Raw genomic sequence first — 72,089 nt, 5'->3', positions numbered from 1 at the left:
GGTTCTACCGAGGCACAAGATGGCTGCCAACACTTCCTGGTTTGGAGTGTTGACAGACAGTGGCAGCCAATCAGCATGCATTTCACAGGAAAGCAGCATGCTCATTGGCTGTCAACACTTCTAACCAGGAAGTGTTGGCATTCATCTTGTGCTAGGTAGACCGAGACACAAAAGAAGCAGAGCTCACAGCCCACACAGCTCTCACAGCCCACACAGTTCTGACAGCCCACACAGCTCTCACAGCCCACACAGCTCTCACAGCTCTCACAGCCCACACAGCTCACACAGCTCACATCCCACACAGCTCTCATTGCTCTCACAGCCCATACAGCTCTCTCAGCCCACAGAGCTCTCACAGCCCACACAGCTCTCACAGCCCACACAGCTCTCACAGGCCTCACAGCCCTCACAGCCCACACAGCCCTCACAGCCCTCACAGCCCACACATCTCTCACAGCCCACAATGCTCTCACAGCCCACACAGCTCTTAAAGCCCACACAGCTCTCACAGCCCACACAGCTCTCACAGCTCACACAGCCCACACTCTCACATTCCACACAGCTCTCACAGCCCACACAGCTCTCACAGCCCACACAGCTCTCACAGCCCACACAGCCCACACAGCTCTGGCAAAGATAATATCAGCAGCAAACAAGCACTGGCAAAGACAATAATGGCAGCAAACAAACACTGGCAAAGACAATAACGGCAGCAAAGAAACATTGGCAAAGACAATAACGGCAGCAAAGAAACACAGGCAAAGGCAATACCAGCAGCGAACAAACACTGGCAAAGATAATACAATCAGGGGGGCAGGGGCACGAAAAATGGCACAATCAGGGGACAGAAGGCCCGACAAACGGCACAATCAGGGGGCAGAAGGCAAGAAAAACGGCACAATTAGTGGGCGGAAGGCAAGAAATACGGCACAATCAGGGAGCAGAAGGCAAGAAATACGGCACAATCAGGGTACAGAAGGCAAGAAATATGGCACAATCAGGGTGCAGAAGGCAAGAAATACGGCACAATCAGGGGGGCAGAAGCCAAGAAATATGGCACAATCAGAGAGCATCTTGCTCCGGTCCAATAATCTGATCCCTAGGGCTGCTCCGGTGGTCCCACAAGAATATTAACATATTTAAACGTTACCCGCTAATAGAATTAGCATTTAAAAAACCTTGCAAATTCACTGAAAAAAACATAGGTTTCAGGCCTTATATAGTTAGGAATTAGCATTTTAAAAACCTTGCAAATTCACTGAAAAAAACATAGGTTTCTGGTCATATATAGTTAGGAATTAGCATTTAAAAAAATCAGTGATGTCACTGACCATGTCATGAATGATGTAATATGTGACATCATCAGCAGTGGATTGCGGCCGCGCAAAATATAGTTAGTCCAACTAACTATATAGGTGCAATTTCAAAGGTTTTTTAAATGCTAATTCCTAACTATATATGACCTGAAACCTTTGTTTTTTTCAGTGAATATAAATATATATATATATATATATATATATATATATATATATATATATATATATATATATTCACAGAAAAAACCGTAGGTTTTAGGCCATATATAGTTAGGAATTTGCACTTACAAAACCTTGAAAATTCACTGAAAAAACCATTGGTTATAGACCATATATAGTTAGGGATTAGCCTTTTTCAAAACCTTATTTTACTCACACAAAACCATTGAAATTTCATATATAGTTAGTTGCACTAACTATATATCGCGCACCCGCAATCCACTGCTGATGATGTCACATATTACATCATTCATGACATGGTTAGTGACATCACTGATGACATCACTGATGACATCTTAAATGACATCACTGATGACATCTCAAATGACATCACTGATGACATCACTGATGACAACATCCAGTGACTGTATGTTTCTGTAAAGTTAAAATATGTCTTACATATTGAAGAATGAGTGGATGTATAAGTGTCTGGAAGAAGGATTTAGTAGGTGCATGACTGACTGTATGAGAGAATGATTAAATGTGTCTTACTGAGTGCATGGGTTAGTGACTAAACTGTCTTAATTTGTGCATCATTATATCTGTTGTTCTACAAACTGCTGCATGTGTTAATCAGTAGCTATATGAGTAACTGTATGGGTTATTCATTGGTTGTCCAAGTATTTGTATGGGAAACTGAGTGTGTGTGTATGGGTGGCTGGGAGGTGTGTGACTCTGTACATAGATGTGTGAGTAGTTGATTCACTATATGTATGGGTTCAAAAGTGCATGTGTAAACAGCTGTATGGGCGGTTGACTGTGCATGAGTGTATTGGTGAGTGAATGGATATCTCAGTGCTACATGTCAAAGTAAGTACATATGTAAAACACAGTACATGTGAGAGTTGACATATATAAATAACTGTGCCTAAGAGCCAGCGAATGTGTGAGTGGCTGTATGGATCATTGTGAACATGTATCAGGGATTGTATAAGAGAGTAAATATGTGTTAGTATATGTTTGAATAAGTAAGGTGTGTATAACTGTATAGTTGAGGAAATGGAGGTGTGATTGATTTTTTGCATAACTGACTAGGTGTGTGAGTAACTCCATGGATGAGTGACAGTCTGTGACTGTCTGTTTACACTGATTGTATCTAAGGTTATATTAGAGTCTGAAGAGGTTCATGGTATTATCACATGAATGATATCATCAGTGATGTAATCAGTAATGTCAAATGAGATGTTATCAGTGATTTTATCAGTGATGTCATTTGAGATGTCATCAGTGATGTGATTTGAGATGTCATCAGTGATGTCATTTAAGATGTCATCAGTGATGTCATCAGTGATGTCACTAACCATGTCATGAATGATGTAATATGTGACATCATCAGCAGTGGATTGCGGGTGCGCGATATATAGTTAGTGCAACTAACTATATATGAAATTTCAATGGTTTTGTGTGAGTAAAATAAGGTTTTGAAAAGGCTAATCCCTAACTATATATGGTCTATAACCAATGGTTTTTTCAGTGAATTTTCAAGGTTTTGTAAATGCAAATTCCTAACTATATATGGCCTAAAACCTATGGTTTTTTCTGTGAATTTCAATGGTTTTTTCATAGCAAATATCAAAAGCTGTCAAATGTCAAGTACGTGATAGGTAAAAACTTTTTCGTGTTTATGCACGCTGATGTGCTTTGAACGCTGCCCCCCCCTCCCCTCTTTTCTCTTAGTAGTACTCTCTCTTTGCAGATAGTGAAGGGTAGTTAACGCAGGCCTTTACCCCCGTTGTAATCCGTCGTGCCTGCTTGTCTCTCCATTTGATTGATTGTTATCCAAGCATTTACTGTTTTAGAATTGATTCTCTTTGGTTCATTCTCTATTTACAAACAAGCACAAAGTCGCAATACTCTGTTTAGTCTTTGCAGATAGTGAAAAATCGTGTAAAAAAATAAAAGTAATCGAGCAAAATCAGTAGGCCACTAATAGGATCTCTTTTTGACCTCGCTAAAATAGAAATATTAGGAACAACCCTTCATGAGAAATACGAAAATAGTGAGATGAACTGAGCTCCACACCATGAGGGCTGCAAGACAGCTCGGCTCCGTCACTCACCCTGCCCAAAATAACGACAAACCCTATGCAAATATTAAAAATATATACAACACACCAGCAAAGTAACAGGGTAAAACATTTCATTAAATAACTATTTACATACCTATTTTATACTTTTTGTTGCCCGATCCGGCTAGCTCAATCGATCGAGCATGAAACTCATGCACTCTGATAGCAAGCGTTGCTACTGATGCTATGCAGACCAAAACTGGTTTTCAGTTTGTAAATTTTTCTAGATTTTTCCATCCGAGGTTGGTTGAGTTTGTAGAACGATGGCTTCAGATTTTCCACATACGGTGTGGTGGCGCGGACTGGGAGGGGGCGCTTCGCTCCTGCCCCCTCCCCAAGTAAGATTTTCATACGTGAAAGTACGTTAATGGTTTTGGTCCCTGAGTTGCTTCGATGTCACTGCCATTCTCAAATGGCATAAGTTCTGGATGTTGGGTGCCATAGTTCAGAGTTCTGAGCAGCGCTTGTAACACTGTCTGAAGCTTATTTCCACCTTCTGCAGCTTCACTATTCTCAAAGTAAGTGAGGGTCGTTTGTGGACCTGACCAATGTGGTATGGTACCTCCCTAAACCGCTTGACGGAGGCCCCCGAGGGGCGGTGTGATGGCACGGACTCGGAGAAGACGCTTGGCTCCGACCCCCTCCCCAAGTCTTATAGCACTGGTGTAGCCTGAGATCGCCCCCGACATAGGCGGCCGGCTCCCGGGGTCCGGCGGAACTTTTTGCCTTTTGATGACTCTTCTATTCTGGACCTTGTCCCACAATCCGTTTGACCTGAAGACACGCTGTAGTGGGGCGCCCCTTTACCGTTTTAGTTGCCATTCCGCCCGCTTTTGCTACACTGTGCCTCTTCCGCCATTCAGCTGTTTACCGCCCGCTCTTGCGACTACAGCGTCTCGCTCACCATGTAGTTGAGTTGCTCCCGCTCTTGCGATGCAACGATAAGCGACTGCCACAGGACTCTCAAAATGGCGGCCGGCTCTTCAGATTTGGGCGTGGTCCAATAAAATGGCCCTGGGACGCCTTGGAACTCGGACGCTTCCCTGATAGGGCTTGGGTCCCATTCTCAAAAGCGTCCCCTCAGCCGTGAAGATTCTACAAAGGTCTTTGGGGCCCCCGACTCCCGCAGGCTTCTGGTGGGAGCGGCTGCCATGTTTGCTCGTGGAATGGCCGCGACGGAGCTACGAGATGGTGGTGCTCTCATGCTGACGCCAGCTTTAGTCTGAAACATCCAGAAACACTGTAGACTACCAATTCGATCAGTTCCGGTAGCGCCCCAACATGACCCGGTAGAGAAGAACTTGCCCTCCCCTCTTTGACTGATGGTTCTTGTTGCCTGTCCCCTCTGTTGTCATTTAACAGAACTTTTTGGACTGCTGAAAGGGGTTGTGTTCCGAACGCTGGTTGGTGGAGACATTTTGACTATATTCTTGACCTACGTTGTCGCGTAATGCGTTATATGACACGCCGCGTTAGCGCACCCGGAAGTGATCCGGGGCGCGGCGCGCAGCACGTAACGTAAGCATAACAGGTCATGTGACTTGTTAATAAAACTTTTTATTGGTTCATTTTACTTTTGTTATTTTAATAATGAAAAGCTTGGTCATATGACCTAAAAAATACGCTTTTTATTGATTTCGAACATTTTTTTTTTTAAACATATATGTTATAATGTTCCAGGCTAATGTACTTTCCTGGAAAATTTACAACTGTCCTGCAAGTAAAATATATTCCTTTTTCGAGAAAAAGGGCGTTTCTTCGTCCCATGACGGGGCCGTTGAGTAAAAGAGGCTCGGCCTGCTGTCTTACTCGCCGATACGCCTGATTATCAGATTCTTATCGATCACTTTATGTTGCAGGAGTGGAAAACACAACTGCCCTTGACCATTTATCTTTACTGCGTTCCTACGTATTATACCTTTTATCCGTCATGTAATTGGACTGCTTTATTTCACTTGCCTTTTACTGATTCGAAAACAGTGACTAAAAGTAAAAACTTTACCAATGTAAATACTACTACCATGTTTTGTTTTAAAAACCTTTATTGTGAAAATGTCAGTATACAAATACGGGCCTATAACCACGTGGGCCGGCCACGGAGCAAACTGGAAACGTATATGATGAGGAGACATTTACACTGTAGAGGAACGTAACGAGTGGGCCATTAGGTTGCAAGAACTAAGGTGTCTAACAGTTGCGGAATCGGTGGACGTACATTTTGTAATTAAAATACGACAAAGCCACTTACAAAAAAATCATCTAGATATACATTTGCGGGCAAGTACCATGGGTGACGTTAATTCGAACTTTCAATAGTACAGTAATCAATAACACATCAGAACTTAATATCAGTAGGGATGTCGAAATATTCAATCAATTCTCGTCCCCGCCCGCCATGAGCATCAAAACTGCATTCATATCTCGTGATATCAAGGTTGTTCAACCAGTACACAACAAGGAGTTACGAGTCCCATTTATACCGGCGCCATTTTGGGCGAGGCCGGGCAGGTCCAAGATATAGTCAAAATGTCTCCACCAACCATCGGCCAGACCAGAACCCCTTTTGGCCCTTTATGCTACAAGATGGTGTCTTCCATTCAGAAAATATTGTTGGCAGCATTTTGAAAGGAAAGATAAACAGCCGTTCTCCTAGTGAGTCTCACATTGTTACATTTAGGAAGAATGTTGAAGAGTAGTATGTTGAAAATCTGAAGACATTTTTCTACAAACTCTCAATCAGCCTTGGATGGAAAAAAAAATCCTGAAGAATGTACAAACTGAAAACCAATTTTTGTCTGTATAGCATCAACAGCAACGCTTGAGTCAGCTTTGTGTGAAGCCGCCATTTTGATTCAATCAATAACATCCCCCTGCACACATTCAGGGACCTGGTCGTGTCTTCAGGTGAAACGGATTGTGGGACAAGATGCAGAAAGGAAAAGGAAAAAAGTTCCGCCGGACCTCGGGAGCCGGCCGCCTATGTCATGGGCGATCTTTGGCCACACCAGGGCAAAAGTGAAGCTGCAGCAGGTGCAAATAAGCTTCAGACAGTCTTACAAGCACTGCTCAGAACGCTCAACTATGGCACTCAACATCCAGGACTTGCCATCCGGATCTTGGCGCCTTGTGCTGGTTCCGACCTATTCACACATCGGTCCACTACTAACATCACCTCATAAGCCAACGGGGCACCCCACGCCGACTTTTGGCGCAGCATTGTAGGATGACCACACCAGTGCGGCAACTTGCTGGACACCACCTCGGTGCCATCCGGATCTCGGCGCGTTCGAGTCATTGTACCGCAAGAGTGACCGGAACTCAGCTGGACACGCCGTCTTTCGGCGCAGCATTGTAGGATGGCCACACCAGTGCGGTAATTTGCTGGACACCACCTCGGTGCCATCCGGATCTCGGCGCGTTCGAGTCACTGTACCGCAAGAGTGACCGGAACTCAGCTGGACACGCCGTCTTTCGGCGCAGCATTGTAGGATGGCCACACCAGTGCGGCAACTTGCTGGACACCACCTCGGTGCCATCCGGATCTCGGCGCGCTGTGCTGCCTTCGGCCTACTGTAGCCGCAAGTGCGGACGCAACTCAGTTGGACGGCGAGTGAAAAGATAAGAGCCGCCGCACTGCAGCCGAGGAGCCTCCATCTTGGGGAAGACGCACAGCCCCCACTGACTGACGCGACCTTACAGGCCAACGGGGCGCCCCACGCCGACTTTCGGCGCAGCATTGTAGGATAGCCACACCAGTGCAGCAACTTGCTGGACAACAACTCGGTGCCATCCGGATCTCGGCGCGTTGTGCTGCCTTTGGCCTATCCGCACATCGGTCCGCTACTGACGCCGCCTCACGTGCCAACGGATTTTCTACGCTTTTTGTAGCCCTATGCCGCATAACAGGTCATGTGACTTGTTTATAAAACTTTTCATTGGTTCATTTTACTTTTGGTTTCCTAATGATGGAAGGCTTGGTCATATGACCTAAAAATAACACTTTTCATTGGTTTAGAACATTTTTTTTCCCAAACGATGAAAGCCCCACCTTGTTTCTAGATGTTTCAGACTGAAGCTGGCGTCAGCATGAGAGCACCACCATCTCGTGGCTCCGTCGTGGTCATTCCGCGAGCAATCATGGCAGCCGCTCCCCACCGGAAGCCTGCAGGAGTCGAGGGCCCCCAAGACTTTTGTAGAATCTTCACGGCTGAGGGGACGCTTTCGAGAATGGAGCCCAAGCCCTAGCAGGCAAGCGTCCGAGTTCCAAGGTGTCCCAGGGCCATTTTAGTGGACCAGGCCCAAATCCGAAGAGCCGGCCACCATTTTAAGAGTCCTCTGGCAGCCGCCTATCGCTGCACCGCAAGAGTGGGCGCAACTCAACTACATGGTGAGCGAGACGCTGTAGCCGCAAGAGCGGGCGATAAACAGCTGAATGGAGGATGAGGCACAGTGTAGCAAAAGCGGGCGGAATGGCAACTGAAACGGTAAAGGGGCGCCCAAGTACAGCAGACGAGCCTCCACCTGGGGAGGCCCGTTCACGCCGCCTCCCCCACCCCCCCCCCCCAGGGGCGCCCCACGCCGTTTTTTTGGAGCAGCATTGTAGGATACCAAAACCAGTGCGGCAAGTTACTGGACATCACCTGGGTGCCATCCACATCTCAGCGCCTTCTGCTGCCTTGGGACTATTCGCACAACAGACCGCTACTGACGAGGCCTCCCCCCGCACCACCCGGGACGCCCCACGCTGTTTTTCTGAGCTGCATTGTAGGAAACCAAAAACCAGTGCGGCACCCAGGTAACATCACCTGGGTGCCGTCCAGAACTCAGCACGTTGTGCTGCCTTGGGACTATTCGCACAAAAGACAGCTACTGACCATTGTTGCTTCTTTTTGCCAACATTTTTTTAAATGTATTTACAGTTTTTGTTGTGTTCGATATATTTATAAAGTTAATAAAGTTTTATAATCCTACTTTGTTGGAGTACTATATATTTTTAAAAAATCGGGTGAATGGGGCCTTGAATCGGGTTATTGTGATGTGTGGGCTTTGGAAGTGTGCTGCTACAGAATCGGACATTTCAAACTCAAATGCACGTTCTTTTTCTTACCTTTCCGAAGCATTGAGCGCAATAGCAGGCAGAGAAAGGGTGATGCAAGTGTTGAACACTGCCTGGCCTGGCAAGTTGCTGGCAGTGCCCCCCCCCCGCCCGCTCCTGAAAGAGGGCACACACACACCGCCGCCCCGAGTACTTCACATATCTTTAAAAGACCATGCGCTTGTTAATGAGGCTTAAATGGTTTATCACCCCTTCTAGAGCCCCTGCATCGGCCCTCTGACGTTTCCTGGAAGAATTAGCACGTAACACAATACCAAGCCCTGTCAGCTGAAACCCCAGAGGAATCGGGTTTTTGATTGCAGGAATCGGGAGGCGGGAGACTAGCACTGAAATTGGTAGTCTCACGCCTGAATCGGGAGGGTTGGCATGTCTGGATTCTCTGCAGCTGGGGCCATAAACTACATCCGCAGGGCTAGGTGATAGCCTGGAACCGGCCTGGACAATCGGACACAGAGGAAGAGGAGTGTCAGAGGGTGCGGTAGTGAATAGGGTGAAAGGGAGGTGTCGGGCGGGCACAGGGTGTGATTCTCAGAGAAGAACAGCGCAGATGGGGGGAGGTTTATGGCCCATGCATGAGGGAGAGAGCGGGGGTGACCAGTGCGTAGGGGAGATGCTTGCGAGGGTGGGGAGCCTTGCTGAGAATCGACGGCGTGCAGAGAGTGGGTCTGGTCAAGGCATCTAAAATGGCTGCCGTGCACGACAAAATTGTGCCATTGGAAAAAAGGCAAGATGGCGCATACAATGTTTATCAATAAGGATTCATTTATAACAAAATATTTTATCGCAGTGACAAATTGGCGGTCAACACTTCCTGATTTCCATCGAATCGAACGTTAACAGACGTCACGCAGCAAAAAAAAAAAAAAAATGCTCACGCACAGCCGCTGGAAGACATGTATCAACATATATGAGCCTCCTCAGCCACCCTCAGAAAACATAAGGGATCAGGATACGTCTCCCGCACACCCCTAATACCTAGTAATTTAATTAAAACGAAACACAAAATGGCGAATTCCCGTTTCGCTACCAGTTTGCGGCCCAGTTCGCGGCCCGAGAAGTGCTTCTACCGTGTAAAATCAATTTTTTTTTATTTTCCCCACGGGACCCTTTAATAACCCCAACATCATTCCTAGGGGGTCAAGAAGGGTCTACCTTGCCCCCTTTCATTAAATTCCCCCTTCGTTTTTCACCTCTTCTTCTCTCTCGATCCTACCGAGAGATAAGATGGCGGCCGCTCCGGACTGTTTAGAATGTTGACAGACACCGGAAAGCCAATCAGCTTCGCATCGCAAAGTTCCGTTTCGCGAAAAGTAAGCGGACCGGAGCGCAGCCCGGAGCGCTGTTACAGATATATATCTTGTTTTGAACGTTAATTTCTCAAAATCCACTGAAGCACATATATTGAGACCTAGCAAAGGCACATCGGGCTAACAGTCCCTACAATTTTGCCAAGTTTCGTACAAATCCATTCAGCCTTTCGAGCTAAAAGTGAGGCCAACTGCCCTATGGAAATTAACATGGGAAAAACGCGTTTTGGGACCCCCCTTTTTTCTCGGCCCCCCCTTGACGAAACCCCCCCCAAATTTTCAAGGGCTGCTCAGAAACAAAATGTGCCATTTTCCTGAAAATTTCAGCCGATTCCGTCCACAAACGCCAAAGTTATTAGACATAGAATTTTCAAAAATCCCATAGGGAAAAATCCTAACTATATATACCTACTGGCGACCGCCAGTAGGTAATATATATATATATATATATATATATATATATATATATATATATATATATTCACTGAAAAAACCATAGGTTTCACACCAGTTATAGTTAGCTGGAAATTTTACTGATATAAAACCATTGAAATTCCCACGTTATAGTTAGTCGGACTCACTATAACTTGCGCGTACAATGCACTGCTGATGACATCACTCATGACATCACTGATGAGACCATCCAGTGAATGTGTGTCTTTCTGAAAAATAAATTTGTTTTATATATGTATTTGTAAAGGTCGATGGAAGAATAAATGTTTAAATAAGTGTGTAAATGGATGTTTTTTTTAAAAAAATTGGTTGGGTAACTGGCATATTATGTGTATCTTAGTGAATACATATATTAGCGAGTATTGTTTAAATATTTAAATGTTTGTATCAGTGTTTCTCTTTGTGTATAAGTGGCTGCATGGGGTTGGTGACTGACTCACTGTTTGTATGTGTTTTGAAGACAGCATATGTGCAGGACTGTATGGGTGGATGAGTGTATATATGTGTGTGTTAGTGAGTGAATGACTGTCTCACTAGTGTCTTCATTAGTAACGACATATGTTTTAATCTAGTATATGTGAGTATTGATGTATATAAGTGAGTATAGTATATATAGTGAGAGATTGTAGGAGTTCCTGTGTAAATAAGTATGTGTTTCTATAAGTGATTGTTTAAGAGAGTAAGTATGGGTAAGTTTCCTTAGAAGTAAGGTGGCAGTGTGTGTATAAATGTATATGCAAAGAAATGGATGTTTAATAGTTTATTTGCATGTGTGAGTATGTGTGTGAGTAACTTTTGGATGATTGCTGATGTGTAACAGGATGTGTAGGTGTATCACTACATATGATGAGTGAGTATATGTATGAGTGACTATATAGAACTGTTGGTGAATGAGTGGATGTGTATATAGATGGTGGAATTACTGAATTGGTTGTTGTTACTGGTTTGGGTATCTCCATTTTTTAGAAAATGTTTGTTTCTATTTTTGAATATGTGTTTCAAGCGTTACATTACACTGAAATTAGGTCTGTCACTCTGTCACAAGGATGGTGTCATCAGTGATGTCATGAGTGATGTCATCAGCAGTGCATTGTACGCGCAAGTTATAGTGAGTCCGACTAACTATAACGTGGGAATTTCAATGGTTTTATATCAGTAAAATTTCCAGCTAACTATAACTGGTGTGAAACCTATGGTTTTTTCAGTGAATTTCATAGGTTTTTTAAATGCTAATTCCTAACTATAACTGGTGTGAAACCTATGGTTTTTTCAGTGAATTTCATAGGTTTTTTTAATGCTAATTCCTTTGTATATCGAGTTTCTAACCTTTTTTTTTTTACAATTTGCTGTTTTTTTTAAGTATTCATTTTTTTTATAATTTTTTTCTTTTGCGCTCTGGGTGCGCGCTCCTGGAAGCTTTCAGCTAAGCTCTCCTGTAAGCTTCTCCGAGAGCTCATCTGAAAGCGCACCCAGAGCGCAACTGTCGTTCGTGAAAAAAAAATATGAATGAAAAGTTAATAATAATGCAAAACATTTCGTACCATACAAATAAAATTTGTTTTTTTTAATATTGAAAATGATTATGCATTTCTATTAAAGATTGATGACGTCACTTCAGCGCACAACGTACGTGCCCTCGGAAGCGCCTACGTGCGCGGCTCCTAAACGCACGCAAAAGCGTCTACGATCGCGCCACGTGTGCGCCCCGGAAGCGCCTACGATCGCGCCACGTGTGCGCCCCGGAAGCGCCTACGATCGCGCAGCGTAAACGCACCCGGAAGTGCACCCGAGCGCGCAGCGTAAGCGCGTCGGGTCATGTGACCCTAAAATAACACTTTTCATTGGTTGCTAACAGTTTTTTTTTACAATGAATGAAATCCCCACCCATTTCCTTCACTTCTTCTTTCACTTTTGTGACTGAAAGACCTGCTTTTTTGCTGCTCCTTTTTTCTTGGTTCATCATGGCTGCCAGATCATCCAGCAGTGAAGATGACTTCATTGATGAAGAGCCACCTACCTCAAAGGTGAAGGGACATTTCATTTGGAAATTTTTTAAGTTTCCAGAAGGCCAGAAGAAGGTGAATGCACCAAAAGTAGAGTGCAGGATCTGCAAAAAGGTCCTGTCACGGGGTAACCCCCTAAAAAAATACTCTTTTGGCAACTTCACGATGATTCGCCATGTGGAGACCAGGCACCCCCAGAATTTTGCCCGAGAAAGTGTCAGGGCTCTGGCACAGGAGGTTCCCTCTACATCAACAGGAGGAGCAACTTCTTCTGGAAGAGACCAATCTCAGGGGCAGGTAGCAAACATCCAACCTGCATTCAACCATGGGGTCGTCAGATGCAGATACTGCAATCAACTCCTCACCTATGGGGAGCAAAGTGTCCTGCTCATGGTTCGGGCATTAGAGAACCATCACTGCCCTTCCCACCCCTAATTTTTTTCTTTTCTTTTTGCTCCTGTTGAGCAGTTTCTATTCCCTGTTTTTGTTCCTCTTCAGTTAAAAGAAGAAAACCAAAAGTTCTTTTCAGAACTACCTCCAATTCTCATCAAAGAGCTATAATCTTAAAAAATGAAGAGTAAGTGAAATATAGTGCATTGATAATTGAAAGGAGAATGAGTAAGAAAGAACAGAAAGGTATGAGAGGTGAAAGGAAGTGAAGTAGGAGGACTGAAAGAAGGTGAGTGTTAGAAAAGAAATTTATGACACAGTGAATAAACTGGAGGCCTCATTTCTGAAAAGTGACGCATCGCTACGTGAAAATAGCGATGCGTCACTTATCTGGACGCACTCCTTATGACATTCCACATATGTCATATTTAATATATGACTAATCAATTCGCAAGGAGTTACAGATATGTCAGTATTTCTGACATATCTCTAAACACAAAAGTAACGCATTGCAGGAGTGCGTCACAAAAGTGACGCAACTCCAGTAATGTGTCCTTTCACATGGAAAAAGCACCATGTGAAAGGTTTGCTGAGAAGCAGGCGCAAGATTTTGGCGCAACTGCATCCTAAAAGTGACGCACTGCGTCATTATTACCAAGCTTTTTGCAAGGAACACCCCCTCTGCATGCATTATACCTGACACTATTTTTTAAAAAGTGACGCATCTAGGTACATGGGTCACTTTTTAAAACTCTGCGCCATATTGTATCTGCATCAGGTATAATGTATGCAGAGGGGGCAATCCCTCGCAAAAAGCTTGGTAATAACAACGTACTGAAATCTATGAGATTTCCCTGCGTCATTTTTTGGATGCTATTGCGTCAAAATTTTGCGCCGGCCTCGCATCACTTTTATGTTTACACATATGTCAGAAATACTGACGTATCTGTAACTCCTTGCAACATGATTCGTCATACATTAAATATGACACATCTGGAATGTCATAAGGACTGTGTACAGAAAAGTGACGCATCACACCAACAGTGTAATAAAATGTGCCTCGTTGCACTATATTTAAAGGATGCAACAGCATCCTAAAAGTGACGCAGTGAAATCTCAAACATTTCACTGCGTCGCTATTACAAAGCTTTTTGTGGGGGAACACCCCCTCTGCATACATTATACCTGACGCTATTTTTAAAAAGTGACGCATCTAGGTACATGGGTCACTTTTTAAAACTCTGCGCCATATTGTATCTGCAACATGATTCGTCATACATTAAATATGACACATCTGGAACGTCATAAGGAGTGCGCACAGAAAAGTGACGCATAACACCAGCAGTGTAATAAAATGTACCTCGTTGCACTATATTTAAAAAGTGACGCATCTAGATAGATGCGTCACTTTTTGAATATTGCATAACAATGCGCATTTTTTTACACCGCTGGTGCGTCACAAAAATTGACGCACAGGAAGCGCAAAACTAACAGCGCAAGGCCTTCATAAATATAGTCCTGGATTTAGGGGGTCAGAGGGGGTCTACTCTTCCCCCTTATGATCCAATCAGCTTCCTGCGCGCAAGTCGCTCGTCGCGCCTGGAGCGCTCTCCCGTGCGCGCACGGGAGAGCGCATATTCCCGCGCAAAACGAAAAAAAAATTTTAATGCCCTGCAGGACCCTATTTTAGTCCCTACATCAAACCTAGGGGGTCAGAGGGGGTCTACTCTTCCCCCTTATGGTCATTTGCCCCTTTTTTTTTCAAACCCCTTCTGTCTCGATTTTACCGAGACACAAGATGGCGGCCGCTCCGCACTGTTTAGAATGTTTACAGACAACTGAGATCCAATCAGCTTCCTGCGCGCAAGTCGCGTGTCGCGCCTGGAGCGCACTCCCGTGCGCGCACGGGAGCGCGGCTATAGATATATATATTTTTTTGAACCTTAATTACTTAAAATCCACTGGAGCACATATCTTGAGACATAGCAAAGGCACATCGGGCTACCAGTCCCTACAATTTTGCCAAGTTTGGTGGAAATCCATTCAGCCGTTCGGGCTAAAAGTGAAATCGACCGCCCTATGGAAATTAACATGGGGAAAACGCGTTTTGGGACCCCCCTTTTATCTCGGCCCCCGCTTGACGAATCCCCCCCAAACTTTCAGGGAAGGACCGGACCGCCATGAGACCATTTTCCTGAAAATTTCAGGCAGATTCGTCAACCGGCGCCAAAGTTATTCAAAATAGAATGTTGAGATTTAACATTGAAAATTATCCTAACTATAACTACCTACTGGCGACCGCCAGTAGGTAATATATATATATATATATATATATATATATATATATATATATTACCTACTGGCGGTCGCCAGTAGGTAGTTATAGTTAGGATTTTTTTCAATGTTAAATCTCAAAATTCTATTTGGAATAACTTTGGCACCGGTTGACGAATCTGCCTGAAAATTTCCTGAAAATGGCCTCGTCGAGCTCCGGTCCTTCCTTAAAAGTTTGGGGGGGATACGTCAAGCGGGGGCCGAGATAAAAGGGGGGTCCCAAAACGCGTTTTCCCCATGTTAATTTCCATAGGGCGGTCGATTTCACTTTTAGCCCGAACGGCTGAATGGATTTCCAGCAAACTTGGCAAAATTGAAGGGACTGGTAGCCCGATGTGCCTTTGCTATGTCTCAAGATATGTGCTGCAGTGGATTTTGAGTAATTTAGGTTCAAAAAAATATATATATCTATAGGCGCTCTCCGGTGCGCGCACCGGAGTGCGCTCCAGGCGCGACACGCGACTTGCGCGCAGGAAGCTGATTGGCTCTTGGGTGTCTGTAAACATTCTAAACAGTCTGGAGCGGCCGCCATCTTGTGTCTCGGTAAAATCGAGACACAAGGGGTTTGAAAAAAAAAGGGGCAAATGACCATTAGGGGGAAGAGTAGACCCCCTCTGACCCCCTAGGTTTGATGTGGGGGCTAAAATAGGGTCCTGCGGGGCATTACATTTTTTTTTTTTTTTTCGTTTTGCGCGGGGGAAGCGCATGATACGTGCACCGGCGAAGCACGGGGAAAATCCAGGACCATATTTATGAAGGCCTTGCGCTGCCAGTTTTGCGCCGCCTGTGCGTCAATTTTTGTGACGCACCAGCAGCATTGTTACGCAATATTTAAAAAGTGACGCATCTATCTAGATGCGTCACTTTTTAAATATAGTGCAACGAGGCACATTTTTTTACACTGCTGGTGCGATGCGTCACTTTTCTGTGCGCACTCCTTATGACATTCCAGATGTGTCATATTTAATGTATGACGAATCATGTTGCAAGGAGTTTCGAGATACATCAGTATTTCTGACATATTTGTAAACATAAAAGTGACGCGAGGCAGGCGCAAGATTTTGACGCAACAGCATCCTAAAAGTGACGCAGAGAAATCTCATAGATTTCAGTACGTCGTTATTACCAAGCTTTTTGCGGGGGAATGCCCCCTCTGCATACATTATACCTGACGCAGATATAATGTGGCGCAGAGTTTTAAAAAGTGACCCATGTACCTAGATGCGTCACTTTTTAAAAATAGCGTCAGGTATAATGCATGCAGAGGGGGTGTTCTCCCGCAAAAAGCTTTGTAATAGCGACGCAGTGAAATCTTTGAGATTTCACTGCGTCACTTTTAGGATGCTGTTGCGTCAAAATCTTGCGCCTGCTTTACAGCAGGTGTTAGACTGATGCAAGACCTTTCACATAGTGCTTTTTCCATGTGAAAGGACACATTACTGGAGTTGCGTCACTTTTGTGACGCACTCCAGCAATGCGTTACTTGGAATGTCATAAGGAGTGCGCACAGAAAAGTGACTGTTAGACCTGACATCATTGGCTTGAGTCTCTCCTCCATTTTTTCTGTTTGCCTCTACTGTTTTACGATGTTTTGCGGGTACATGCTTTGGGCGCCGTGTCACTGCTGATCAGTGCCATAGCGCAAGTGCTCCCTCTGTTAAAATGATGTAACTATTGTATCCATGTTTGGCTTATTTGGTTTACTGTCAGTCCCTAGTCTAGTGCACCAGGAGTGCCGGGGCTTGTAAATGCAAATACCGCTCGTGGGCTTGCAGCACGTGTTGTGCCACCCACAGGAGCGGCCTTGTAAACGAATGTCTACGGGTCGGTCATTGCGAGACCCACGTGCAGTCTTGCACTGTCACGTCGGCTGCGCAGGTATACCTACCTGCCAGCCCCTCCAACCTTCCCTTAGCTTCATGTTAGTCACCCCTATGGTAGGCCCGTGGGCAGGGTGCATTGTAAGTGTAAGGTAGGACAAGCCTGACCAAGTTGGCATGTCCTAATAGTGAAGTGCCGCCATCTTAGGGCTTCACTATTGCGAGGTAGCCTGCTCTCCGTTGGATAGAATGGGCCGCCGGGATTATTAACGCTATAATCCTAGCTGGCCCGGGGAGCATGGTGCAATGTCGAGTTTGGTATCCCTGAGCTCGGGGTTTAATTACGCATCCGTTGGTGTGGATGGTCTTTGGACTCTGGGTTCGAAAATAGCACTTTTAGAAAGTGTCTATTTTCTTGTCTAACCATATCTGGTCTCTGCTGGTCTTGCGTGTGTGTGACAGGAGCTGGGTGGCTCCAAGAGGTCTGGATAAGTCAGTGTGGGATGAGTGGGACATTACGTTGAGAGTAGGGGGAGAGTAGTTGTTGATAGCCTGCCTTGCCTGATACAATGCTGGCTCCACCTCCTGCCGAGCGACTGATGGCTCTGTACCTGCCATGGACGATCCTAGCCCCACCTCCTGCCAAGAGGGCGATAGCTCTGCTCCTGCCAGTGTCAATGCTGGCTCCACCTCCTGCGGGGCGTCTGAGGACCCGGCCCGGCTCAATGAATAGGCCAGGTGCTACTGCCTAGCTCCACCCACCACAGACCCAGGGTGTTGGGAAATCCCCAGCATAGACAAAGGGATCAAAGACTAAAAGGGGTATAAGAGAAGGACCCCTGAACTAAGAAATCAGATCACTTCTGACAAGGAACCCTGTAACCAAGGACAAGAAGCCTGCTGATCTAAAGGACTGCCTACCCCTTCTGCCGGTGTGCTGTTGTTGGGGGAATCCTGCGGTGCTTCTTTATTTTTGCCAAGGAACCAGGAGAGAGGAACTGTGTGTGTACTCTCACGCTTGCTAAGAAAATCTCCAAGGACTGGAAGAGTGCCAGTCTCCTGCCGAAGTCTCAGGGCCAAAAGACTTCACCTGCTAAAAAGTGCTATCCGCTGGAAGCTTGAATCCAGCACCTCTGAAAGGAACAGCAATCACGACGACCGGACGCTGGGCCCAACCGACGCCAGCAGCGACGCCAGTGAGTAGGAGTACGGCTCTAACTCCAGAGGACCTCGTGTCTGCCCCGCTGCTGATCGCATCAACCGTGTGCCCTTCGACGCCGTGAGCGCTGCTCACTCTGTGCAACTGCATCATCGACAACGCCTGCTGAGGCCTGACCAACACCGGAGACGCGACGCCGGATTGCTCGACGCCGCTGATCATCGTGTGCTTCATTTTCCTAAGGTACTGTGTTGTTGGGGGTCCGTGTGACTCCAGGCCCGACGCAGCGCTCCTCGCGGTCGACGCCGAACCTGTGGATTATCTTTGCCCCAGCGTTGTGTAGCTCTCGTGTGAGTTACCCTGTTGCTAAGAACTTTGTTTCCAAGAAGAAGATTTGCTTGATACTAAAAGACTTTTGTGCTAAAGAAGAAACTACCTGTGAACTATCCTTTTTCCTTCCCGAACGTATTTATTCCGATTGTGTACAGTTTTGCCGTTATTTTGGTCTTGTGCTAAGCCTTATATAAAAATACTTATTTTTATAATACTACGGTGTCGTGTCCATTTGTAGTGTATTCACTGTATTACTGTATGTGGTCATAATTGCTTAACGCACAGCCTCTGAGATAAGCCTGTACTGCTCTGCCAAGCTACCAAGGGGGTGAGCAGGGGTTATCGAAGGGTGTGATCCCCTTGCCCTGACTAGAAAAGGAGTGTCCCTATTTGTCAGAAGTGTATACCTCTGCCAACTAGAGACAGCCGGTTCTAACATTGGTGGCAGCGGTGAGGATTTTGGACTTTGCATTTATGACCCATGTACAGTGATTAGTGTGCGCTACGTAGTGAAAGCAGACCATAACGCAGTCACAATCTGATTCGGAAGGATCCTATTTTTGTTCTCCGCTTTCCTGAAACTTGATTTTCTGAAAACTGCCAGTTTCATCATGAGTGACAACGGAGTCACTGCCCCTGCTATCGTTGTTGTTGAAGAGTTCGAGAGGAGTAAGCTAAAAAGATACAAGAAAGATGAGCTGAAACACTTTTGCAACCAGTTTGAAGTTCCTACCACCGGCCTCTCGAGAAAAGATGATTTTTATAAAGCATTACAGGCCTGGTGGGAATCCAGAAATCCCTCTGATGTGGTGGTGGTACCCACAGAGGAAGGGGATGAGGAGGTGCCAGTGAATGGACCTGTGGCCTCTCCCGGAAGCAGTGTTTCCTCCAAAGGTCTTTCCCCTGAAGAAAGAGAAGAAAGGGCGAAAGAGCGAGCTTACAACATGGAGATGGCAAGGCTAAAGATAAATGGGCAGTTGGAGTTAGAAAATGCGAGAGGTAGAAGGGAAGCTGATTTAGAGATCAAAAAGTTGGAGTTTGAACGAGAGAAGTTAGCTTTGGAGCGTGAAGCCAGGTTGAGGGAACTGGATATCCAAGCTAAAAAGTTAGAGTTGAATCCCTCTGGTGGCAGCATTCCATCCGAGCCTGCAGAAAGTAAGTTTTACTTCCTGAAAGATGTGATCAAAGATTACAATAAGAATGAAGATATTGGTCAATGGTTTAAAGCATATGAGTTAGCATTGTTGGCCCACCAGGTCCCTGAGAAGAATTGGGGAGCGGGGTTGTGGGGTCGCTTTGTGAGTGAGGGAAGAGATACCCTGTTAGACATGCCTGTTGCGGATAGGATGTCGTATGCTCATATGAAAGATGCTTTAATGTTGCGATATGGTTTAACCCCCGAGCAGTACAGACAAGCTTTTAGAGAATGTAAGAAATTGCCTGGTACGACGTGGGTTGAATATGTGTCTTATTTTTGCAGAGCCATGGATGGTTGGGTAAAGGGCAGCAAAGTGGAAAGTTATGAAGCTCTCTATGATTTGTTTGCGTGGGAGCACTTGTCTAATAACTGTTTTCCAGAGCTGCGCCAGCACCTGATTGATAGCAAGATATCTAACCCTAGAAAACTTGCTGAGGAGGCGGACCGCTGGGTCAGTACCAGGGCCCACAAGGGTCCAGTGGGAGACTCAGCCAAAGGTGGGCAGGGTCCCCAGCAGAAGAGTGGGGGGGACAAGGGTAAACAGAAGGAGTCTCAGAAAGGGCCCCAAAGTAATCCCCAAGGGAACCAAGGGAAGGGTTCCCAGCCTCCCCCTGAGAAGAAGTCAGGGGCCCCGACGGGTAAACCTGTTCATAGGGGCCCCCTAACCTGCTACGGTTGTGGGCAGGTGGGACACCGGTTTTATGACCCCCAGTGTCCCAAGAAGGATTCGAATGCACCGCCGCGTGCACCCCCTCGTCAGTTGGCCAGTGTAGCCTTGGGAGGGGAGGAGATGGTTGTCCATGAGGGGAGGGGTCCCGCAGAAATGTCCCTGGTCTCGCTAGGAGACATGCAAATGGTCCCTCCACCCCCTCTGCCTAGTAACACTAGTAAATACAGGCAGTGGGTGACCATTAATGGCCATAGAGTGGAAGCCCTCAGAGACACCGGAGCGAGTGTGACAGCTGTCAAGTGTCACTTGGTGTCCAGAGAGCAGGTGGTTCCCCACGCATTCTACCCCGTGATAGCTGCTGATAACTCCCAGAAAGAGTGTGAGGTGGCTCAGGTTTCCTTTGAATGGGGGGGAGTTTCAGGTACTCTTCAGGTTGCTGTGAGGCCCGCCATGCCTGTCGACTGTCTCCTGGGCAATGATTTGGAAGACTCCCCTTGGGCTAAGGTGGAGCGAGCGGCGCATTTGAAAATGTTGGGTGTGCCAGAGTGGGTGTGTGCAACCACTCGATCCATGACAGCGAGTAAGGGTGTTGATGGGGTCCCGGAGCCTGAAAGTACGGCCCAGGACCCAGCTGTGAAGAGAAGAGGCAGGAGGCGCGGGAAACCGGCCCCCGTTGTTCCCGTGGTCCAGAAGGAGGTAGACCCTGAGGGGGATGCCCTGGAGCCCACCGGGGAACAAATTGCCGAACTGGGAGATCTGCCCGAGCTGACCCACTGGCAGCAGGATGGTGGTCCCTCCAGGGAGGAATTCTGTGCGGAACAGAAAGAGTGCCCTTCTCTTGTGGGCATGAGGCAGCAGGCCTCAGCCCAATCCTCAGGTGATCAGTCAGGGTCACATTTTGTGTACTGGGAGAACGACCTCCTGTATAGCGAGCCTAAGGCTGCTGAGCCTGGGTCAGCCCGTGTGCTGGTGGTACCCCAGCGCTTCAGAGCCTTCCTACTGGGTTTGGATCATGACGTACCGTTAGCTGGACATCTGGGGCAGGACAAGACCTATGACAGGCTTGTCACCCATTTTTATTGGCCTCAGATGCGTAGGGATGTAGACATCCATTGCAAGACTTGTCGCACTTGCCAGGCAAGTGGGAAAAGCGGAAGGAAGCAGAAGGCTCCCCTCCAACCTTTTCCAGTGGTCAGCACCCCCTTTGACCGGGTGGGTATTGACATTGTTGGGCCCCTGGACCCCAAGACAGCCCTGGGCAACAGGTTCATCCTGGTCTTGGTGGACCATGCCACAAGGTACCCGGAAGCCATCCCTCTCAGGACAGTGACGGCCCCCGTGGTGGGACGGGCACTGATGGGTGTTTTCTCCCGGATGGGGTTCCCCAGAGAGGTGGTGTCCGACCGAGGCACCAACTTCATTTCGAACTATATGAAGTCTCTGTGGAAGGAGTGTGGGGTAACCTACAAGTTCACCACTCCTTACCACCCTCAAGGAAATGGGCTGGTTGAGAGATTCAACCGGACCCTGAAAGGCATGATTATGGGTCTTGAAGAACCAATGAGGCGGAAATGGGACGTCCTCTTGCCATGCCTGTTGTTTGCTTACCGTGAGGTGCCGCAGAAGGCTCTAGGGTTCAGCCCCTTTGAGCTCTTATACGGTCACCCGGTAAGAGGACCTTTGAGTCTGGTCAAGGAAGGCTGGGAGCAATCTCCCAGGAAACCTCCCCAGGATGTATACAGCTACATGCTGGCCTTTCGGAACCAGACTCGGCGCTTCAGAGAACTTGCTCAGGCAAATCTGGAGGCCAGCCAGGAGGAGATGAAGCGATGGTACGACCGGAATGCCACTCTGGGAGAGCTTCAGCCTGGTCAGGAAGTGTGGGTCATGTCCCCTGTGGAACCTTGTGCGCTCAAGGACAGGTGGACTGGACCGTTTAAGGTTGTGGAGAAGAAGAGCGATGTCACCTACTTGGTGGACTTGAAATCTCCCAGGATCCCCTTGCGGGTCCTGCATGTCAACCGTTTGAAGCCCCACTTAGAAAGGTCCGAGGTGGGCATGCTCTTAGCGACAGATGATGGAACGGAGGAGGAGAGTGAGCCTCTTCCTGACCTCCTGTATGCTAAGGAGCAAGACGGGTCAGTGGATGGTGTGGTCCTCTCTGACACACTGACCCTTGAGCAGAAACAGGATTGTCGCCACCTGTTGGGACAATTCCCGGATCTGTTTTCCTTGGTTCCGCGTGTCACGTATTGGTGTGTCCATGACGTTGACACCGGAGACAGCCCTCCTGTGAAGCACAAGGCTTACAGGGTGACTGACAAGGTCCGAGCGTACATTAAGGAGGAGGTCTCCAAAATGTTCGCGTTGGGGGTGATTGAGTCCTCTAGCAGTCCTTGGGCCAGCCCAGTGGTCTTGGTCCCGAAGGCTGCCGCGCCTGGTGCTTCACCAGAACTCCGGTTCTGTGTGGATTACCGAGGGCTCAATTCGGTCACGAAGACTGACGCGCACCCCATCCCCAGAGCTGATGAGCTCATCGATCGGTTGGGGGCTGCCCGGTACCTTAGTACGTTCGACTTAACGTCTGGGTACTGGCAGATCGCCTTGACTGACGGGGCAAAAGAGAGGTCAGCATTCGCCACACCAGATGGGCTTTACCAGTTCCGGGTGATGCCCTTTGGGATGAAGAATGCCCCCGCCACCTTCCAGAGGTTGGTCAACCAGGTCTTGGCTGGCCTGGAGGAATTCAGCGCCACCTACCTGGACGACATCGCAGTGTTCAGCGCCAGCTGGGAGGAACACTTGCGCCACCTCCAGGAAGTGTTGTTGGCTCTGCGCGGAGCAGGCCTCACAATCAAGGCCAGTAAGTGCCAGATTGGGCAGGGTTCTGTGGTGTACTTGGGGCACCAAGTAGGGAGTGGCAAGGTTGCCCCCCTGCAACCCAAGATTGATACCATCCTGGCTTGGGCACCGCCCAAAACCCAAACACAGGTGAGAGCCTTCTTAGGACTCACGGGTTATTACAGGAAGTTTGTCAAGGATTACGGTAACATTGTGCACCCCTTGACTTCGCTGACTTCCAGGAAGCAGCCACGAAACGTGATCTGGACTGATGCCTGTCAAACGGCCTTTGACACCCTGAAAACTGCAATGTGCACAGCACCTATACTCCAAGCACCCGACTTTTTGAGAGAATTCATTGTTCAGACGGACGCTTCAGAGCATGGCGTGGGGGCTGTTCTAGCTCAGGTGAATGAAGAGGGCCGAGACTTGCCTGTAGCCTTCATCAGTAGGAGGTTACTTCCCAGGGAAACGAGGTGGAGTGCGATAGAAAGAGAAGCATTTGCTGTGGTCTGGGCGCTGAAGAAGTTAAGACCCTACCTGTTTGGGACTCACTTCCGGGTTCAGACAGACCACAGGCCCCTCAGATGGTTAATGCAAATGAGGGGTGAGAATCCAAAACTGTTGAGGTGGTCCATTGCTCTACAGGGGATGGACTTTACGGTGGAACACCGCCCTGGCACAGATCACGCCAATGCTGATGGTCTGTCCAGATTTTTCCGCCTTAGTGATGAGGACTCCCTAGGTTAAGGGTAGTTCTCCCCACATTTCAGCTGGAGGGGACACGTGTTAGACCTGACATCATTGGCTTGAGTCTCTCCTCCATTTTTTCTGTTTGCCTCTACTGTTTTACGATGTTTTGCTGGTACATGCTTTGGGCGCCGTGTCACTGCTGATCAGTGCCATAGCGCAAGTGCTCCCTCTGTTAAAATGATGTAACTATTGTATCCATGTTTGGCTTATTTGGTTTACTGTCAGTCCCTAGTCTAGTGCACCAGGAGTGCCGGGGCTTGTAAATGCAAATACCGCTCGTGGGCTTGCAGCACGTGTTGTGCCACCCACAGGAGCGGCCTTGTAAACGAATGTCTACGGGTCGGTCATTGCGAGACCCACGTGCAGTCTTGCACTGTCACGTCGGCTGCGCAGGTATACCTACCTGCCAGCCCCTCCAACCTTCCCTTAGCTTCATGTTAGTCACCCCTATGGTAGGCCCGTGGGCAGGGTGCATTGTAAGTGTAAGGTAGGACAAGCCTGACCAAGTTGGCATGTCCTAATAGTGAAGTGCCGCCATCTTAGGGCTTCACTATTGCGAGGTAGCCTGCTCTCCGTTGGATAGAATGGGCCGCCGGGATTATTAACGCTATAATCCTAGCTGGCCCGGGGAGCATGGTGCAATGTCGAGTTTGGTATCCCTGAGCTCGGGGTTTAATTACGCATCCGTTGGTGTGGATGGTCTTTGGACTCTGGGTTCGAAAATAGCACTTTTAGAAAGTGTCTATTTTCTTGTCTAACCATATCTAGTCTCTGCTGGGCTTGCGTGTGTGTGACAGGAGCTGGGTGGCTCCAAGAGGTCTGGATAAGTCAGTGTGGGATGAGTGGGACATTACGTTGAGAGTAGGGGGAAAGTAGTTGTTGATAGCCTGCCTTGCCTGATACAATGCTGGCTCCACCTCCTGCCGAGCGACTGATGGCTCTGTACCTGCCATGGACGATCCTAGCCCCACCTCCTGCCAAGAGGGCGATAGCTCTGCTCCTGCCAGTGTCAATGCTGGCTCCACCTCCTGCGGGGCATCTGAGGACCCGGCCCGGCTCAATGAATAGGCCAGGTGCTACTGCCTAGCTCCACCCACCACAGACCCAGGGTGTTGGGAAATCCCCAGCATAGACAAAGGGATCAAAGACTAAAAGGGGTATAAGAGAAGGACCCCTGAACTAAGAAATCAGATCACTTCTGACAAGGAACCCTGTAACCAAGGACAAGAAGCCTGCTGATCTAACGGACTGCCTACCCCTTCTGCCGGTGTGCTGTTGTTGGGGGAATCCTGCGGTGCTTCTTTATTTTTGCCAAGGAACCAGGAGAGAGGAACTGTGTGTGTACTCTCACGCTTGCTAAGAAAATCTCCAAGGACTGGAAGAGTGCCAGTCTCCTGCCGAAGTCTCAGGGCCAAAAGACTTCACCTGCTAAAAAGTGCTATCCGCTGGAAGCTTGAATCCAGCACCTCTGAAAGGAACAGCAATCACGACGACCGGACGCTGGGCCCAACCGACGCCAGCAGCGACGCCAGTGAGTAGGAGTACGGCTCTAACTCCAGAGGACCTCGTGTCTGCCCCGCTGCTGATCGCATCAACCGTGTGCCCTTCGACGCCGTGAGCGCTGCTCACTCTGTGCAACTGCATCATCGACAACGCCTGCTGAGGCCTGACCAACACCGGAGACGCGACGCCGGATTGCTCGACGCCGCTGATCATCGTGTGCTTCATTTTCCTAAGGTACTGTGTTGTTGGGGGTCCGTGTGACTCCAGGCCCGACGCAGCGCTCCTCGCGGTCGACGCCGAACCTGTGGATTATCTTTGCCCCAGCGTTGTGTAGCTCTCGTGTGAGTTACCCTGTTGCTAAGAACTTTGTTTCCAAGAAGAAGATTTGCTTGATACTAAAAGACTTTTGTGCTAAAGAAGAAACTACCTGTGAACTATCCTTTTTCCTTCCCGAACGTATTTATTCCGATTGTGTACAGTTTTGCCGTTATTTTGGTCTTGTGCTAAGCCTTATATAAAAATACTTATTTTTATAATACTACGGTGTCGTGTCCATTTGTAGTGTATTCACTGTATTACTGTATGTGGTCATAATTGCTTAACGCACAGCCTCTGAGATAAGCCTGTACTGCTCTGCCAAGCTACCAAGGGGGTGAGCAGGGGTTATCGAAGGGTGTGATCCCCTTGCCCTGACTAGAAAAGGAGTGTCCCTATTTGTCAGAAGTGTATACCTCTGCCAACTAGAGACAGCCGGTTCTAACAGTGACGCATCGCACCAGTGGTGTAAAAAAATGCGCCTCGTTGCGTTATATTTAAAAAGTGACGTATCTAGGTAGATGGGTCACTTTTTAAAATCAAGCGCCACATTATATCTGCATCAGGTATAATGCATGCTGAGGGGGTGTTCCCCCGCAAAAAGCTTTGTAATAGCGACGCAGTGAAATCTTTGAGATTTCACTGCGTCACTTTTAGGATGCTGTTGCGTCCTTTAAATATAGTGCAACGAGGCACATTTTTTTACACTGCTGGTGCGATGCGTCACTTTTCTGTGCGCACTCCTTATGACATTCCAGATGTGTCATATTTAATGTATGACGAATCATGTTGCAAGGAGTTACAGATACGTCAGTATTTCTGACATATCTGTAAACATGAAAGTGACGCGAGGCAGGCGCAAGATTTTGACGCAACAGCATCCTAAAAGTGACGCAGAGAAATCTCATAGATTTCAGTACGTCGTTATTACCAAGCTTTTTGCGAGGGATTGCCCCCTCTGCATACATTATACCTGATGCAGATATAATGTGGCGCAGAGTTTTAAAAAGTGACCCATGTACCTAGATGCGTCACTTTTTAAAAATAGCGTCAGGTATAATGCATGCAGAGGGGGTGTTCCCCCGCAAAAAGCTTGGTAATAACGACGCAGTGCGTCACTTTTAGGATGCTGTTGCGTCAAAATCTTGCGCCTGCTTCACAGCAGACCTTTCACATGGTGCTTTTTCCATGTGAAAGGACACATTACTGGAGTTGCGTCACTTTTGTGACGCACTCCAGCAATGCGTTACTTTTGTGTTTACAGATACGTCAGAAATACTGACATATCTGTAACTCCTTGCGAATTGATTAGTCATATATTAAATATGACATATCTGGAATGTCATAAGGAGTGCGTCCAGAAAAGTGACGCATCGCTGTTTTCACGTAGCGATGCGTCACTTTTCAGAAATGAGGCCTCCAGTTTATTCACTGTGTCATAACTTTCTTTTCTAACACTCACCTTTTTCATTCCTCCTACTTCACTTCCTTTCACCTCTCATACCTTTCTGTTCTTTCTTACTCATTCTCCTTTCAATTATCAATGCACTATATTTCACTTACTCTTCATTTTTTTAAGAATATAGCTCTTTGATGAGAATTGGAGGTAGTTCTGAAAAGAACTTTTGGTTTTCTTCTTTTAACTGAACAGGAACAAAAACAGGGAATGGAAACTGCTCAACAGGAGCAAAAAGAAAACAAAAAAATTAGGGGTGGGAAGGGCAGCGATGGTTCTCCAATGCTCGAACCATGAGCAGGACACTTTGCTCCCCATAGGTGAGGAGTTGATTGCAGTATCTGCATCTGACGACCCCATGGTTAAATGCAGGTTGTATGTTTGGCACCTGCTCCTGCGATTGTCTCTCCCAGAAGAAGTTGCTCCTCCGGTTGATGTAGAGGCCCCATCTCTGGGAACCTCTTGTGCCAGAGCCCTGACACTTTCCCGGGCAAAATTCTGGGGGTGCCTCCTCTCCACATGTCGGATCATGGTAAAGTTCCCAAAAGAGTACTTTTTTGGGGGGTTACCCCGTGACAGGACCTGTTTGCAGATCCTGCACTCCACTTTTGGTGCATTCACCTTCTTCTGGTCTGCTGGAAACTTAAAAAATTTCCATATGAAATGCTCTTTCACCTTTGGTTGAGGAGGCTCTTCATCGATGAATTCAGGCTCATCTTCACTGCTGGATGGTCTGGCAGCCATGATTAACCAAGAAATATGCAAGAGCAAAAAGGCAGGTCTTTCAGTCACAAAAGTGAAAGAAGAAGTGAAGGAAATGGGTGGGGATTTCATTCATTGTAAAAAAAACTGTTAGCAACCAATGAAAAGTGTTATTTTAGGGTCACATGACCCGACGCGTTTACGCTGCGCGCTCCGGAGCACTTCCGGGTGCGTTTACGCAGCGCGATCGTAGGCGCTTCCGGGGCGCAAACGTGGCGCGATCGTAGGCGCTTTTGCGTGCGTTTACGCGCCGCGAACGTAGGCGCTTCCGAGGGCACTTACGTTGCGCGCCGAAGTGACGTCATCAAACTTTTACAGAAATGCATAATCATTTTCCTTATTAAAAAAAACTAATTTTATTTGTATGGTACGAAATGTTTTGCATTATTATTAACTTTTCATTCATATTTTTTTCACGAACGACAGTAGCGCTCTGGGTGCGCTTTCAGGTGATCTCACGGAAAAGCTTACCGGAGAGCTTAGCTGAAAGCTTCCCGGAGCGCGCACCCAGAGCGCAAAAGAAAAAAATTATATAAAAAAATGAATACTTAAAAAAAAGCAGCAAATTGTAAAAAAAAAAAAAGGTTAGAAACTCGATATACAAAGGAATTAGCATTTAAAAAACCTATGAAATTCACTGAAAAAACCATAGGTTTCACACCAGTTATAGTAAGAAATTAGCATTTAAAAAACCTATCAAATTCACTGAAAAAACCATAGGTTTCACACCAGTTATAGTTAGCTGGAAATTTTACTGATATAAAACCATTGAAATTCCCACGTTATAGTTAGTTGGACTCACTATAACTTGCACGTGTAATGCACTGCTGATGACATCACATATTACATCACTCATGACATGGTCAGTGACATCACTCATGACATCACTGATGACAGAGAGACTGACCTACTTTCACTCGCTAATATATGTATTCACTAAGATACACTTAATAAGGCAGATATCCAATTTTTTTTTTTTTAAAAACATCCATTAAGACAATAATTTAAACAAATATTCTTCCATCGACCTTAACATACATATATAAAACATATTTATTTATCTGAAAGACACACATTCACTGGATGGTGTCATCAGTGCATTACACGTGCAAGTTATAGTGAGTCCAACTAACTATAACGTGGGAATTTCAATGGTTTTATATCAGTAAAATTTCCAGCTAACTATAACTGGTGTGAAACCTATGGTTTTTTCAGTGAATATATATATATATATATATATATATATATATATATATATATATATATATATATATATACATACATATATATATATCCACTGGTTGCTGCAATTTTCGTAATGGCAGCCTGATGCCGGTGGTGCTTGGGGTACAGCTCTTCGCCGTGCTCTGTGTAACATAAACAAAGATGGCTTCTCCTCGTATCTAACAAGAAACCTCTAGCACTCCGTTGCAGTTGAACAGTTTTTATTGATACTTTGGCAAAAGCATTTTTCGCCAAAGCGTTTCAAGGCGAGCCCGCACCTTGGTCACGATGCAGACCTAATGAACAACTGCATGTTGATGTGCTTTGCACTTCACAAAATTAACATAAACATAAAATTAGGACTTTTTCTGTCAAAACCAAGACCGTGGCCATTTTGAAGTGGCAACATTACACGTATTGCAACTGAAACATCTAGTACTGTGCTAATTCATACAGTAACTGCCTTATAAATTAGACAGCAGGCAGCACAGAAAAGACATATATCTACAACCCCTGCTCCACAAGGAAGACAGCACGCACACGAGGAATGCTGGATATAGGCATTTTTTATTCCATAGGGCTTCCTCCGACCTGGCAATCAAGAGAGACGCATGACACAGCAGCTTTTTTCAATGATATATATATTTGTATTTGTATTACCTACTGGTGTCCATCATTAGGTAGTTATAGATAGGACCATGTTTCCATACAAAAAACGTTTTGTGACTTGCCTATGTCATTGGCACAGTTTGACGAATCTCACACATTTTTCTGAAAAAAGTGTCCCAGTGAATTTTGTTTTGCATAGAAAGTTTCGGGGTGATCTGTGAAGTGGGTGCAGAGAAAAGGGGGAGGCAAAAAAGTGTGTTTCTCATGTTAATTCCCATAGGACCTTTAGTCAAACATGCAGCCTGAAGATTTGGATGGAATTACACCAAATATGGCAGAAAGGAAGATTTGGTTACGCAGATCACGCTTTCAGTTAATTGGTGTAAATGCGTTCAGTAGTTGATGAGAATTGAAAGAAAATAAAGAAAGTGATATCTGGCCATGAGTCCTTTGTGAATAATTGCGAAAGGTGAAAAACTTGTGCTGGAAAATGCAGAGCTCTGGTTGACTGCCAACACTTCAACCAGGAAGTGTTGGCAGACATAGGTAACATGAAAAATAGAAAAGGGGGCAGGGCAGGAATACCCTAAATCCCAATTCTTGGTCTTGGCGTTCCCCTGGGATTCTGCCAAGGCATAAAAGCATTTTTATTTCAAAATAAGGCCAGGGTGGGCCAGGTCCTGGGGGCATGTGTGTATATAGTATATATATATATATATATATATATATATATATATATATATATATATATATATATATATATATATATATATATATATATTCATTCAGAAGTTTGCTCAGAGATGAGTTCCGCACTCCCAGGCAGGTAGGTAACAGCCCAAATTTATTGACACAAGCAGCTTCACATTCCGATTTAAAGTCCTTTGGCCTTACCCGTTTCTGGGAATTCTTTCCCCTTCGTCAGAGGCCGGCGTGAGCAGTTTCTCATGTTGTGCGCTGCCTCGTCCCCTTCATGCTTATGATGCTTCACTTAATTGCTTCAGCTGTTCTCATGCACGCTGGGACTTGCAGTCCTATTAGCACTTTTCAATCCCTCCAGTGGGTTAAATTGCTCACGTCTTTTTAAGGACAATTATAAGCAGCCCTCCAGTGAGCCTCCGAATGAGACTCTGCTTGTAAAATGAATTCCCCTGCCACGCCGATCACGGAGGAAACTTTCCTCCATGCAGACCCCTCCTGCTTCCTGGGGCGGTGCGTCGACTCCACGGTCCGAAGCCACCGTGATGAAATTCATTCAGAAGTTTGCTCAGAGATGAGTTCCGCACTCCCAGGCAGGTAGGTAACAGCCCAAATTTATTGACACAAGCAGCTTCACATTCCGATTTAAAGTCCTTTGGCCTTACGCGTTTCTGGGAATTCTTTCCCCTTCGTCAGAGGCCGGCGTGAGCAGTTTCTCATGTTGTGCACTGCCTCGTCCCCTTCATGCTTATGATGCTTCACTTAATTGCTTCAGCTGTTCTCATGCACGCTGGGACTTGCAGTCCTATTAGCACTTTTTAATCCCTCCAGTGGGTTAAATTGCTCACGTCTTTTTAATCACGGTGGCTTCGGACCGTGGAGTCGAAGCACCGCCCCAGGAAGCAGGAGGGGTCTGCATGGAGGAAAGGTTCCTCCGTGATCGGCGTGGCAGGGGAATTCATTTTACAAGCAGAGTCTCATTCGGAGGCTCACTGGAGGGCTGCTTATAATTGTCCTTAAAAAGACGTGAGCAATTTAACCCACTGGAGGGATTGAAAAGTGCTAATAGGACTGCAAGTCCCAGCGTGCATGAGAACAGCTGAAGCAATTAAGTGAAGCATCATAAGCATGAAGGGGACGAGGCAGCGCACAACATGAGAAACTGCTCACGCCGGCCTCTGACGAAGGGGAAAGAATTCCCAGAAACGCGTAAGGCCAAAGGACTTTAAATCGGAATGTGAAGCTGCTTGTGTCAATAAATTTGGGCTGTTACCTACCTGCCTGGGAGTGCGGAACTCATCTCTGAGCAAACTTCTGAATTAATATATATATATATATATATATATATATATATATATATATATATATATATATATATATATATATATATATATATATATATATATATATATATATATATATATATATATATATATATATTACCTACTGGCGGTTGCCAGTAGGAATATATAGTTAGGATTTTTTCTCTATGGGACTTTTGAAAATTCTATGTCTAATAACTTTGGCGTTTATGGACGGAATCGGCTGAAATTTTCAGGAAAATGGCACATTTTGTTTCTGAGCAGCCCCTAAAAATTTGGGGGGGTTTCGTCAAGGGGGGGCCAAGAAAAAAGGGGGGTCCCAAAACACGTTTTTCCCATTCATTTTTCCATAGGGCGTTTGGCCTTCACTTTTAGCTCGAACGGCTGAATGGATTTGCACAAAACTTGGCAAAATTGTAGGGACTGTTAGCCCGATGTGCCTTTGCTGGGTCTCAATACATGTGCTCCAGTGGATTTTGAGAAATTAACGTTTTAAAAAACAGATATATCTGTGACAGCGTCCCGAGTAGCGCTCCGGTTCGCGTACTTTTCGCGTTACGGAACTTTGCGAAGCGAAGCTGATTGGCTCTCCGGTGTCTGTCAACATTCTAAACAGTCCGGAACGGCTGCCATCTTGTCTCTCGGTAGGATCGAGAGACAAGAGGAGGAGAAAAATGAAGGGGGAATTTAATGAAAGGGGGCAAGGTAGACCCCTCTTGACCCCCTAGGAATGATGTTGGGGTTATTAAAGGGTCCCGTGGGGCAAATTAAAAAAATTTGATTTTTCGCGGTAGAAGCGCTTCCCGGTTCGGGAACCGGGTCGCGAAACGGGAATTCGCCATTTTGTGTTTCGTTTTAATTAAATTACAAGATGGAGGAAAAACAATGTGAGAAATGGGTATAAGGGGGTACGGGAGACGTATCCTGACCCCCTATGTTTTCTGAGGGTGGCTGAGGATGCTCATATATGTTGATACATGTCTTCCAGTGGCTGCGCGTGAGCGTTTTTTTTTTTTTTGGGCTGCGTGACGTCTGTTAACGTTTGATTCGAAGGAAATCAGGAAGTGTTGACCGCCATTTTTTCACTGCGAGTAAATATTTTGTTAAAAATTATTGTTATAAATTAATCCGTATTGATAAACATTGTCTGCGCCATCTTGCCTTTTTTCCAATGCCACACTTTTGTCGTGCACGGCAGCCATTTTAGATGCCTTGACCAGACCCACTCTCTGCATGCCGCGGATCCTCAGCATGGCTCCCCACCCTCGCAAGCATCTCCCCCACGCACTGGTCACCCCCACTCTCTCTCTCATGCATGGGCCATAAACCTCCCCCCATCTGCGCTGCTCTTCCCTGAGAATCACACCCTGTGCCCGCCCGACACCTCCCTTTCACCCTATTCACTACCGCACCCTCTGACACTCCTCTTCCTCTGTGTCTGATTGTCCAGGCCGGTCCCAGGCTATCACCTAGCCGTGCGGATGTAATTTATGGCCCCAACTGTAAAGAATCACCCCTCTTCAAAGGAGTTACAGTAGATCAAGGCCCCCACCCCATGAGATCTGTCACACCACACACGTTCCTACTATCTGATAACGATCCTGTATTGTGATTGGGGAGGGGATTCTCACTGTAAGGGTGTGTGGGACCGAGCCTGAAGCGGAAGATTCCAGGGATGCCTTTTTGTACATCAAAGTCTTCACAATTATGTGTCACATTAAAAATATATAGCACTCCAACAAAGTAGTAGGATTATAACACTTTAATAACTTATAAATATATACAACGCTCCAACAAAGTAAACATGTTAAAAAAAAAAAATTTAAACAACTATTTACATGGCAGCCTGCTGCAACATCCATCTCAAAGCAACAATGGGCTGCTTTGGTTTGTCTTTTAGTCGGCAAAATCCGTCGGCCTGTGAGGTGGCGTCAGTAGCGGTCCGTTGTGCGAATAGGCCGAAGGCAGCACAACGCGCCGAGATCCGGACGGCACCCAGGTGGTGTCCAGTAAGTTGCTGCACTGGTCTGGCCATCCTACAATGCTGCACCGAAAAACGGCATGGGGCGCCCCGGGGGGGGGGAGGCGGAACGAACGGGCCTCCCCCGCCTCCCCAGGTGGAGGCTCCTCTGCTGCAGTGGGGCGCCCCTTGGCGTTTCACTCGCCATCCAGCTGTTTAGCGCCCGCTTTTGCGGCACTGTGCCTCATCCGCCATTCAGCTGAGTTGCGCCCACTCTTGCGGTGCAGCGATAGGCGGCTGCCACAGGACTCTTAAAATGGCGGCCGGCTCTTCGGATTTGGGCCTGGTCTAATAAAATTGGACCAGGCCCAAATCCTTCGAGAAACCTGAGAAAGACGCCGAGCCTTCTACCGACCGGACACTGGCCCTGATACAATCAACAGAGTTCAACAAAGATAGAGTTTAACAGAGGAACCCGAAAGAGACGTCGAGCAATTTGCCGACTGGACACTACTCTTGATATAATCAGAACATAACCCTGAACTACAAAGTTTAAAAGAGGACCTCGATGCTACTCGATTGTTTGAGTGGCTCTCCCTATCCAGCAATCGGATCCCCCCGTGGAAACCGGACTTTACTTTACAAGATAAAATAATCACCCCCGACCTTTCTCCTGAAACGTCGACTCTCTCTATACTGATTTATTCAGGTGGTTGTCCCACTATTTCTACCCGTCCTGAAGAAGACCCGTATGCAAGGAGTTCAACTAATCCTGCGTTTATTGGGTCCAAACGTCGACACATGTCCCCCTTTTTTTACACAGCCCCCTCCAACCCACTACGTGTGTATAAATATGGACATTGGGGCATGTGTTATTTGAAGTTTTGCAATGATTAATCATCTGTTTCACTGAATATTGGACATTGAATTCATATTATTGTTTGATCGATATCGTGTTTTTATTGTCACGAATACCCCCCACTCTACCCTCACTACATCACGTCCCTTCCACCCCCAGGGGCACCTGTACCACTACAATTTTGTATGCTTTGTAAATGCTTATTACTGCTTTTTCCTATAATGTGAATTAAAACATTACAGAGGTATTCTTTTTCGACTAAGATTTATTCAAATAGCCTTTAAATAATATGTTTCTTTCCCTCTCTGGGACCCCCTCATTCTTAACAGTAGGCCGAAGGCAGCACAACGCGCCAAGATCCGGATGGCACCGAGGTGGTGTCCAACAAGTTGCCGCACTGGTGTGGCCATCCTACATTGCTGCGCCGAAAGACGGCATGGGGTGCCCGGGGGGGGGTAGGGGGAGGCGGCACAAATGGGCCTCTCCCGCCTCCCCAGGTTGAGGCACCTCATCTGCAGTGGGGCGCCTCTTAGCGTTTCACTCGCCGTCCATCTGAGTTCCGGCCGCTCTTGCGGCACAGTGCCTCACCCGCCATCCAGCTGAGTTCCACCCGCTCTTGCGGCTACAGCGATAGGCGGCTGCAACAGGACTCTCAAAATGGCGGCCGGCTCTTTGGATTTGGGCCTGGGCCACTAAAATGGCCCTGGGACACCTTGGAACTCGGACGCTTGCCTGCTAGGGCATGGGCCCCATTCCCGAAAGCGTCCCCTCTTTTGACTGATTGTTCTTGTTGCCTATCTCTTCTGTTGTCATTTAACGGAACCTTTTTGGACTGCCGAAAGGGGTTCTGGTCCGACCGCTGGTTGGTGGAGACATTTTGACTATATCCTGGACCTGCCGGGCCTCGCCCAAAATGGCGCCGGTATAAATGGGACTCGTAACTCCTTGTTGTGTACTGGTTGCCCAACCTTGATATCACGAGATACGTATGCAGTTTTGAAGCACATGGCGGGCAGGGACGAGTACTGATTGAACATTTGGACATCCCTATTGATATTAAGTTCTGATGTGTTATTGATTACTGTACTATTGAAAGTTCGAATTAACGTCACCCATGGTACTTGCCCGCAAATGTATATCTAGATAATTTTATTGTAACTGACCCTGTCGTACTTTAATTATAAAATGTACGTCCACCGATACCGCAACTGTTAGACACCTTAGTTCTTGCAACCTAATGGCCCGCCCGTTACGTTCTTTTACAGTGTAAATGTCCCCTCATCATATACGATTCCAGTTTGCTCCGTGGCCGGCCCACGTGGTTATAGGCCTGTATTTGTATACTGACATTTTCACAATAAAGGTTTTTAAAACAAAACATGGTAGTAGTACCTAGATTGGTAAAGTTTTGAATAATAGCCACTGTTTTCGAATCAGTAAAAGGCAAGTGAAATAAAGCAGCCCGATTACATGACGGTTAAAAGGTATAATACGCAGGAACGCAGTAAAGATAAATGGTCAAGGGCTGTTGTGTTTTCCACTCCTGCAACATAAAGTGATCGATAAGAATCCGATATTCATGCCTATCAGCGACTAAGACAGCAGGCCGAGCCTCTTTTGTTCAACGGCTCCCTCATGGGACGAAGAAACGCCCTTTTTCTCGAAATAGGAATATTTTACTTGCAGGACAGTTGTAAATTTCCCGGGAAAATACATTAGCCTGGAACATTGTTAGTGATAAACTGTAAATGCATCTGGGTCCTTTGCTTTACAAGTCAGAGTGAGAAAAAAAAAGGTGGGGCTTTCATCATTTAAGAAAAAAAAATGTTCGAAAGCAATGAAAAGTGTTATTTTTAGGTCATATGACCAAGCCTTCCATCATTAGAAAAGCAAAAGTAAAATAAACCAATGAAAAGTTTTATTAACAAGTCACATGACCTGTTATGCTTACGTTACGCGCTGCGCGTCGCGCTCTGGATCGCTTCCAGGAAGCTGCGCCTCGCGCACTGGAGCACTTCCGGGTGCGCTAACGCGGCGCGTCATATGATGCATTACGCGACAACGCAGGTCCAGAATATAGTCAAAATGTCTCCACCAACCAGCGGTCGGAACACAACCCCTTTCAGTAGTCCAAAAAGTTCTGTTAAATGACAACAGAAGGGACAGGCAACAAGAATCATCAGTCAAAGAGTGGAGGGCAAGTTCTTCTATACCGGGTCACATTGGGGCTCTACCGGAAGTGATCGAATTGGTAGTCTACAGTGTTTCTGGATGTTTCAGACTGACGCTGGTGTCAGCATGAGAGCACCACCATCTCGTGGCTACGTCGTGGCCATTCCGCGAGCAATCATGGCAGTCGCTCCCCACCGGAAGTCTACGGGAGTCTGGGGTCCCGGTGACTGTTGTAGAATCTTCAAGGCTGAGGGGACTCTTTTGGGAATGGGGCCCATGCCCTAGCAGTCAAGCGTCCGAGTTCCACGGTTGCCCAGAGCCATCTTTAAAACACGAAAATGTTTTTACCTACCATGTACTTGACATTTTAAAGCTTTTGATATTTGCTATTAAAAAACCATTGAAATTCACTGAAAAAACCATAGGTTATAGACCATATATAGTTAGGAATTAGCATTTACAAAATCTTGAAAATTCACTGAAAAAACCATGGGTTATAGACCATATATAGTTAGGAATTAGCATTTACAAAACCTTATTTTACTCACACAAAACCATTGAAATTCGCATATATAGTTAGTTGCACTAACTATATATCGCGCACCCGCAATCCACTGCAGATGATGTCACATATTACATCATTCATGACATGGTCAGTGACATCACTGATGACATCTCAAATGACATCACTGATGACATCACTGATGACATCTCAAATGACATCACTGATGACATCACTGATGACATCTCATTTGACATTACTGATCACATCACTGATGATATCATTTATGTGATAATACAATGAACCTCTTCAGACTCTAATATAACCTTAGATACAATCAGTGTAAACAGACACTCACAGACTGTCACTTATCCATGGAGTTACTCACACACCTAGTCAGTCATGCAAAGAATCAATCACACCTCCATTTCCTCAACTATACAGTTATACACACCTTACTTTTTCAAACATATACTAACACATATTTACTCTCTTATACAATCCCTGATACATGTTCACAATGATCCATACAGCCACTCACACATTCACTGGCTCTTATGCACAGTTATTTATATATGTCAACTCTCACATGTACTGTGTTTTATATATGTACTTACTTTGACATGTAGCACTGAGAAATCCATTCACTCACCAATACACTCATGCACACAGTCAACCGCCCATACAGCTGTTTCCACATGCACTTTTGAACCCATACATCTAGTGAATCAACTGCTCACACATCTATGCACAGAGTCACACACCTCACAGCCACCCACACACACACTCAGTCTCCCATACAAATACTTGGGCAACCAATCAATAACCCAAATAGTCACTTATATAGCTACTGATCAACACAAGCAGCAGTTTACAGAACAACAGACATAATGATGCACAAATTAAGACAGTTTAGTCACTAACCCATGCACTCAGTGAGACACATTTAATCACTCACTCATACAGTCAGTCATGCACCTACTGAATCCTTCATCCAGACACTTATAAATCCACTCATTCTTCAATATGTAAGACATATTTTAACTTTACAGAAACATACAGTCACTGGATTCAGTGATGTCATTTGAGATGTCATCAGTGATGTCATCAGTGATGTCACTGACCATGTCTTGAATGATGTAATATGTGACATCATCTGCAGTGGATTGCGGGTGCGCGATATATAGTTAGTGCAACTAACTATATATGCGAATTTCAATGGTTTTGTGTGAGTAAAATAAGGTTTTGTAAATGCTAATTCCTAACTATATATGGTCTATAACCCATGTTATTTTCAGTGAATATATATATATATATATATATATATATATATATATATATATATATATATATATATATACTGAAAAAACCATGTCATGAATGATGTAATATGTGACATCATCATCAGTGGATTGCGGGTGTGCGATATATAGTTATTGCAACTAACTATATATGTGAATTTCTATGGTTTTGTGCGAGTAAATTAAGGTTTTGTAAATGCTAATCCCTAACTATATATAGTCTATAACCTATGGTTTTTTCAGTGAATTTCAATGGTTTTTTAATAGCAAATATGAAAAGCTGTAAAATGTCAAGTACGTGGTAGGTAAAAACATTTTCGTATTTATGCACGCTGATGTGCTTTGAACGCTGCCCCCCCCTCCTCTTTTCTTTTAAAAATTGGAAGAAACAAAAAGTATTCCCTTCCATAAATAACCTAATACTTTTATTTTGTTATGGCAAGGGAACGAAATAGAGAATAAACTATAGTTGGTCACCATAGGGTTTAAAGAAGGAATGGTTCTTCACCAGATTAGATATTTTCCCAGACCCTCATTCTTCAATGTGATGAACTAGGCTAAAATTCTTCTGGTGCCTGCACCCTGTCACAGAATATCACCCTAAAACATGGAATCTCCCAAACACCAGAATGAGTTGAACCCCACAGAAAGCCTTATTTCTTCAGGGCCTCAGAATTTCTTTTGCTTTGCTCATGGAAATTGTGGGATATTGGAGAGATAAGGTGTCACCATTAAGAAAGGGTAGTATTTAAATTTGCATATCAATTATGTTAAACCTTTTAGACATATGATATGCTAGCTTGAACTTATGCTTTACATTTGAAGCCGAATTCAACAGCTTAAGTAAGTAGGTTTTCGTAGTTGTAACTTTAAAGGGTGATCTAGCAAGTTGTAAAGATTTTCTAAAACAGTGGAGCGTATTTAGTTTTTTAATGTACATGTTTATGAAACAATTACACAAATGAAACATTTGTGAGTTTTAAATTTCCGGAGAAGTATAATTCACCAATAGCTTTCTCTGTAGATGTTTTTCCATTAACAATCCCAGTTCCATCGCCCGCCCAGGATATCACTACTGTTAGTTGTCATTGTTGCTTCTGTTTTAATAAAAAATGTTTTAAGGTGTTTACTGTTTTTGTTGCGATGTATATATTTATAAGTTATTAAAGTGTTATAATCCTACTAATTTTTTATCGATTATTGCTCTTTGAGATATTCCCTGTCTAAAAAAAGAGAAGAATAGGAATATTCTGTCTCCCTTTGCAGATAGTGAAGGATAGGTAATGCGGACTTTTGTCCCCGGTTGTAATCCGTCATGCCTGTTTTTCTCCCCACTGATTGATTGATTCGCTGGACATTTATTGTTCAAGGAATAGTTCTTTCGAGGTATTCTCTGTTTGCAAATAACGTGGAATAGAAATATTCTGTCTAGTCTTTGCAAGTAGTGAAGGGTGGGTAATGCGGACCTTTGTCCCCCGTTGTAATCTGTGATGCCCATCTACTCCCCACTGATTGATAAACTAGTTCCACCCGGACCATTTATTAGAGGTACATCATCTGGCTCAACCGGAGGGTACCCCTAATAAAGAAGACATATGTAAAATACGAAGTAATCACTGTATCCTGTTAAACAGAAACTTTAGCATGAAACACACTTCAAAAGGAAGGGAAAGAAATCGAACAAAATCAGTAGGCCACTGATGAGTTTTTGACTTCGCTAGAAATAAGAAACATGAAAGTGGTGAGAGAAGCCAAGCTTGACGTTACGGCAGCCACGAGGTACCTAGGCTCCGCCACCCCCCCACTGCTCCAAGCATGTCTGTCCCACGGCCCTCCAGGCCCAATAACGGTAACATGAAATAGATACAAATCAGCAGATACCTACCCCCATTCCGGAAACTCCCGAAGTGCAACAGGTTCGCGGCTACGCCCATCCAGAAGACGAGGCCTTCGGCACGTGTAGGGCGAGTCCTGCTGGCAGCCGTCGGCCGGGGAGGTCGTCGCCTAAGGTGGGCCAAGAGAGGAGCAGAGGCCGACGGGATCCCTTGTCCCATCCTCTTCTTTTTTCAATAATGGCTGCGACAACGGGGGGGTCGGATGTCTTGCACATGCCATCGACCCCCCCGGGCCGGAGAGGAGCCGAGGCCGACGGGATCCCTCTTCTTTCTTCAATAATGTCTGCGACAACGGGGGGGGGATGTCTTGCACATGCCACCGACCCTCCCCCCCCTGGGCCAGGAGAGGAGCCGAGGCCGACGGGATCCCTCATCTTTCTTCAATAATGGCTGCGACAACGGGGGGGGATGTCTTGCACATGCCACCGACCCCCCCTCCTATCTCCTGGTCTGGCCCCGGCTTGGTATGAGCTCCCCGTTCGGTCCTGAAGCGGCGCCCTGCAGGCCACGGGGGGGATGTCTTGCCTCTGCCTCCGACCCCCCCCCTCTTATCGCCTGGTCCGGACATCACGGATATCAACGCCAGGTGTCGGCGTGGGGTGCGCTGGGAGGGAGAGGCGGCGCGAACGAGCCTCTCCCACCCCCCCATGTGGGGGCCCCTCAGCTGCACCCCTAACGCTCCACTCACCCAACAAAAGGTCTCGTCCACTATTGCGAGGCAATGATGCTCCGCTCACCCAGCGGGGGTCTCGTCCACTGTTGCGGTGCAACGGCGCTTCTAGTTTCCTGCGTCCAGAAACGTTCTCCTCAACTTTGAAGATTCTATAAGAGCCACGGGGGCCCCCGACCCCCGATGGTGAATGACTGCCATGATCACCCACGGAACGACCACGACATAGCCGCGGGACGTCGGCGCGCTCATGCCGGCGCCGGCCTCAGTCTTGAAATGACCAAAATCCTGCAAGACTACCAACTTGACAAGTTCCGGTGGGACACCAATATGACCCGGTAGGAGAGATTGTTGCCTCCCACCCCACTTTGACTGATGGTTCATGTCGCCAGTCCCCTCTGCTACCCTTCAACGAAAACTTTTGGACTGCCGAAAGAGGTCCCCGTCCAACCACAAGTTGGTGGAGACATTTTGACTATACTTGGACCTTCCTGACCTCACCCAAAATGGCGCCGGTACAAATGAAACTCTCAACTCCTTGTTGTGCCCCGATTGCTCAGCCTTGATATCATGAGATATGTATGCAGTTTTTAGCACATGAATTGATATGGGATAAGACTGATTATATGTTCGGACAATGAATTGATCCTGGATGGGTATTGATTATACGTTCAAACAATGAATTGACATGGGACGGGTACTGATTACACGTTCGGACAATGAATTGATATTAAGTTCTAATGCATCATTGATTACTGTATTTATTGAAGGTTCGAATTGTCGACACTTTTGGTACTTGCTCACAATGAATTATCGATATGATTTTGTTGCACTTGTCGCACTTTTTACTATGAAATCAACGACCACTGACTCTGTTATGTTTTCCACAAATAAATACCCCCCCCCATTTAAAGTTCCAGCCTGCTCTGTGGCCGGCCCACGGGGTTGTAGGCCCGTATTTGTGCACCAACATTTTTATTAAAGGTTTTTGAAAAAGCAAACGTAGTTGTAATGCGTAGATTGGTAAGTTTCGAATAAATGGCCACTGTTTCCGATTTTTTTTTTTTTAAAAAGCAGGTGAAATGAAGCAGCTCGATTAGTTAAGGGTTAAAAAGTATAGTACGCAGAAACATTGCAAATATGAATGGTCCAGGTTTGTTGTATGTGTTTTTCATTTTTGTACAGCATAAAGCAATCGATAAAGATCCTGGTATTTAGCCTCTACTTTATATGCTACCCGTATAAGGGAAGTTGTTTTAAATGCCCCTAAGCCACCCCGAAGGAATGTCACCTGGCCCCCCTAGTACGAACGAAAACAACCCCGTACCACTGTAGGTTATCTCACTTCCTCAAAGGAGAGCACGAGCTCGCCCCCACTTTACACCGACCCACCCCTGCACACGATCCGTAATGCCACACTTGGGCGACCTATGCTATCCACAGGCCTCCGATAATTATCTCTCCCACATTACCGGTCCCCCCTGGGCTTAAACGCCGAGATGGTAGGGACTGCATCCCGTGGAGATAGGCCGAGTATGTAGTAAGTAAAAGCCTTTTCGGGTTTATGCGCGCTGATGTGTTTTAAACGCTGCCCCCGCCCCTTCTTTTTCCCTCTTTTCTGCAGGTCACTTCGGAACGTCGATTATAGTACGGAAAAATGGTGACTTAACGGCCGATGGGATGAGAAAAAGGGGTTTGAATATGGTGCCTATACACGACGAGCAAACAATGACTATGTCTCTCTCTGAACCCAGCGCATGGGAGGGCAGCCTGAAGCAGAAACTTGACGGGTTATTACAGGATGACAAAATATGACTTCGCTTGGCACCCCGAATAATACAACCAAGAATGACGTGCACCAATGAATAAATTCCTAAGTTTAACTAAATAGGGAAAGTTTAAGGAATATTCCGAGGTAAGGTTTACCTAAGTACCCTCCGTCTGGAGGACTAGGAATGTTGCCAATGTTTAAGATTTACCACCTCCTTCTCGCACCCTCATAGACATGAAACTCAAAGCTGCCCCATTGTTCTCCCGACTGACACCTACCGTTGCCTCAGCCTGGAAACCCATTCGCTAAAAATGATTCGAAGATCCCCCCTGAGTATTAGCCCGACCAGGTTAGTTCCCGACCAATTGGCAGAGGTGTAAGTATTTGCAACCAAAGCCACCAGCGAAGGCAGCCGACGATAAGAGAGAAGAAAAAGGTAAAAAGAGCTCAGCCCCCAGATGAATTAAGTAGGATGCTAAGGATGCGCAGCATGCAGGAAGAGATCTTTTTGGCCAGCAACTGTTCTATGTTTTGTCTTGGATTTTTGTATATAATACATGTACTGTCTCCCCCCGCCCGAGTTTGTGTGTATGTATGTATGTTTTGAAATGACAGGCTCTCCTCATGAGAAATAAAACTCTGTTCTTGTGTTCCTGCTTCCAGCGCCCGTCTCTTTATTTGGTAACCGTTCAAGATGGGAACTAAGTGGCGTCTTGTGCCAGCAGCCTGGGCATCGGTTGTAATCTGGGCTGCATTTTCCTCAGCACGGGGTGTGATTCTCAGGGAAGAGCAGCGCATATGGGAGGAGGTTTATGGCCCATGCATGAGAGAGAGAGCGTGTGTGACCAGTGCGTGGGGGAGATGCTTGCAAAGGTGGGGAGCCATGCTGAGGATCGGCGGCGTGCAGAGAGTGGGTCTGGTCAAGGCATCTAAAATGGCTGCCGTACACGACAAAAGTGTGGCATTGTTAAAAAAGCAAGATGGCGCAGACAATGTTTATCAATACGGATTAATTTATAACAATTATTTTTAACAATATATTTACTCGCACTGACAAAATGGTGGTCAACACTTCCTGATTTCCTTCGAATCGAACGTTAACAGACGTCACGATCGGCGGCGTGCAGAGAGTGGGTCTGGTCAAGGCATCTAAAATGGCTGCCGTGCACGACAAAAGTGTGGCATTGGAAAAAAAGCAAGATGGCGCAGACAATGTTAATCAATACGGATTAATTTATAACAATTATTTTTAACAATATATTTACTCGCAGTGTCAAAATGGCGGTCAACACTTCCTGATTTCCTTCGAATCGAACGTTAACAGACGTCACGCAGCAAAAAAAAAAAAAAACGCTCACGCGCAGCCGCTGGAAGACAAGTATCAACATATATGAGCCTCCTCAACCACCCTCAGAAAACATAGGGGGTCAGGATACGTCTCCCGTACCCCCTTATACCCATTTCTCACATTGTTTTTCCTCCATCTTGTAATTTAATTAAATCGAAACACAAAATGGCGAATTCCCGTTTCGCTACCAGTTTGCGACCCGGTTCGCGAACCGGGAAGCGCTTCTACCGCGAAAAATCAATTTTTTTTTATTTGCCCCACGGGACCCTTTAATAGTCCCAACATCATTCCTAGGGGGTCAAGAGGGGTCTACCTTGCCCCCTTTCATTAAATTCCCTCTTCGTTTTTCTCCTCCTCTTGTCTCTCGATCCTACCGAGAGACAAGATGGCGGCCGCACCGGACTGTTTAGAATGTTGACAGACACCGGAGAGCCAATCAGCTTCGCTTCGCAAAGCTCCGTTACGCGAAAAGTACGCGATCTGGAGCGCTATCCGGGACGCTGTCACAGATATATCTGTTTTTTTAAACGTTAATTTCTCAAAATCCACTGGAGCACATATATTGACACCCAGCAAAGGCACATCAGGCTAACAGTCCCTACAATTTTGCCACGTTTCGTGTAAATCCATTCAGCCGTTCGAGCTAAAAGTGAGGCCAAACGCCCTATGGAAAAATGAATGGGAAAAACGTGTTTTGGGACCCCCCTTTTTTCTCGGCCCCCCCTTGACGAAACCCCCCCAAATTTTTAGGGGCTGCTCAGAAACAAAATGGGAACAAAGAATCCAGCTCGGTTGCAGCCAGCAATAAAACAAAGAAAATCAGAGGCACTGGTAGCATGTGACAGGCATTTATTGTACCTTTGGGCGGCAACATTGGTCGATTTATCTGACGCGTTTCAGCTGGAGTAGCCTTAATCATAGAACATCGATGCAGCTTGCCAACAAGGCTCATAGTCCCATAATGCATTGTTTTGGTAAGTACCAGTTCAGGCAAAGTGCTTGCGTTAAAATAATTTGCTGCTTCATTATGTTGCTGCAATACCATAGTAAAAGTCTCGTAACATGTAGTGCAAGGGGTGATGAAATATCCCCCCTGCATCCCTTGCTCCTTTTCTTTGTGTCAAGTGACTCGTAGAAAATCCCGGAAATCGGAGCGGGTAAGTCTCCCAACATCTAAATCCACAACAAAGTCTTCATACGTGGGAGCTCATTACCCTGCAGGGCAACCTCTGATAACAACAGGAACGAAGAATCCCGCTCGGTTGCAGCCAGCAATATAACAAAGAAAATCAGAGGCACTGGTAGCATGTGACAGGCATTTATTGTACTTTTGGGCGGCAATATTGGTCGATTTATCTGACGCGTTTCAGCTGGAGTAGCCTTAATCATAGAACATCGATGCAGCTTGCCAACAAAGCTCATAGTCCCATAATGCATCGTTTTGGTAAGTACCAGTTCAGGCAAAGTGCTTGCGTTAAAATAATTTGCTGCTTCATTATGTTGCTGCAATACCATAGTATATATATGTATATATGAACATTAAAGAAGCATTTTTATGCCCCAGGGACCACTACCTTCCCTGGACTTATGTTTGAATTGGGGGGCTGCACAGAACCCAGGGCCCCTGAGACCACTACTTCCATGGGGCTAAATACAAAGAAATCAGTGGGCCTTGTGGACCCCTTGTACCACAGGAACTGCCCCCTTTCTCATCTACTCTGCAAAGAGGACTCCTGCTGCAGTTATCGTTGGGTGGTGAAGTCCCCTTTGCAGCTGAGGGTCGTTAGGAGTAAAGAAAGCATTGCACATACCTATGTATGCCTTTACCCGCTTAATGCCCTTCTAGTGAAATGCCTCTGCACTGTGATGCACTACGGAATGTTGGGTGCTGGTTGAAGATAAGCCACAGTTATGATGGGGCTGAGCTGCATGCTGGCTGCTCCTAGTGGAGCTTGTTACAGGCAACTTAATAACTTACAATAAATCTTCATGAAAAACCTCAACCAGTCTGGAGTCCATTACTACATTTTTATGGCGACGAATTGATCTTACCTACGTGCTCAACTCAAGAAGTCAAGCTTCAAGAAGGCAAGATATTCTAAATCTTCATCAATCTTCAAACTTCAAACATAGACTCTGGCATCTAGCCCCACCAGTGACCTCCACACCGGTCGCCCCAACCTGCACATGCCAGATCTATTTCTTATATTCATCAATTCAAGTGTGTTCTCAACATCTTCGACTTCATGTGAAATCATCTACTACAATCTCAACACTACAACAGCAGCATGCCAAAAAGGAAGGTAACTGGTGGTTGTCTGATTGTGTTCCCTGCGTAGTAAGGTTTTCAAGTCCTGTACGTAACAACTTCAACCTTATTCAATATATATGCCAGTTCCTCCTGCCTGTGTATCCATGCTGCCTCCCAAATTCCTCTGCCTTCCAGTTCCTGCTTCCTGCCATGCTAGTACTGTCTCTGCTGCCCATACATTATTTCTAGAAGCAAGTTTTCTTCAACGCCTTTCAAGTATGTTATTCGACCTGTGTTGTGTCTTCAGTGAGTGTAAGCCTGACACACACTGCTTTGTTCACATCTACTAACCTGCTTCCCAGTTACTCCAACTTTTACACTACCTCTAGAATCAACTAATCGGCCTGTTTTACCACATTTGCCAAGGTGGAGTGCTACATGTTACATGAAAATGTCAAAAGAAGTGTATTTTGGTATAACTGGAAGTTGGTTCCACTCAAGATTTCCTGACATTCCACAAAATGGGTCTTCATAAGGTTTGTGGAGAACTCTTGTTCTTTATCTAACTGAGTTACACTGTTAGACATGCCGTGTTTCTGGCAACTTGCGTGCGCAACAGTTTGTGTGTAATGCCGGAGCAGCAGCAGCAAGTGTTTTTGCTTAGCAACGGAGTGGCGTTTTCCAGTGTTTGCTAATGCATTAACGGTATCCAGTATTGTTGGTGGTTTTGTGTGGTTGCAGTCTATTTAAGAGTTGCCTAATTTCAATTTTGGGCCCCAACCATCTTTCGACATCATGGCAGTTCAACTGCCTGCCTAGCGCTCATTCAAAAGATGCATTAGTAACGTCTCTGCGCGTGCTGCCTTACCTTCAGCTGATTCTTCGTGCATCTCCTGTGACGTCCTCCATTTGCAAATCTTCTAAGTGGTGTAGTTTTCAGACCACTGGTTTCTGCTTTACGGTTTGGTGTACGAACGCGCCGTGAACCTCCCGGCGCGACGTGCACAGCATGCCGCCATCTTTGGATTGGAAGTTTCTTTTAAATTATGGTTTGCAGTGTGGTCTCCCTCCTGTTTTCCTCCAACCACGTTTTGTTCGATATAAAGAAGTCGCTTGTTCAAAGTCAGCACCAACTTCTGGGAACATTCACTGCTCCTTGTTCTGGATAGTTTTTTCTTCTACTCCTTACAACTAAGCTGAGGTCATAACACTTTCCATGATTGGGGGTTTGTTTGAGTTGCCAATGGTTTAGACACACCTAGGACACCGGACTTTGCCAACAGTTTCTGTGGTGAGTCCTTATTCCTTGCAAGTCCTTTTGTCCTTCAATATTCAATCAGCGTCTTCTGTGCATCATGGAACTTATTTGCTTCATGTTCGAGGAGCCATTTTCTTTGCTGATTGCTTCTATGCTTCCACCCCTGCCTCATATGTTGACGGTGACAAGCATACCATTAATTTTCTGGAGATCCAAAGTGGAGGTGCACGTTTATTTCACTTGTATTTCAAACAACTTATGTTTTATAAGTTCTGCTTTAGTTGTGTGCCAGCATTGTGGGATTTTCATTCGATGCCAGGTCATGGTGTGTGTGTCACATGTATACTGTGACATGTACACACACTGTTTTACATCTTTCTGTTACAGTTTCCTCAAGTACGGATTGCGTATTTCAATTGTTCTATTTTCTGTTTTACCTCTGCTCCACACAGTGTGTGAAGTTTGGGGTGTAGTTCTGTTACTGTGGACGTGTAGTTCCATTACTGTGGACGTCAAGTGCTTTCTACACCAGGTTGTCCAGGTTGTACGTTCTCAAAAGTTCAATTACTCAATCTTTCTCTATTTTTCAATTTGTTGTATGTCAAGTCACCTCTGCTTAGGTTTGCCCAGTTGACAATTGCATGCGTGCAGTATTCTCTGTAGGGATTGCAGATATCAACTGTTTTCAATTTGAGAACTTTATTTCAATTACTCAATTATCTCAATGTACATGCATGTGTCCAGTCTTCCTTTGTAGGGGATGCATATCAATTTGCACTTATCAATTTGCATGCATTCCTGATGTATTCTCTTGTTGAGATTACATTGTGTTGTACTTGCTACTGTACTCACTGTTTCAAGTGGTCACTCTCAAAAGTTCAATTTCTCAATTTTTCAATGTTTTTCAATGTGTGACCTTTACAAGGTTGTCAATTTTGTTGCTGCCTCTCAACATGTCAATGTTTAGTTTCAATTTGAGACCTTTTAGGTTATCAATATGGGGGTTCATTCCGCTCAATTGTTCAATGTATGACCTTTTTTAAAGGCCGTCTCTATATGTTGTATCTCTCTCAATTTTTAAATGTGTTACCCACTGCATTGTGTTGCTCTATATTCAAAAAATCTACATTACATTTTTATTGCTTTTTTAAAGGGTAGTATGAAGGATCTTTTGATGTTCTTTCCTCTGGTTCTCTGTTTACTATTTCTATTTACTCATTACCTGTCTCCTTTCATACCGTTCCTGCTAGTTGGTTTGTCTGGAGTAGTTCTTGGGTTTCTTTTTCTATTCTCTTTTTAATTGTTTTTTGGAGAAGGGAAGAAGAGTGCCTATTTTTGTGTTCGTACCTTTTGGTGGTTTCTTCTCAGTCTTTCTACCTTCCTGTTCCTTTTATTTGAGCGTACCTTTCAGTTTTACTCCTCAAGTCTTGTTGTTTTACTTTATGCATTTTGCTTTGCCTTGTGTTTAAAGAGAGGGAATGTGTCTGATCTTTATTCGTTCATTCCTTTTCTGTATTTTCTACACCTCCTGCTGTGCGGTGCCTTCTGTCAACTCTGTCTGGCCAGTGGGTGTGTCAGCAGGTATTGATCGGTACGCTTTCTCCTTTTTGTTTCTATGCTTCTATGTTCATTGTTCTATTGTGGAAAAAAAGGAGGTATGTTGTATCTTGCCGATTGCATATTCCTATGTATGCCTATACCCACTTAATGCCCTTCTAGTGGAATGCCTCTGCACTGTGATGCACTACAGAATGTTGGGTGCTGGTTGAAGATAAGCCACAGTTATGATGGGGCTGAGCTCCTTGCTGGCTGCTCCTGGTGGGGCTTGTTCCAGGCTACTTAACAACTTACAATAAATCTTCATGAAATACCTCAACCAGTCTGGAGTCCATTACTACAGTCCCCCACAGCGGAAATGCTTAGACCTCATTTGAGGCCACACCCCCTTTCTCAACCACTCTGCAAAGAGGCTTTCTGGTGCACTAATGGTTAGGGGATGAAGTCCTCTTGGCTGCTGAGGGTCTTTGAGGGCCAACAAGAACTCTTATTACCTCCAGCAATTCCCACACAGTGGGGCTGCTGAGAGGTCTTCTGAGATCATGCCCCCTTTCTCCACTACTCTGCAAATGGACCTCCTGGCAAACTACTGGCTAGATAATGATGTCCCCGAGGATGCTGAGGGTCCTTGGGGGCCTATATCCCCTCCTGTCAATTCCAGTAAGTCCCACACAGTGTAAGCTGGTCAAAGGCCCATCCCCCTTTCTCCACCACTCTGCAGACACACCTCCTGGTACACTACTGGTCGGGGGTTGAAGTCTCCTTGGATACTGAGGGACATGGGGGCAAAGAACTCCTCCTCTTACCTACAGTAATTCCCATACATTGCGATTGCTGAGAGCTAGTCGGAGGCCCCACCCTCTTTCTCCACCACTCTGCAAATGTGACTACTAGTTAAACAAAATAGAAATTTACTTAAAAGAGCAAAGCTTACAGAGATGTTATAGTTAGGAAATAGAATAAAAAATGAAGTAATAGTTACCGGTGCTAACTTTAACTTACACCCCCACAATGTACTGCTTCTGACCTCACATACTACATCACCCATGACATGATCACTGACATCACTGATGACAGTATCCACAGAACCACTCATACACACACACACACACACACACACACACAACCTCTCAAAAGGCCACCCACACAACCACTCACATACCCATTCACAGACCCATAACAGTAAGAACACACCCACTCACATACCCGCTCACTCATTCAGTCACTCACACAACCATTTACACACCCATACAGCCATTCATACAACCAGTCACTCACCTGTACATTCATTCACATAGCCACACACTCACCTAAATATGGGCGAATTTTGCGGATTCGCTGTCCGCAAATTCGCGTGAAATGGCAAAAAATTCCGCGAGTTAGCGGATTTTTCAGCGAACTCGTGGATTTTTTTGCCATTTTGCACAAATGTCACCATGCATGTCTGTAACTTTGCCACCGCGCCGAAAGGAGCTGAGGTCCCTCGAGTGAGCTGTCCATCATAGTGAGGAAAGGGCGGGAAGACGTTGCATACCCTAGTGTGTGTGTGGCGGGGCTTCTATGCAAGTCCACATGCCTCTTGTATATAAAGAGTCAGAGACCGATCAGAGCACCAGATGAGGAGAAAGCAGCCACCTGTTCACAGGAAGTACACGGGGATTGCGCTTGAGAAACTAGTGGATGCAAAGACCTCCATCAAGGATTACATATAATTGTAGGTGGTAGATATGGGGAGGAAGCACACCTGCCTAGCCTAGACCGTGCTCACTAGTTGTTTGGGCTGAATATTTGAGGTTCAACTCTGGCATGTGCAAAGAAATCCACCCACGAGCGAATTTGAGAATATTTCGGCAAATTCGCGAGATTCACGGATCGCGAAATTGCCGAAAATTCGCAAATTTTGTGAGCGGAACGGATTTTGCCCCCATACTTACACTCACCTATACAGCTGCTCACACACCCACTGATTCACCTGTGCAGTCACTGCACAGCCAATAAACACAGCCACTCACTTACCAATACAAGCACTCACGCACTAAGTCACACAACCACTTATATAACCATTCTCACATCCATACAAGGACTCGCACAACCGCTCACTTAGCCATACAACCATTCACACAGACACTTACTCTCCAATACAGTCACTCCCACACCAACTCAGTCAACCAAACAGCCACTCACTGACCCATACAGCCACTTATATACCCAGTCACCCACTTACTCCCACACCACTCTCAAAAGTTACAGTTAGGAAATAACGTTTATAAAACCTTAGAAATTCACCTAAAACAAAGGTTACAGTATGTTACAATTAGGAAATACCATTAAAAAAACTAAACATTATCTAAAAAACAAATGTTACAGAGATATTATAGTTACAAAACCATTGAAACCCAGCAGTTATAGTTACAAGAGCTTCTATAAATTGTGCCCCCGCAACACACTGCTTATGACCTCACATATTACATGGTCAGTGACATCAATGATGACATCTCAAACGACATCACTAATCACATCACTGGTGACATTATCCACAGAACCACTCACACAACCACTCACATCCCTTTACAACCTCTCATACAACCACTCAAACACCCACGGAACAACTCTCATACACATTCAGAGACCAATACAAGTACTCACACAGTCACTCACTCATATAGCCACTCACACAACCATTGACTCACACATACCGCCACTTGTACAGCCCATCACTCACATGTACAGCCACTCACATAGCCTCACACTCACCCATTTAGCTATTCACACACAAACTTCTTCACCAATACAAACACTCACCCACCCACTCACTCACCCATACAGCCTCTAAACACAGGTACTCACTCAGTTATACAAATGCTCACACACTAACTCATATACCCATACAATCACTTACATACCCATTCACACATCCAAACAAGCACTTCCATATATGCTCACTCACCCATAAAGCCATTCACACAGACACTCACTCTCTAATACAGCTACTCACACAACAACTCACATAACCAAACACCCACCCAAACAGCCACTCACTTACCCATATGCCCACTTACACACCCAGTTTCTCACTCATACATCCATTCAGATGCCCACTCACTCACCCAAATAGTCACTCACACACCCACTCACCCACCCATACAGCCACTTACACAATCACTCACTCACCCACACAGATACTCACACACTAACTCTTCCACCCATGCAGCTACTCATCTACCCACTCCCATAACCATACAGCCGCTCATGCAGCCACTCACATACCCAGAAAACCACTTACACACCTATACAACCACTCACTCACCCAAAGAGCTAGTCAGAAGCACACTTACTCATGCACCCACACACACGAACACTTAGACGTGCACTCACCCACTAATACAGGCAGTCACACCTCCACTCAGAACACATATGTTAGAAACAGTATAACTCATTAGTTTACAACTAGTAAACTAATCTAACTTTTGTAGTAGGTTAGAATATACGTTTAACACTCATAAACTGTTTGAAATCACTTACACTCACTTGATGATATCATCGGTCATGTCTATGGGAGGGGCATGTCTATAGTATGTCGGAGGAGGCACACAGGGCTCCCCTCCTAGGATCCTTAAAGCCCCGGGGACCCCCACTTCCCCAGGGCATATTGTTAAATGTATGTTGGGGTTGCCTTGGACTGCCACTGCCCCAGGGCAAATGTTATACTTATGCTGGGGGGTCCGAGCGGGTACTCCACATCCCTAGGGACCATCACTTCCCAGGGGCTAAATATGACAAATACAGGGGCCATGTGCCACCCCACAGCCCTGGGGACTGCCACCTCTCTGTGGCAAATTATTCTAATTAAAGTTACTTACCCATACAGCCAGTCAAATAACCACACTTTCACCCATACAGCAACTCACACACCCACTTATTTAACTTCAAAGTCACTCACACACCCACTCACTCACCCAGTCTCTCAACACAGCCACCTACCCACCCATACAAGCCCTCACACACTAACTCACACAACCACTTACATACCCATTCACATATTCAAACAAGCACTCAAACATCCCTTACTCACCCATACAGCCATTCACACAGATACTCACTCTACGATACAGCCACTCACAAATCAACTCACTTAATGAAATGCCCACTCAAACAGTCACTCGCTCACCCATACAACCATTTATACACTAAGTCACTCTCTCATACAGCCATTCAGACACCCACTCACTCACTCATATAGTCACTACACATCCACTTACCCACCCATGAAACCACTCACAGTACCACTTACCCACCCATTCAGCCACTGACACACCCACTCAATCAAATCAAAAATCTCTTTATTCGATTCAAAGAATCATTAGAGCATACAAACACATCCTTAAAACATTACAGTTTTAGCCCATCTAGTACAAATGTATAAAAACAGATTTTCAAAGATAAAATAGTTAAGAACAAAGCATATACAAAGTATATGTTTTCTTAGATGAAGCATTACACTGAGATCATGAGTTCTTTAAAAATTGTTATAAATACAGTGCATAAATTACTATTCAATTGAGACATACAACTCTCATTTTATCTCAAGTGCTGTAAAAAATCTTTTAAGTATTTGAAAAGTTTTAAAATGTGTGCCCTTTCTTATTCCTCATTTAACTGGCAGCCAACAAACATTTACTAACGGCCAGTACCACAAGTTGGGAGCTATCAGATTTTAATATTCCTAGTGCCTCTAGATAGCTCCTACTATTCAGTCTTCTGCACAGGGGCTTAATCCACTTTCCTCTAGGTGTTGCATAAGCTGTGCAGAAGTGCAGAAGAATAAGACATGCGCAATACCCTTGTTCGCGCATGATAGGCACAACGTAACGTGAATCTAGAGTCCCTTTCGATCAAGTCACACTTTACCCATTTAGTGGTGAAAGTGTTGACTTGGATTATCCCATTCCCTAAATTTCATGTAGAGTGATTTTGCCAATTGTGGTTCGATCTTGTCTAAGAAAGGCTCAAAACTCAGGGTCATTTTAAAAGGACAAAAATTGTGATGTCAGTCTCCCTGATTCGGGGTTTAAAGTGATCTTGTGCAAAATAAATCCCAATAAACATTCCTGATCCCTCTCTTTGAGTCAGGAATCAACAGGTTTGGGTTTGCTCAATACCAGCTCAGTCCTAGATCTGAGAGCCATTTACAAACATGGGCCAGCCAGGGCATAGTAACATATACATCCAATTGTAGGAGCCCCCTCAGAGTCTGTCTATAGGTCTCTAGTTCTTCTGTTGTCTAGATTCTAATCCAGTAGTCCAAAAGTCTCCAAAAAGCAAGATGGTCTAGCCTTTTTATCCCAATGTCATATGTGAGTGGAGTCATTGTGGTATTTTTTGGTAAACGCTTAAACATTCTCAAGATTTTGTTTTCCCCAATAATTAATGGCTGCAGATTATCGCCTACCCATAACTCAGATCCATAAAGTGAGGCAGATTGGGCTCTATCTTTATAAACTTTTAGGGCAGGAGTAATAGCCTTGGAGGCAGTCAAATGCTGCTTCTTCGCGATAGGAATAGAATTCTGCATTAACATGGTGTTGGATTATTTGTGTCTTCCATGTGAGTTTTGAATCTATTTTAACACCTAAATATACAAAGTTTGGAACACACTCCTGAAGCTCCTCATTCAAAGCTAATCTTTTTGGAAGTTTTTATGTTGTTTGATAGTCATATACTTAGTTTTGTTAGGCTTTCTCTCGAATCCTTTTGTTTTGCAATACTTATTGAGGCTATCAAGTAGATTTTGCTTGCCCCTCGGGGTTTGTAACAGCAATTTTGTGTCGTCAGCAAATGTAAGAGCACAAATAATCTTGCCTCCAAGCGTGGGTGCGTCATGTAAGGCCAATTGCAAGTACTCTACCATGTCGTTCACATATAATAGGAACAGTGTGGGCGCCAGGACACAGCCCTGGCGCACACCTCTCCTAATCGGGATTTCCTCTGTGAGCTTCCCTCCTGCACCCCAGAGGACCTTTGCAAAGTTCCCCTCATAAAGCCTTCTGATCTGGGTTAGGATCTCCTCTGGGACTCCCTGCTTCTGCAAAGATTATCAAAGACAATCTCTCGGGATGGTGTCGAAAGCTACCTTTAAGTCGATGAAGGCGACATATAAGTGTCCTTGCTTTATTTTAGTGGACTTCCATGCTATACTAAAAAGCCTAAAAACTTGATCGATTGTGCTTATTTTCTGCCTAAAACCGGCCTGGCATGGTAGGAGGATATCTTTCTCTTCTATCCAATTGCTTAGCCTAGCCAAAATGTGTTTGGCATACACCTTTTGGGGGATGTCTATCAGACTAATAGATCTGTAGTTTACTGGATCATCTCTACTTCCCTTTTTGTGGATAGGGACTATCTCGGCCCCCTTCCAAGATTCCGGGATAGCCTCTCCTCTAGCTATTTCATTACAGAATCGGTTCATATATGGAACCCACACATCTGGAACATGTTTCAAAAGGTTACCGGGGATCTTATCAGGCCCAGGAGCCTTTGCTGGCTTAATGGTGGATATGGCAAGTGTAGAATCCTCTAGGCTGAGTTGGAGGGGTATAGTTTGTGCTAGCAGCGGAGGCTCCTCATAGGGAGCTCGCTGATCTGGGGCGAGCACATCTAATACCGCATAAAGAGTGGAGAACTGTCTGTGCCATGTACAGGGGTCCAGAAAGTGATCAATAGTCACCTTGTTTCCTTTGTTCCCCTGAGCTATTAATTTCCAGAACGTAAACTCATCTCTTTTTTTTGCAGCTACAATCAGTTCACTCCAGCTAGCATCCTCCCATTCTCTCTGAGCTGTCTTCCGTACTTTTTTATAGTCAGCTCTCTCTTTTTTGATCTGGCTTACATTCTTAAATTTGAGAGCACCAAGGAGTCTATGTTTAGCCCTAGCACATTCCTTGTTGAACCATGGGTTTGAGGATTCTAGTCTTGAGCTTGGTTTATTAGTGCTCCTCTGTGTTTTAGTTAGCTGTTTTTTTATACTCTCAGCCATTCTTTGGTGGATTTGAGTGAACAGTGTCTTCCCCTGGCTTGAATCTATATAACTCATTAAGAGCTCGCAAAAGCCATTATATATGTTGGTTAGGAGCTCGACCAGATCTAATATTGTTGGCCATTTGAAAGTTCTCCGGTTATTACTAATTGATGGATGCCTAGTCTCCTCTTTCTTGTTCATTGGGTAAAATAGATGTTTCACAACCCAACCCCCCACATGATCTAAACATAGTGGGAAGTGATCACTCTCCCCTTTTTTTGTCAACCTTAAAGTCCTGAATGTGAGCCAAATATGCTGTGCTTACCATCACATAATCAATACAGGAGGAAGCGTTTCCTCTTGAGAAAGTGTTTGAGCGCTAAATATCTGCAGGAAACAGCCCATTGCATGCCCTTAGCCCTCTCTCTATTGTAAAATGAAATATTTGGGTTGCTGATGTAGTACACATCACCTTTTTGTTTATGTCTAACAGAGGGGTTCCTCTGGCCAAATCTTCCTCTTGGAAGACCATGTCCATTCCAACCCTTGGTTCGTAACAAGAGTTAAAATCACCCCCCACAATGACCATCCCATTTGGCACAATGTTATCTAGCACTTCCTCTAGCTGCTGAATACCCAATGCTTTCTTTGTGCGCTCCCTTGGCCTTAAATATATGTTGATAAGATATACGTATGTCTTATTTTTAAATGTCATCTTTATTCCCAGAATACCCTTCAAGCCTGTATGTACTGTCTCTACAATGGTGTTTAAATAAATTTTAACCCAGATAATTAGCCCTCCTGAGGGTCTTCCTCTTTTCGATGGTATTGCCCCTGTATTAATGGTTCTATAGCCTAGTTTATGTAGGGAGTCTATCGCCCATGTTTCCTTAAAAACGTGTAAGTCAAAGTTACTTACATAGTCCTGCCAGTCAGGTTCAGAACGTTTTTGATAGAGCCCAGTTATGTTCCAGAGTAACATCTTTAAACTATCTGGGGCTGGGTTAGAAGAGGTCGTGTCAAAGGTCCTTCTTAATATACTATTTTTATGGTTGTCTTTGTACATAGGTGTTGCTTGTGGATCTTGTGAGTGGCTTATATGTAGATGGGCACCATGTGATGCATGGGGACCCAATACTTAAGATTTCAGATTTATATGATTATATGTGTGAGACATCCACTCACTCACTGATACAGCCACTCACATAGCATCTGACCCACACAGCTGCTCACACACCCACTTATATACCCATACAGCCAATCACACACCCATACACACAAGAATGCTTATAGTCACATAGATACTGACATGATATTTTAAAAGTAGTATCACTCTTTAGTAGTACGCCTAGTATACTACTTAATTTTTATAGTACCTTAGTATATATGTTTAACAATCATAAACTCTTACAAAATAATTACACTCATGGATGGTGCCATCAGTAATGTCACTTGAAATGTCATCAGGGATGTCACTGACCATGCTGTGAGTATTGTAATATGTGAGGTCATAAGCAGTGCATTACGGGGGAGTAAGTTATAGTTAAATTAGGTAACTATAACCGCTGAATTGTACTGGTTTTGTATGGTTGAAATCTAAGCCTAACTATAACGTCCCTGTAACCTTAGTTTTTTTCAGTAAAAAAAGAAATATATATATAGGTACACAAACGTATCTTGCAACACCTCAGGGCTATATCCAACCAAGACAACACATACCCAGTCGCAAGGCATTTCAAATCTGTGCACAATTCCAACAGTCGTGAGCTTAGTTTCTTTGTAATTGACTCGGTACCAGCCAGTAGAAGGGGTGGTAACCTGAGGAAAAACTGCGTCAGTTAGAAACAAGATACATTCTTGAGCTCAATACCAAGCAACCCACAGGTTTAAACATGACTGAGGATTTATCCACCTGTTTGTAAACCTCCTCATGCCAAATATACTGACGCTAATATGTACACTTGGTTTTCTATGTAGTCTGAAGTTCAAACGCCTCATCATTGCCGATGTTCTAACAGTCATCTTGCTCATACAGAAACTCTTTAGGCTGGCATTTATGTTGTAGGTTGTCTACACAATGTGTATGTAGTTTTTATCCAAATTTTATCCATATTTATATTGTAATTTATATTTATATGAATTGTAGGATTTATTTATGCATGTTATGAGTCATAATTATACATACACATCAACATGAGATCATCCTATGTGGATCTCTGCCTCTTATAAATGTGGGCAACTGTGTACCCTTTGCAACCAAACTAGCCACAACATGAGTGCAATTATGATGAGATCGCTACATGAACATAGAGACCTGGATTATGTAACTGCCTAATGCTAAGCCTCTCCTGTGATTATAACATAACAGACTTTCTTCCTCATGTGAAACTGAATTGCCAAAATCATCATCTTTTTTATTGGGGCTCCAAATTTCAATTTTGTATATTTGTATATATGTTCATCTTTAATGATGAGACACTTCAGGTATTTATACCGTCATTCACAATACCCTTGCGTATAATACTGAACCAATTTTGGGCTCAAAATTGTAAGTACTCTTGTGGACATCATTGCGCACCTATAAGAATTCACCTGTTTTTTGCACTTGCACCAGCACTTTACTGAATAAGATAAAAATAGGTCTTTTATCCTTATTTATGTTTATCATTGCACTTTATCACGTTAAAATCTACTTTTATCAACATTGGTTTTATGTACCTTTTAAACTGACATACTGAGTCAAGCATTCAAATGAATTGTGGTTGTGTTTTAAGCAAACTCTTCCATGTCTATGATTATGTTTACCTGTTGTACTGTGCTGATGTCATCACTATTGGCAGAGTACTTAAACCAATGTGATTCCTTACACTGTGTCATGTGATCAAGGTCCAAGGCGGGACCGAAACGCGTTGTGACGCTTGAGCACCGAAAATAAAGAAAAAGCACTTAACTGAGGTCCGTGTCCGTATCTTTCTTAACTACTGGGATTGTAGTCTTGTGTCTGCTGATACGGAAACTGCGATATATATATATATATATATATATATATATATATATATATATATATATATATATATTACCTACTGGCTATCGCCAGTAGGTATATATAGTTAGGATTAATTCCCTATGGGATTTCTGAAAATTCTATGTCTAATAACTTTGGCGTTTGTGGACGGAATCGGCTGAAATTTTCAGGAAAATGGCACAAAACGCGTTTTTTACATTGAGTTTTTCATAGGGCGGTTGGCCTCACTTTTAGCTCGAACGGCTGAATGGATTTGCACGAAACTTGGCAAAATTGTAGGGACTGGTAGCCCGATGTGCCTTTGCTAGGTCTCAATATATGTGCTTCAGTGGATTTTGAGAAATTAACGTTTAAATCAAGATATATATCTGTAACAGCGCTCCGGGCAGCGATCCGGTCCGCTTACTTTTCGCGTTTCGGAACTTTGCGCGCAGAAAGCTGATTGGCTCTCCGGTGTCTGTCAACATTCTAAACAGTCCGGAGCAGCCGCCATCTTGTCTCTCGGTAGGATCGAGAGAGAAGAAGAGGTGAAAAACGAAAGGGGAATTTAATGAAAGGGGGCAAGGTATCCCCCTCTTGACCCCCTAGGAATGTTGTTGGGGTTATTAAAGGGTCCCGTGGGGAAAAGGAAAACAAAATGATTTTTCACGGTAGAAGCGCTTCACGGGCCGCGAACTGGGCCGCAAACTGGTAGCGAAACGGGAATTCGCCATTTTGTGCTTCGTTAATTAAATTACTAGGTATAAGGGGGTGCGGGAGACGTATCCTAATCCCCTATGTTTCCTGAGGGTGGCTGAGGAGGCTGATATATGTTGATACATCTCTTCCAGCGGCTGTGCGTGAGCTTTTTTTTATTTTGCTGCGTGACAGTCCGGAGCGGCCGCCATCTTGTCTCTCGGTAGGATCGAGAGAGAAGAAGAGGTGAAAAACTAAGGGGGAATTTAATGAAAGGGGGCAAGGTATCCCCCTCTTGACCCCCTAGGAATGTTGTTGGGGTTATTAAAGGGTCCCGTGGGGAAAAGAAAAAAAAAATGATTTTTCACGGTAGAAGCGCTTCACGGGCCGCGAACTGGGCCGCAAACTGGTAGCGAAACGGGAATTCGCCATTTTGTGCTTCGTTAATTAAATTACTAGGTATAAGGGGGTGCGGGAGACGTATCCTAATCCCCTATGTTTCCTGAGGGTGGCTGAGGAGGCTCATATATGTTGATACATCTCTTCCAGCGGCTGCGCCATCTTGCCTTTTTTCCAATGCCACAATTTTGTCGTGCACGGCAGCCATTTTAGATGCCAGGCTGGTCCCAGGCTATCACCTACCCCTGCGGATGTAGTTTATGGCCCCAGCTGTAGAGAATTCAGACATGCCAACCCTCCTGATTCAGGCGTGTGACTACTGATTTCAGTGCTAGTCTCCCGCCTCCCGATTTCTGCAAGCAAAAACCCGGGGGCATATTACGAACAACTAGCGATAATTTTTGTCTCTAACTTGTTTAGAGACAAAAATTATCGCCGCACATCGGCGATTTTTATCGCAGATAAACCTTGCTATTATCGCAGAAAAGTCAGCGATATTCATGTATTATCGAGCAAATGCTCTTAGCCATGTTATCCACCTCCCATTGGATAACATGGCTAAGAACTGCTCAGGGCAGGTGTTAGATTTTGGAGATATTCGCGCTTAGCGCGAATATCTCCAAAAGTTGGTAATAGAAGATAGCGATGTTAGGGACTGTTTCCAGTCGCTAACATCTTGGTACGCCACTTTGCATGTCATTAGTGATAAGTATCACTGACATGCAAAGCGGGGCCCAAGATGGTCGCTATCTCCTTTTAGCTGTCACTAACTGGTGTTAGCGACAGCTTGGTAATAGGGAGATAATTTTATCTCCGCTTTCATGGCTTTTAAAGCCAAAAAAGCGGAGATAAACCCCCTTGATAATATGCCCCACGATTCCTTGGGGGTTTCAGCTGACAGGGCTTGGTATTGTGTTACATGGTAATTTTTCCAGGAAACGTCAGAGGGTCGATGCAGGGGTTCTAGAAGAGGTGATAAACCATTTAAGCCTCATGAACAAGCGCATGGTCTTTTAAAGATTTGTGAAGTACTCGGGGCGGCGGTGTGTGTGTGCCCTCTTTTAGGAGCGGGCGGGGGGGCACTGCCAGCAACTTGCCAGGTCAGGTAGTGTTCAACACGTGCATCACCCTTTCTCTGCCTGCTATTGCGCTCCATGCTTCGGAAAGGTAAGAAAAAGAACGTGCATTTGAGTTTGAAATGTCCGATCCTGCAGCAGCACACTTCCAAAGCCCACACATGACAATAACCCGATTCAAGGCCCCATTCACCCGTTTTAAAAAAAATAGATAACACTCCAACAAAGTAAGATTATAAAACTTTATTAACTATTAACTATAACGAACGGAACAAAAACTAAAAACATTTAAACATTTTTCAACACAAAAAGCAACAATGGTTAGAAGCTGTCTTTTGTGCGAATAGTCCCAAGGCAGCACAACGTGCAGAGTTCTGGACGGCACCCAGGTGATGTCGCCTGGGTGCCGCACTGGTTTTGGGATCCTACAATGCAGCACAGAAAAACAGCGTGGGGCGTCCCGGGTGGTGCGGGGGGAGGCCTCGTCAGTAGCGGTCTGTTGTGCGAATAGTCCCAAGGCAGCAGAACGCGTTGAGATGTTGATGGGACTGTGTCCAGTGTCACATGGCTGACACAACATGTACGACAGGCACCCAGGTGATGTCCAGTAAACTGCCGCACTGGTTTTGGTATCCTACAATGCTGCTCGGAAAATTGGCGTGCGGCGGCCCGGGGGTGGGGGAGGCGGCGTGAACGGGCCTCCCCAGGTGGCGGCCATCTAGCTGAGTTGCGCCCGCTCTTGCGGCTACAGCGTCTCGCTCACCATGTTGTTGAGTTGCTCCCACTCTTGCAGTGCAGCGATAGGCGGCTGCCACATGGCTCTTAAAATGGCGGACGGCTCCTCGGTTTTGGGCCTGGTCCACTGAAATGGCCCTGGGACACCTTGGAACTCGGACGCTTGCCTGCTAGGGCTTGGGCTCCATTCTCGAAAAGCGTCCCCTCAGCCGTGAAGATTCTACAAAAGTCTTGGGGGCCCCCGACTCCCGCAGGCTTCCGGTGGGGAGCGGCTGCCATGATTGCTCGCGGAATGACCACGACGGAGCCACGAGATGGTGGTGCTCTCATGCTGACGCCAGCTTCAGTCTGAATGATCCAGAAACAAGGTGGGGCTTTCATCGTTTGGGAAAAAAAAATGTTCTAAACCAATGAAAAGTGTTATTTTTAGGTCATATGACCAAGCCTTCCATCTTTAGGAAACCAAAAGTAAAATGAACCAATGAAAAGTTTTATAAACAAGTCACATGACCTGTTATGCGGCATAGGGCTACAAAAAGCTTAGAAAATCCGTTGGCACGTGAGGCGGCGTCAGTAGCGGACCGATGTGCGAATAGGCCGAAGGCAGCACAACGCGCCGAGATTCGGATGGCACCGAGGTGGTGTCCAGCAAATTGCCGCACTGGTGTGGCCATCCTACAATGCTGCGCCGAAAGACGGCGTGTCCAGCTGAGTTGCGGTCACTGTTGCGGTACAGTGACTCGAACGCGCCGAGATCCGGATGGCACCGAGGTGGTGTCCAGCAAATTGCCGCACTGGTGTGGCCATCCTACAATGCTGCGCCGAAAGACGGCGGGTCCAGCTGAGTTGCGGTCACTGTTGCGGTACAGTGACTCGAACGCGCCGAGATCCGGATGGCACCGAGGTGGTGTCCAGCAAATTGCCGCACTGGTGTGGCCATCCTACAATGCTGCGCCGAAAGATGGCGTGTCCAGCTGAGTTGCGGTCACTCTTGCGGTACAGTGAGTCGAACGTGCCGAGATCTGGATCGCCCCGATGTTGTGTCCAGCAAGTTGCCGCACTGGTGTGGCCATCCTACAATGCTGCGCTGAAAGTCGGCGTGGGGTGCCCCGTTGGCTTATGAGGTGATGTCAGTAGTGGACTGATGTGTGAATAGGTCGGAACCAGCACAAGGCGCCAAGATCCGAATGGCAAGTCCTGGATGTTGAGTGCCTCAGTTGAGAGTTCTGAGCAGTGCTTGTAAGACTGTCTGAAGCTTATTTGCACCTGCTGCAGCTTCACTATTGCCCTGGTGTGGCCAAAGGTGGCACATGACATAGGCGGCCGGCTCCCGAGGTCCGGCGGAACTTTTTTCCTTTTCCTTTCTGCTTCTTTTCCTACAATCCGTTTCATCTGAAGACACGACCAGGTCCCTGAATGTGTGCAGCGGGACGCTATTGATTGAATGAAAATGGCGGCTTGACACAAAGCAGTTTGTACATTCTTCAGGTTTTTTTTTTCCATCCAAGTCTGATTGAGAGTTTGTAGAAAAATGGCTTCAGATTTTCCACATACTACTCTTCAACATTCTTCCTAAATGTAACAATGTGAAACTCACTAGGAGAATGGCTGTTTCTGTTTCCTTTCAAAATGCTGCCAACACTATTTTCTGAATGGAAGACACCATCTTGTAGCATAAAGGGCCGAAAGGGGTTCTGGTCTGGCCGATGGTTGGTGGAGACATTTTGACTATATCTTGGACCTGCCCGGCCTCGCCCAAAATGGCGCCGGTATAAATGGGACTCGTAACTCCTTGCCCGCAAATGTATATCTAGAAAATGTTATTGTAAGTGGCCGTGTCGTATTTTAATTACAAAATGTACGTCCACCGATTCCGCAACTGTTAGACACCTTTGTTCTTGCAACCTAATGGCCCGCTCGTTACGTTCTTCTACAGTGTAAATGTCTCCTCATCATATACGATTTCAGTTTGCTCCGTGGCCGGCCCACGTGGTTATAGGCCCGTATTTGTATACTGACATTTTCACAATAAAGGTTTTTAAAACAAAACACGGTAGTAGTATTTACATTGGTAAAGTTTTTACTTTTAGTCACTGTTTTCGAATCAGTAAAGGCAAGTGAAATAAAGCAGTCCAATTACATGACGGATAAAAGGTATAATATGTAGGAACGCAGTAAAGATAAATGCTTAATAGCAGTTGTGTTTTTCATGTCTGCAATATAAAGTGATCAATAAGAATCTGATAATCAGGCGTATCGGCGACTAAGATAGCAGGCCGAATCTCTTTTACTCAACGGCTCCGTCATGGAAGGAAGAAACGCCCTTTTTCTCGAAAAAGGAATATATTTTACTTACAAGACCGTTGTAAATTTTCAGGGAAAGTAAATTAGCCTGGAATATTATAACATATGTTTGAAAAAAAAATATTGTTCGAAAACAATAAAAAGCGTAATTTTTAGGTCATATGACCAAGCTTTTCATCATTAAATTAACAAAAGTAAAATGAATCAATGAAAAGTTTTATTAACAAGTCACATGTCCTGTTATGCTTACGTTACGCACTGCGCGCCGCGCCTCGGATCACTTCCGGGTGCGGTAACGCGGCGTGTCATATAACGCATTACGCGACAACGTAGGTCAAGAATATAGTCAAAATGTCTCCACCAACCAGCGTTCGGAACACAACTCCTTTCAGCAGTCCAAAAAGTTCTGTTAAATGACAACAGAGGGGTCAGGCAACAAGAACCATCAGTCAAAGAGGGGAGGGCAAGTTCTTCTCTTCCGGGTCATGTTGGGGCGCTACCGGAACTGATCGAATTGGTAGTCTACAGTGTTTCTGGATGTTTCAGACTAAAGCTGGCGTCAGCATGAGACCACTACCATCTCGTAGCTCCGTCGTGGCCATTCCACGAGCAATCATGGCAGCCGCTCCCCACCAGAAGCCTGCGGGAGTCGGCCCCCAAGACTTTTGTAGAATCTTCACGGCTGAGGGGACGCTTTTCGAGAATGGGACCCAAGCCCTATCAGGGAAGCGTCCGAGTTCAAAGGTGTCCCAGGGCCATTTTAGTGGACCAGGCCCAAAACCGAAGAGCCGGCCGCCATTTTGAGAGTCCTGTGGCAGCCGCCTATCGCTGCACCGCAAGAGTGGGCGCAATTCAGCTGGATGGTGGGCAAGACGCTGTAGCCGCAAGAGTGGGCGCAACTCAGCTAGATGGGACAAGGTTCAGAATTGAAGAGTCATCAAAAGGCAAAAAGTTCCGCCGGACCCCGGGAGCCGGCCGCCTATGTCGGGGGCGATCTCAGGCTACACCAGTGCTATAAGACTTGGGGAGGGTGTCGGAGCCAAGCGTCTTCTCCGAGTCCATGGCCATCACACCGCCCCTCAGGGGCCTCCGTCAAGCTGTTTAGGAAGGTAACATATCACATTGTTTTCTAATGCAGTCAGGTCCACAAACGACACTCACTTACTTTGAGAATAGTGAAGCTGCAGTAGGTGGTAATAAGCTTCAGACAGTGTTACAAGCGCTGCTCAGAACTCTTAACTATGGCACCCAACATCCAGAACTTATGCTATTTGAGAATGGCAGTGACATCGAAGCATCTCAGGGACCAAAACCATTAACGTACTTTCACGTATGAAAATCTTACTTGGGGAGGGGGCAGGAGCGAAGCGCCCCCTCCCAGTCAGCGCCACCACACCGTATGTTGAAAATTTGAAGCCATCGTTCTACAAAGTCAACCAAACTTGGATTAAAAATCTAGAAAAATGTACAAACTGAAAACCAGTTTTGGTCTGCATAGCATCAGTAGCAACGCTTGAGTCAGCTTTGTGTCAAGCCGCAAATTTGATTCAACAAAGCACAGACATTGAAAAAGGCTCAAATTCAGAATTCTAAACTATGGCACCCAACATCCAGGAGCTTGCTATCCGGATCTTGGAGCCTTGTGCTGCTTTCGATCTATTCACACATCGGTCCACTACTAACATCATCTTATAAACCAACGTTATGTAAATAGTTTTTTAATAAAATGTTTTACCCTGTTTCTTTGCTGGTGTGTTGTCTATATTTTTAATATTTGCATAGGGTTTGTCGTTATTTTGTGCGGGATGGGTGATGGAGCCGAGCTGTCTTGCAGCCCTCATGGTGTGGAGCTCAGTTCATCTCACTATTTTCGTATTTCTCATGAAGGGTTGTTCCTAATATTTCTATTTTAGCGAGGTCAAAAAGAGATCCAATTAGTGGCCTACTGATTTTGCTCGATTACTTTTATTTTTTTTACACGATTTTTCACTATCTGCAAAGACTAAACAGAGTATTGCGACTTTGTGCTTGTTTGTAAATAGAGAATGATCCAAAGAGAACCAATTCTAAAACAGTAAATGCTTGGACAACAATCAATCAAATGGAGAGACAAGCAGCCACGACGGATTACAACGGGGGTAAAGGCCTGCGTTAACTACCCTTCAGTATCTGCAAAGAGAGAGTACTACTAAGACAAAAGAGGGGAGGGGGGGGGTCGCAGCGTTCAAAGCACATCAGCGTGCATAAATACGAAAATGTTTTTATTTATCACGTACTTGACATTTTTAAGCTTTTCATATTTGCTATTAAAAAACCAATGAAATTCACAGAAAAAACCATAGGTTATAGTGGATATATAGTTAGGAATTTGCATTTACAAAACCTTGAAAATTCAATGAAAAAACCATTGGTTTTAGGCCATATATAGTTAGGGATTTGCATTTACAAAACCTTATTTTACTCGCATAAAACCATTGAAATTCCATATATAGTTATAAGCGCTAACTATATATCGCGCACCCGCAATCCACTGCTGATGATGTCACATATTACATCATTCATGACATGGTTAGTGACATCACTGATGACATCTCAAATGACATCACTGATGACATCACTGAAAACATCTCATTTGACATGACTGATAACATCACTGATGATATCATTCATGTGATAATACGATGAACCTCTTCAGACTCTAATATAACCTTAGATACAATCAGTGTAAACAGACACTCACAGACTGTCACTCATCCATGGAGTTACTCACACACCTAGTCAGTCATGCAAAGAATCAATCACACCTCCATTTCCTCAAATATACAGTTATACAAACTTTACTTATTCAAACATATACTAACACATATTTACTCTCTTATACAATCCCTGATACAAGTTCACAATGATCCATACAGCCACTCACACATTCACTGGCTCTTATGCACAGTTATTTATATATGTCAACTCTCACATGTACTGTGTTTTACATGTGTACTTACTTTGACATGTAGCACTGAGATATCCATTCACTCACCAATACACTCATGCACACAGTCAACCGCCCATACAGCTGTTTCCACATGCACTTTTGAAACCATACATCTAGTGAATCAACTGCTCACACATCTATGCACAGAGTCACACACCTCCCAGCTACCCACACACACACTCAGTATCCCATACAAATACTTGGGCAACCAATCAATAACCCATATAGTTACTCATATAGCTACTTATCAACACATGGAACAGTTTACAGAACAACAGACATAATGATGCACAAATTAAGACAGTTTAGTCATTAACCCATGCACTCAGTGAGACACATTTAATCACTCACTCATACAGTCAGTCATGCACCTACTAAATCCTTCATCCAGACACTTATATATCCACTCATTCTTCAATATGTAAGAGATATTTTAACTTTACAGAAACATACAGTCACTGGATGATGTCATCAGTGATGTCATCAGTGATGTCATTTGAGATGTCATCAGTGATGTCATCAGTGATGTCACTAACCATGTCATGAATGATGTAATATGTGACATCATCAGCAGTGGATTGCGGGTGCGCGATATATAGTTAGCGCTTATAACTATATATGGAATTTCAATGGTTTTATGCGAGTAAAATAAGGTTTTGTAAATGCAAATCCCTAACTATATATGGCCTAAAACCAATGGTTTTTTCATTGAATATATATATATATATATGTATATATCAACGCTCCAAAATTCTCCCCCAAGTTCTTTCAATGGGAAGAAATACAGCACTCACGGGATCTTCAGCTTTAAACGGATTTTATTTTTAAGACAGACCCGTTTCGGGAAGCGTCCCTTCCTCGGTGTCTACAAGAGCGCGCTGCACGGCACCATTTTTCAAGACAAGTGGATCGGCTATTGCAGCCTAAATATGGCTGCTCCCACCCGTAATCCATTTAAATGGATATATAAGGCAAACAATAGTCCCAATATTCAATTTCGGCTCTGCTATACAGGTGAATTAGATTAAAAACAAAACAAAAACACCACCTCTCAACACATATTTTTACCTGACATTTCAATAATCAAAGTTATCAACTTTACAGTATCTAGAGAATCACATATATGGCGATAGGATACCAGGTTCAAGGAACGGACAACACTATTTACAATTAACCAGCCATATATCAGAAATTCATATATGTCTATGATCTATGTGTGATAAATTTCCATTCAATTTTGATGTATCTTTAGCCCAATTGAGCTGACAGTTCTTCGCCGATGTTCAAACCCCCTGGTGCCTTAGTTTCTAGGTCCACTATGTAGCGTGACTCCAGTCTCCTTAACTTTTGAAATTCATTGCCTCCCCTCATGTTGTCTGACACATAGTCTAAACAAAAATATTGTAACAGACTCCTATCACTATTATGCTTAATAGCGAAGTGTCGTGCGACAGGGTAGGAGAAGTCCTTATTTGCAATAGCTGAGAGCTATTTGAGAGTATATGTGATTCTCTAGATACTGTAAAGTTGATAACTTTGATTATGGACTGGAAGCCTCGTGACAGACACACTGGCCGCCCTTCAAGGTTCCGATTCAGTTTGCGAGGCACTTCGTGGGTGACTATTTGGTTAGAACCGGACCTGCTTGCCCCCGGGGAAAAGGTTTCCAGTGTGTGGCGAGTTGGGAGCTTATGGAAAGAATTCCTAAGGCTGCGAGCTGAATATGCATTTCTAAATGAGTGGAAAAAATGAAAAAACGAACTGTGCTTTGTGGCTGACTCTGTTTTAGTGCTGGGGGATTGACAAGTAATGATGAAGGTTACATGCATAATTAAGCGCTTCATTTTAAACGTGAAAAGTCGTTTTTTCCCCCTGCGCACTCTGCAAAAGAATACAGCCTGCAGTGTGTATAAGGAACCACGTGGGTCATTCAAAAGTCAGAGACTCCTCCCGTGATCAAGGCTTGTTGAAGCAGAAACATTGGGAAAGGACGCTGTATTGCCTTCGTGCTATTTCTTTCAATAAATGAAATGCAGTAATTCAGCCAGAGTTGGTGTGCCTCTTTGTTTCACAAGGAGGGATTAGTGTGATTTATGGACTGGAAGCCTCGTGACAGACACACTGGCCGCCCTTTAAGGTTCCGATTCAGTTTGCGAGGCACTTCGTGTCTGTGTATATATATATATGTATATATATATATATATATATATATATATATATATATATATATATATATATATATATATATATATATATATATATACATATATATATATATGTATATATATATATATATATATATATATATATATATATATATATATATATATATATATATATTCACTGAAATAAACATAGGTTACAGGCCTGATATAGCTGATATAGTTAGGAATTAGCTTTTGAAAAACCTTTGAAATTCACTCCAAAAAATATAAGTTTTAGGGGTGTTATAGTTATCTGGACATTTCACTCATACAAAACCATTGAAATTGCTCCTATATAGTTAGTTGTACTAACTATATTTCGCACACCCGCAATCCACTGCTGCTGATGTCACATATTAGATCATTCATGACATGGTCAGTGACATCACTGATGACATCTCAAATGACATCACTTTTTTTTATCGTGGGGTACGCGAACGGTACGCGGACGGTGCGCGTATCCCGCAATTTAAAAAAATTGTTTTGGGCCTGGGGGGTCCTTGTGGGACCCCCTGAGCAGGCCTAGGGGGTCAGGGTGCTTCTACCCTGCCCCCTTTTTGAGTTCTACACGTTTGTTTTTCTGCTTTCCTGTGCCTCAGTCTACCGAGGCACAAGATGGCTGCCAACACTTTCTGGTTTGGAGTGTTGACAGACAGTTGACAGAATAATTAGCATTCAGCTCGTGCTCGGAAAGGTACAGAGTACAGTAAGATTACAGTAATCTTACAGTAAGCTGCTATAGATATATACATTTTCTCTCTTTTGATTTTCTCAGGAACTACTGGAGGGATTTACACCATTTAAACAAAAGGCCCTATTGCATACCAGTCCCTACCATTTTGCCATGTTTGGTGTAATTCCAATCATCGGTTCGGGCTGTAGGCGTGACTAAAGGTCCTATGGAAATGAATATGGGGAAAACACGTTTTAAGACCCCCTTTTTTTCTCAGCCCCCACTTGACGAATCCCCCCAAACTTTCAGGGAAGCAGCAGAGTGGAGCGGGCCATCTTGTTTGAGAAATTCGCAGAGATTCATCAACCGGCGCCAAAGTTATTCCCAATAGAATGTTGCAGATTTCCTATGGAAACTAGGTCCTAACTATATATACCTACTGGCGATATATATATATATATATATACATATATTACCTACTGGCGGTCACCAGTAGGTAGTTATAGTTAGGACCTATTATCCATAGGAAATCTGCAACATTCTGTTTGAAATAACTTTAGCGCCGGTTGACGAATCTTCGCAACATTTACAAAACTGGTGGCCCGCTCCGGTCCGCTCCTATCCTGAAAGACTCGGGGTGATTTGTCAAGCGGGGGCTGAGAAAAAAGGGGGGTTCCAAAACATGTTTCCTCATGCAATTTTCCATAGGAACCGTTAATCGCGGCTACAGCCCGAACTGCTGAACGGAATTACACCAAATTTGGCAAAGAAGTAGAGCTTGATTCAGACTTGTGCCTTGTGGTTAAATAGTCTAAATGTGTTCAGTAGTTGTTGAGAAAATCAAAAGTAAAATCATAGATATATCTGTGGCCGGGGTGCATCCGCGCATCCTGAGCCCACCCTGAGCACACCCTTACGATCACGAGCTGCATGCTAATTGGCTGTCAACTGTTTGTTAACATTCCAAACCAGAAAGTGTTGGCAGCCATTGTGTGCCTTGGTAGAAGTGAGGCTCAAGAAATCAGTGGAATAAGTGTGCAAAACGTATAAAGGGGGCAGGGTAGAAATATTTGGATCCTCTAATTTGGTTAGGGGGTTCCACAAGGATCCCTAGGGCCCAAATTTTAAAAAAATGTTTTTCAAAAAATGGAAAAATGTGCCGAGGGTGCAGGGATCCGTCATAAAAAAACATAAAAACGAAGCGGGGTCTCCCGCTCTTGTTTAAAAATTAGCCCCCGGGAGGGCCAAATCCTGGGGGCAAAAAAATAATAATTTAATGGGGGGCTCAGAGGGGGCCTTCTAGCCCCGGGGATCGCCATCTCCTGCTGCTTTTTATATTGTGGGAGGAGGCAACTGGCCCTCCTCTTGGAGTCGTCGAGTGCCATAGGGAGCAAATCCCCCCAGGGGGATTCCTGCAGTGTCTTAGCATGCCTACCCCCGGGACACTGCAGTTTGCTATGGCAGGGCAGAGCTGAGGCGCCCGTAATGTCATAGCAATCTTTGTTTGGATTTTATGTTTCAAAATGCAAACTAGATTGGTTTTCCACATGGGGAGCTGCATGTTAGCAGCTCCCCATGTG

This window comes from Lissotriton vulgaris, chromosome 8, assembly GCF_964263255.1.
Source record: "Lissotriton vulgaris chromosome 8, aLisVul1.2, whole genome shotgun sequence".
NCBI lineage: Eukaryota > Metazoa > Chordata > Amphibia > Caudata > Salamandridae > Lissotriton > Lissotriton vulgaris.
Note: the sequence above shows the minus strand (reverse complement) of the source record.